At 43.4% G+C, this 72,089-nt stretch overlaps 1 long non-coding RNA gene across 2 annotated transcripts; it reads left to right on the top strand.

Moving 5' to 3' along the window:
• The first annotated feature begins 15,668 nt into the window (after positions 1-15,668).
• LOC311520082 lies at positions 15,669-55,411 on the top strand. 2 transcript variants are annotated; one of them, XR_014711482.1, is made up of 4 exons: positions 15,669-15,760; positions 51,341-51,432; positions 51,519-51,566; positions 53,550-55,411. It is a non-coding gene; the product is annotated as an uncharacterized lncRNA (long non-coding RNA). The 2 variants fall into 2 exon arrangements; XR_014711483.1 differs by lacking the exon at positions 15,669-15,760 and adding an exon at positions 18,092-18,135.
• Positions 55,412-72,089: the final 16,678 nt, after the last annotated feature.

The following is a 72,089-nucleotide window of genomic DNA, read 5'->3' as shown; positions in this document are numbered from 1 at the left end:
ATAAACATTTTTAAAATGATATTTTATTTTTTGTCTAGTTTATTAGCATAGGGTCATTTTGATTTTTCACTTTAGCCTTTTCTGTTGCCCTGGTCTGTTCTCCACAGTAAGTCATTCCAACTGAAACTGCACATTCACGCTCTGCCTCTCTGAACATTTTATTATTCAATGTTCCTGTTGATTTCCCAAAGCCCTTCACTTCCGGTTCTGCAGATATTACATTTTCAAAGTTATAGGCTAAAAGATCATAGAATGTAAATAAGTGGATTTTCTTTTCTATCAGTAGCTGACAGATTAATAACTGAAGAACAGCCAAACTCCATAGTGTATGAGTGTGACCTGCTGCACAGGGCTAGGAGCTTTTTGTGGTGAGTTTAGCAAGTGACCAGTTGTCATGCTAAAAGGAAGTAAAGTAAAAAATAAAACTATCAAAAAGACATGGGTTTAGTTCTGCATTTAAAATAGCTTTTATGTATTCATTTAGTGTGGTAACAGGGTTTAATTTAGGGTTCAAGAGAGAGTTAAATAGAGCACAAACCATGTGGTGACTCTCTCCAAAGGGATGAGCTACACCTGTAGTGAACACATTTGAATAGACTCTAGCTTCTATTCTGAACTATGCTTTTATAAACCTAAAAAGTGTATGTTCATAGGGAACATGGAAGTCCCACGTGCCCCCCATTGGGAATTGCCTAGCACTAAGACTCCATTAGTCCACTCCTGTACATTACTGCAGGTTTGTCAATGAGTTCCTGGGGCTAAACGCAACTCTGGGTACCACAGGCGTAAATTCAGAGTGACTGCTTAAGTGAATAAAGCTATCCTGGCATTGATTGGTGTAAATGAAGTCTGAACCTGGCCCTAACGCTTTTTAGTCAGAAGAATGCTGGGATTCTCTACTGCCTTCAGATGGAACAAAAGCCCTGGTATCTAGCTGGAGATACAGTAGCTGCCACTAAAATAGCTGCCACTAAAATCAGGCTAGAATTGTAGCAGTGAGACCCAAGCTAGTTAAAGTTCAAAGATGTGATGGGACATAATCTCTCCCTATTTGCCACAGCTGATATCTGCTCTAGATCATTGAAATAATGGAGATCCTGGATTAATGTGATCATATAATGTTTGTTTCTATACAACTGGCTCCCCCGCAAAAAAAATCAGGTATTCTAGCATCTCTCTTATCCTCATAATGCTTTAAGGATTGACCCAGCAGTTAACATAGCTACTCCTCAAATCAGGATAATTTTCAGTCCCTGCATTGGTCTAGGCAGCTGGACTCAGAAGGACCATATTCCTAGTTCTAGAGTGTTTGTTTTGGTACTTCAGGTCTTGAATAGAAGTTGTGAGGGGAGATTAGATGCACCAGCCTACAGGATCTCTCTGATCACCCACCTGGGATAAATAATTGTCTACACCTAGTTCAGCCTGTAACCCTTTTCTCAGGGATCTGTTTTACTCTTTAACACACAAACTAGAATAATAACAGAACAATCCTGTTCCTAGTCTAAGATTTCAAGGCTCTCTACTATCTTAATGTGCTGAACCATCCCATCAATAGAGAGGAGCCCATAGGGCTTACCTAGCCTCCCACAACAGTAGGTAGGAGCATTCACTCTTAATCCCCCCACATCCTAGCCTCTATCATGGAGCTGAGGCCCGCTTTTATATCCCTGGCTGGGACTCATCAGTCCCAATCAATAAATGCTGTGCAGATGGGTCAGATGATTCCCAGCACCTGCCTGCTGGGCTCCTCTCCAGAACAGGGCTGGCTGCTCCCTGTCCCTTAAAGAGGCAGACTGCCCTGTTACAGCTGGTAATCCAAATGATATTGTTTCGTACTTATGTCTTGGATGTGTGCAGCTGGCTCTTTTACTTCCTTCTGTCATGGCTCTATGGGATGGCAGAAGTGGTCTTTGCAAGATCATGGCCTAAATCTATGATTACGGGCCAATCTTGCAGTCTTAACTCCCACTGACTTCAACATCAGGGAAGAAGACAAGAGCGGAGAGGAAACATGCAATGGCACAAGCTTTGAATGGTTTCATCAGTGGCCAACAGCTGTCAGGCCACTCTCTGCCCCACAGACTGGTTCATTCCACTTACTGACATGCTGAATCAAAATTGGATTTCCAATCAACTAAAGCATTTCCAAGTGTTTTCCCCCCACCAATCATGCTGCTATTCCTGGCATAGAACACCCTATTTATTTGTAGGAAAGCTAACAAACCGCCTTCCTGCCAAATTACCACCACGGTCTAAGCATGGGAGCAAATGAAAACTGATGGGCGCAGTTCCACAAACAGAACAGAAAGCCTCCGCCTCCTGCAGTGTAATAGATATTAAAAGACAAAAGCTCCTCATTAGCAGCAAACTCAGAGTAGACCCACCTTGCAGGGCAATCCCCCGACAATGATTTTTAATTGCCATCTCCACACAAAGAACTACTTTAAACCAGACTGTCATTAATCCTGGCTTACATCTGTGTGACTCCAGAGTCAACGTTGACTCCAAATCTTTTAGAAAAAGCAATTCCTTCTAGGAGTGCTAGGAAGGATAGAGCTGAAAAATATCTGTTGAGTCTGAGAGGGCTTTCCCTATTGTGTCTCATCGAATATTATTAAAGACATTCTTAATCTCACACTATGCCTCATTTATATTTCAGATTTGTACAGCAGAATCATGGGGGGGGGTACTTTATTCATTACCCAAGGGAGGAAGAATTTGGCATATTTGTATTACCTGTTGCCTACTGAAAACACACTTGCATAAGTACATCATGATGACCAAAAATCAAACCCCAATTAAACATGTGGATACAAGGCCAAATTTTCTAGACTCATTCGCTCCCTGTGATCCAGTTCTCTTAATGCTCACTCTAAAAACCAACCAAATCCTAATCCTAGACGCTCCCAATTTCCCGGTGTTCACTCAGGCCCTGAGCAAAGCACTTACAGACATGTTTGAGTGTCATCTACTTTATTGAAAGTTGAACATGTGCTTAAAGTTAAGTGTGCTCAAGTGTTTAGCTGAATCAGGGCTTCATCCTCTCTGCCCGTTGGATTTTCATATCCTTCCTAAAATATCCTTGGGTGCTACAAGAAGTTAACTGACATAATTGACTTGTAGAGAGACAAGGTGGGTGAGGTAACATATTTTATCTTCATTTAGAAGTTGGTCTGGTAAAAGATATTACCTCACCCACCTTGTCTCTCTAATATGCAGGGACCAACATGGCTGTTCTGTGATGGGGTGTCCACCCCACACGGGACTGGAAAGGGTTAAGGTGACCAGGCCAGCCTGTCAACTGCCAGGCTGCACCTGGAGAAGCCAGGGAGGGCTGGAACCTAATTGCTGACAGCACCCAGCTGAGGAGGAACAAGAGGGGCCTATATAAGCCAGGAACTAGCAACAGAGTGACACTCTCCAGGAAGATAGAAAAGGGGTGAAAGCTGGCCTATACAGAGCAAGGTGGGTAGGAAGCAGTCTGAAGCAGGAGCTGGGAGAGTAAGGTCCTCAGAGCTTTTATGTTGAGGGTTCCTGGACTGGAGCCTAGAGTAGTTGTTATACCAATAAAATAAAAACCAGTAGGATCTTATTAAAGGGGAAAAGGCAAAATGCCATATCTATTGTGAATACAGAAAGAATCATAGTAATCAGTTAGTTATAGCTATAACATTCCATTCAATTTCATATTCATTCTTACACACACATACACGCTCTGCAAGGTTGTTATCATAGTTACCAGCCTTAGAGTTGCTCATGCCAAGCTACTGGCCAGGTGGCCTGAACATGGGGAGGGAGCAGGGCCTTGTCTGATACTGCTGGAAGTTGGTTTGCAGAATCAAACCCCAAAATTCTCACTTTCTAGAGTCCATTTTTATAGGAATTTCTTCCTATGCAAGTCTATGGGAATTGCTTTGTCATGCTGTTGCTGAATCAATCAGCAGATAGCACATTCCTGATGGCTCTGTGCTGCCAGATGTTATCTTGTTCTTTGGCTCTCCTGTCCTTGAGGCTTTTGGGTGGATTCTAGTCTACCCTCCGGGGGTCCTCTGGTTATTTCCACTTGACGCCTTCTTCAGCTGATGGACACTGGATTCTTAGGCTGGCACCTCCCTGATCATTCAGTTATTATCCACACCAAGCATCCATACACATACATCCTCTATCTCTATTTTAATCACAATTGTTAACAAAGCGAGATGAATATAACCAAAGGGTGGGGAGTCTCTGGGTTACAGAGTATTGCTTTGAGTCTCTCCCTGTGTGAGTAGTTGTTATTACAAAGAATTGCTTTGAGAACAGACTGTCTTAGAATGTACTAACACAATTAGCAGCTTGCAAGTTTCACACATAGAGGGAGAGAAACAGTACCAAAAACCAAGAGACCTCTTAATTAGTAATACCCTGGAATTTAAACTCTGGGGAATCAAACTCATTTGTGATTTTAATACAGAACTTCTTTAATATGATCCAACATAGTGGGTGGGCAGGCTTAGGCTTCCCTACTGGCTATGGGAGAAGTGGCACCATCAGGCAGTACTGGAGAATGCTGCCTGAGATTATTTGTGCAGAAGGACTTTGGGTAACCCCTAGAAGGGAAAACCACTTAGCTACCTAGCCAGAGGACTGAGTCATGAAGAGGAGGCTGCAGTTGCTAGAATGAGAGGGACCATAGGGTGTAATGACAAGAGGAAGGCACAGCACTTAGCCAGAGCTAATCTCCAGGCTAGGTAGGAGGAGGTGCCACCTGAAGCGAGCATATCCTCTGACACTCTCTGTAAATATAAAATAAAAAAGAGGGCCCTCTGTAAAATAAAAACCCTTCCAGAGAGTGGGAAACAGTTTCCTACAGATTATTCTGGTAGGGTTTGTCCCTATTTTGACACACCTTTCCTTTGCTCAGTGGACATGGGGGAAGGCCCATCAAACATGAGACCTGCAGGAAAATACTATACAGCCTGGGCATTTCTCCATCTACTCAGTGTCATTGAACTATTCCTCTGCTCTCCTCTTCTGCCCGAAGGTTAAAGTCAGGGGGAATTTGCCAGGGTTGAGACTGAGAGATCTGCCCCATAATTCATATGGTTAGGCCATGATCTTACACACTTACAGAGTCCCGTTGACATCACCATGCGGGTGTAGGATGTTTCTGTAGGCAGCCAGTTGCAGGGTCATAGTTAGTGAAGCTTTAGAAAATGCAGGGATCCATGTGGTTGAAAGAGGCTATGTCATTTCAGCAGGGTTATCTGTAAGTCTGCTCAGTCTGGGATATTTTTTTTCCAGTCAAATAAAAAAAGTCAAAACATAATATAAACTTTTGTTCTATAAGCCTCCCTTCCAGCTTCTCTAGACAAATGGCTGAAATAACAATACTTAGTCTTTACATAACATGTTTCATTCGTAGCTTTCAAAGTGCTCTACAAAGGCAGGTAAATAAAACCATTGTCCCCATTATACAGCTGGGGAAACTGAAGTACAAAGGAGCTGTGATTCACCCAATCTCGCACAACAGGACAGTGGCAGAGCTGGGACTAGACCCCTTATCTTCTGACTTCCACTTTAATGCCCTAGCTACTGCATGGTGCTGCTGCTGTATGCTTGGGTGGGAGGAAGGGGGTATATAAACCCACACTGTAGCAGCCACAAAGGGGTTAACAGGCAGATAGTTATTTTCCCACCTGTGACTAGATGGCTGACTAACAACAGCTGAGAGAAGCCTTCAGAAGAGGAGATGCCAGAGGAGAAGCTCCCAGGAAAAGCAGTTTAGGTAAAGACCCCCTAGATAGCTGCAGGAGGCCCTACCTACAAGGGGCTGTATGCTGCTAGGGAAGTAAGGGTCCTGTGTGTCAGTCTGAAGGGAGGAAGTGGTGCAGGGAAACTGCAGCAAGGTAAGGAAAGTAGACCCCTAGTTGCTTAATACAGGGTCCTTGGGCTGGAACCTAGAGGAGAAAGAGGGCAGCTCTGAGTTCCCCTAATGACCCCCCAGGAAGGGAATGGGGGGACTCCTGACTCCAAAGGGGACAAGGACTATCAAGCCCAGGATGGGTCTGAAGAACTGGAACAGGATCATTAGACGTCTGTTTTATGGGATTCTTTATTACCCTGGAAGAGATGGGACTTGAAGTGACCTTGTCAAAGTGCTGAGTCATGTGAAGGGTAGACCAGCCTAGGTTTGGAGTGACCCAGTCTGAAGATGCTGTGAAAACCATGCTCACGCACAAAAGGGCGTGTCAACCGGTGAGGAACCATCTCCTCTCCCCAAGCTGGGGAGCTCTAGGAACCCTTGCTCGTTTCAGAAGCTATTCTACAAGTACCTGTCCTCTCCAAAGTTTTGTTTTTAACTCTGTGTTTTACACTTTTAGCAATTTATTTTTGTTAGCTACAGACTGTGGGGCATGATGAGGTATATGAAATGTTCTTGTACAAATGTTGGAGTGATGACAGCCCCAAAATGGTCATTTAAAATTTGTTTTTAAATCTCTCAGATCCTAAAAAGATCACAAATCCCCATGAAAACATGATTTCTGTTCGGTAATACATGACTTTTTTCTACCTTCATTAATTAAAACTTAGTGAGTATTAAGGAATAAAGAGGAAGGAGGTCTAATAGTTAGGGACCTAGGAGACGTGTTTAATTCCCTGCATAGCCATAGACTTCCTGTGTGACCTTGAGCAAGTCATTTAATCTCCCTAATCTTTACCTCAGTTTTACAGATAGGAAACTGAGGCAAAGAGCCGTGAAGTGATTTGCCCCGGTCACCCAGCAGGTCAGTGACAGAGCCAGCAATAAAACCCAGATCTCCTGAGTTCCAGGCAGTGCTCTGCCAACTAGGCCTCTTTGCCTTTACTGCAGTAAGAATTGGGGTTCTCAGACACTAATGGGAGCAATATAAGTACCTAGATCGATTATTAATATGTTTTTGGAAAGGGGAGAGGCTACTGAAAGTTAAATCCATTGCTAAAATGTAATGGATTTCCCCCCAGGGGATGATAGATATCAAAGCACAATAAAAGGAACTTCACTGCAGAATGTTGCCCTTCTGTCTGCTTGACGAGTATTGGTAAATCAACACTTGGTTGTATGAACAGATGGATTTTGCTGCACAAGTTAGCTTGCAAATTGCCATTCATTAACTGTGGTGCTCAAAGCTGTTCAGAGATGTGCTGTGCAGTAGATTAGACCCTGGTTTTAATTTTTTGGGGGGGAATTTAAAAGTGGGGTGATGTGGAAGACTTTACAGAATTTATAGAAATATTTTTAAAATGTGTAAATGAACAAGAGGCTGGGGGAGATGGGGTTGGATTGTCAACATCCACCTCCAGTTTTAGAAACCCAAACATGACAGCAAATATAGAAGACCCAAAAAGCAAAACTTGTTACAAATAAAAATGACCCTGAGTTATGAATTCCTAGTGCTCAGTAGCGTGCTAGGACCCTTACAGGACATAGAGCTAGATACAACTTGCCCTAAGTAGCTTCCAGACACGACACTAGTGAGAGATTCACATAATAGGTGGAGAGATAACACTGGAAAAGAGAGGATGAGGACTGTAATAATAAAGTCAGGCAATTATACACATGGCAAATGTAAATGTCTTGGTGGTTGTTACTTATACTGCAGACTCTTTGGAGGGTAGTGACTGGGTTCATGGCCCAGGACTAGGGTTCCTAGGCACTATGGTATTACAGATAATTATACAGACATGTACGTATCTATTCTCTATATAGATAGTTAACACTCACTGTAAACACACATGCTGTAATGAATTATTTTGTTTTGTTTTTTTTAAAGTTTTGTCAGGTTAACTACTCCAATGGGGTCTCAGAAACACAGGGCATGATACTCTGTATGCAAAGGACAAGCTTAGGCCAGCCCAGACTCAGTGGAGTAAGCCTGCAAGGACGACTAGCATGAGTGAAGATTGCTTATGTGAGTAAGCGAGGGTCTGCAGGACCAGACCTTCCTTGAGGCATATCAAGGGAAACCTATTTAGCCTAATAACAGATAATGAGAGCCACTAAGTCTGGACAATGTTAGTAAAAATTATGCTTAATGGGGATGCATTCAGTCAATGCTAAGAGGTTAAGTGGTGTTAAATAAGTGTGAAATTCTAAGCTTCAGTCTCTCTTAATATGGAAATTGACAGACAAAGATCAAAATCAGAAATAATTCCATCCACTAGGCTATACTACCCTGCTTCTCAACATACAGTGTCCTCTTCTCTGAGCCTACTGTACTCAGGGCTGGATTAGCCAATAGACAGACTAAGCACGTGCTTAGGGCACCAGCAAAGCAGGGGGCACCAAAAAAAGATTTTTTTTTTAAAAAAAATAAATTTGATATTTGATATTTCAAAAAAAGCATTGAAGTAGTCATCATTGGGAAAAATCAGAACTTTCTTCAACTTCCTTACACTCCACACTCTTCCCCTGTTTTTCTGTTCTCTTTTTATTACTTATCCCCACCTAAGACAGGGGGGTGTCCTACTAACATAGATTGAAATAATGAGAGGAAACCAGATCCTGTCATGTATTGCAATAAATTAGTTTTATTATTGATATATTCTTCTGAGTTATATGTACTTGATTCATTTTCTTTCATATATATACACACAAATAGTGTACATTGTGTAATTTTGCGTATCTACTTACTATGCTATAATTAATACACTTGAAGCTCATATGAAGAGAGGTGAAGTGTACAAAGAAGTATCAAGTAGATTTTCTTTTCTAAACGATATGGACTTATCTGACGAACAGTATTCACAAGGTTCCCAAAAACTAGTTGACTCCTACTCTGTTGACTTGAACATGAATCTCTGTGGAAAAGTACGGCAGTTCCACTGTTATATGCGCGCAAAGTTTAATGAAACAGGAAAAATGAAATTCAGTCACATTGATCTTCATGACGCAATATTGAAAGACTGAATACAATGCGTATTTCCAAATGTAGAGATCACCCTACGTATTTTTCTAACATTGATGATTACTAACTGCTCTGCAGAATGCTCTTTCTCAGCTGAAAAGAATAAAAAACCCTCATAGAACAACAATGTGTCAGGACAGACTTGATTCACTTTCCCTATTGTGCATGGAAGCGGACATGCTTTGTCGAGTCAGCTTCAATGAACTTATCCAGAATTTTGCAATCAGAAAATCTAGAAAGAAGCTATTTTAATTTCAGCGTACATGTAAGTTTTGTGTCATTTTGAAAAATAAAATTTTATTTTACGGTATAGTATTGTTTTTATTTTGAATTACATGCGGGGGGCACCATGATCTTTTCAGTGCTTAGGGCCTCTAAAGGTCTTAATCCGGCCCTGGCTGTACTAGGTGCTGTTTGCATCTCTGCACTGTGTGTGAAGCCTCCTAAAGAGGGAGAGAGAGCTGCTTTTGCACTGTGCACTTTTGAACTTGTGCAAAGAGACAGACCAGCTTTTATAAATGAAACTGAGGGAAAGCAATCACCTGGCACATAACTTCAGCTATTAGCACCACGATTTCAAGTGGCAAACAGTCAGCAACATCAACATTTCACCGTGTCAGTCAGCAAGGTAGTGTCCTGGAACCACTTCTTGGTCCCCTGGAACTTGAGAAAACATCTGTGTGTCCTGCATGGGGAGGTAAATGAGAGAGGAGAGGGTTTCTATTATTACATTCCTAATTTGCTAACCTCTTTCCCCATTACCACAACAATCTTTTCTTTAGAGAAAACATAGGCACCAGAAAACAGTTATTGTCATAGTGGATCAGACCAATTCTCAATATGGTCTAGCATCCTATCTCTGGTGGTGGCCAGGATCAGATACTTCAGAGGAAGATGCAAGAAACCCCAGAGAGATCAAAGATGGGATAACCAGCCTATGGAAGAAGCCTAAATGGTAGTAAGGTTTATTCCCCTTTAAAAGTGTGCACATATATATTTATGCTTATCCCATGTAACTATGTGTATGCTTATTACTTTAGGGAAGTCCTATGGCTGTGATATACAGGAGGTCAGACTAGCTGATCACAGGGGTCTCTTCCAACCTTAGAATCTGTGAATCCATTCATGGTCAGATTGTCAAAAGAGCTCAGCACCCAAAGTGCCCAGTTACTTTGGTACCTACGTGAGAGCCAAGCTCTTAAAAATCTGGCCCTTCATGTCTAATTTTTTTTTTAAATCATGCTAAGCTTTTGGCATCAGTAGTATCATGCAGCAGTGAGTTCCAGAAGTCAGTTATGTGTTGTGTAATAAAAGATATTTTCCTTTAATCACCTGTAAGTTTCAAAAAGAAAAGGAGTACTCTTAGCACCTTAGAGACTAACCAATTTATTTGAGCATAAGCTTTCGTGAGCTACAGCTCACTTCATTGGATGCATACTGTGGAAAGTGTAGAAGATCTTTTTTCCACAGTATGCATCTGATGAAGTGAGCTGTAGCTCACGAAAGCTTATGCTCAAATAAATTGGTTAGTCTCTAAGGTGCCACAAGTACTCCTTTTCTTTTTGCGAATACAGACTAACACGGCTGTTACTCTGAAACCTGTAAGTTTCAGTTTCATTGGATGATGCCTTATTCTTAGGGACTGCTTGGAAGAGCACCCAATTTGCCTTTTCTTCATCACTCATTTTATATACATCTAATGAATCCCCACTAGTTCTTCTCTCTAAACTAAGTAGTCTGTCTTTTCAATTGCTCCTTATCTGGATGTTGTTCCATGCCCCTAAGCATTTTCATCACTTATCTCAGGACCATTCTATTTTTGCTGTGTCTTATTGGAGGTGAGGGAAAACAAGGTTTAGGGCATGCCATCAGTTCACAGAATTGTGTTCTAATACTTTCAGCATTATTCCCCATCCCATTCTTTGTACCGCTCAGCATGCTGTTTTCGTGTTTGACAGCTGCTGCAGACTGAGCGGTCCTCCACACCGATGGTCAAATCTTTTTCCGGACGTGTTATCGTTACTTTGGAACCCAGCAATGTTTGAGTCATTTGGATTGATTACTCCTACCAGTGGGCATCCCCTTGTATTTGTCAACAATGAATTTCAGTTGCCTTTAGGTGACCCAACTGGCTAGCTGTGTTAAATCCCTTTGGAATTCCTCAAGTCTTGGTCCACCTAATCAATCTAAACATGACTCGATCTGAACAAAGGGATCCAAATCTGTTCTTGTGCAAGGGTCTCGGAGATGAGAATTTAGAAGCAGAGCTCCTGCCCTGAAGAGGTATTAAAAATCCCACCAAAAAGATCTAGTTGTCTGAGGTACTTCTACACTCCCCAGGAGCATAGTGTCTGAGCACCTCCTAATATTTAATGTATCTATGCTCATCACACCCCTGAGATAGGGCAGTACTATTATCCACATCTTACAGACTGGGAACTGAGACACAGGGATCTACAAGGTCACATAGAAAACCCATGGTAGAATAAGGAATTGAACCTAGGTCTCCTGGGTCCCAGGCTAGCACCCTAACTGTTGAATCACCCATCCACTGAGATAAAATAAGAGTCCCATTCAATATCCTTGACCAAATTATTCCTTCCACCAGTGCTACGCAGTCTTCTTTGTACCAGCTGGCTGCTTCCCTCCACCTCAGAAGGTGGCTACATTTCATATATAGTTTCTGATATAGTTGTCATATGAACAGCTCTCTCTAAAGATAACACACATAAAAAGGGGCCTTTGAGAATAGTTAGGCTACACACAATGGTCCCCTGCCTGTACTGAGCTATCTGGTGCTATTGCTCAAGCAAGCTAGGAAATGGGTTGTACCTAATATCAGAATTACATGATATTCTGCTAAATGGTTTCCTCTCCCCCACCCCTTTTTTTTAATTCTCCCTCATTTCTTTGTAATTGTTCCTATCTGGTGGTATTTGACACCTGCTGGGGAATTTTGGCCAGCAGCCAGCAGGAATGGAGAGCAGCTGAAAGTGGCTTGGCTGATAATTCTATGGTTTCTCTATAGAGCTCCAGGCAAGTTTCACACAAACAATGAACAAAGTACTGCTTCTTGCTTTTAGAAAGAGAAGAAGAAGAGGAGAGGGATGGGGGGGAGGGAGAATCAGGTTTCTATGGGACAGATTTCCTGACAAACCCAACTTTATATAAGGGTAAAGTAGCTCAATCACAAATTCTATCAAGACAGGACCTACAGTCAAAATTCAGCCACCAACTGCAGGTGCTAAGAGCCACACAGATTGACAATGGGTCTTGTAGTACAAACAAGTAAACTGTTTGATTTCTAGCTCTGGATATTTTGCTCAGATGCCATTTGTTTACTAAGTTCTGAATGGCTTTCAGCATTTAGATGTAAAGCCCCTGACTGGGAAGGTCATTAAAAATTGGCTGAAAGGTTGGGTTAAATCTGAGAAAATCCACAGGGGAACCAAACTAATTAATTATGTTTTTGTAATGCACCTATGAGAACAATGGCCAAATCTCTGAGCTGTTTGAAGGAGCTGTTTAAAAGCAAATTAAGGCAAACTATCTTCTGTAAATGCACAGTTAAATTGCATGCTAAAGAGGGAACCCAGGCAAACTTGTTTACTCTGATTCTGAGTCCATTTGAATATTTGACTCAAAATGCTACTGGGTTAGAAGAGACACTGAGAAAAGGGACAGGGAGGCAGAAAAAACAGCAAAATAACAGAGCAAAGAATGAAAAACAAATAGAGAATGAAAATGAGTGAATAAAACCTCTATGTAGAACTGAATCCGACTTGACAAACTGCACAATGTATCCCATGTTACTGCAGGATCGTAGCAGTCTCCCTTCAATTATTCATTAAATTCACTTATGTCCTGTCTTAAAAGTAGATTGCAAGCTCTTCAAGGCAGGAACCTTATTTCACTGTGTGTTTATACAGCACCGAGCACAGATAGGCCATAAACTTGATGGAGCATCTCTGTCCTGCCATAGGGAAAATTAATAATACTGTTCTGGTAATATAGTAAAGTGGTTATGATAGGGTTAATGGGGGTTCCCCCAAAGTATTATGGGATGGAATCATACTCCACCCCTCGCTTACTTACTGGGTTGTAAGTGGGAACTTCCTCCTCCCCACATACACACTCTGTTATGATGAAGTTGAATAAAGCCACAAGTTCCCAGTCTTGGGAATAAAGTGTTGACCTGAGTGGTCCCTTTACAAATGGTAGTGCCTAGAGGCTGCAGCTGAGATCAGGGCCCTATTGTGCTGAGCACTGTCCAAGGATATAGGAAGAGACAGTCCCTGGTCCAAAGAGCTGACTGTCTAAATAGCGAAAGGGTCAGAGGGGGAACAGAAGGGTGAAGTGACTTACCCAAAGTCTCACAGCAGGTCAGCAGCCAACCTAGAAAGGGCTCCTGTGTCCCCCATCCACTGGACTATACCGTCACTGAGAGCAGAGAAAGAAGTTCAAAGGACAGCTACGTCCTAGGACATCTGTTTGTGCCAGTCCAACTTTACCTCCTGAAGCCGGGTGCAGACTCACCGGCGGCACCTCCTGCTGGTTGTCTCAGGGAACTAGGATTCCAGCCTCCGGAGCACCCTCTGTCAACCAGTGTCTCGCTGCCACTGCTGGCCCCCTCGTGTCCCTCCCAGGACTCTCTCTGGGCTTCTGGCTCACAGCCTTTATAGAGCCAGCCCCTGCTTTCCCAATCAGCCCCGCTGCCTTTCTCCTGCAACAGCCCTCTCTCAGGGCTGTTTTAAACCGCTCTGGGCCCGAGTGGGTGTCCATCCCACTACACCTCCCCATTACATTACTCATTAACTTGATAAACATCTTTTGATTTGCTACTTGTAATTAAAATCACAGGAAGAAAGATCAGTGAATTCAAACAAGTTTTGTTAATCCCCCCCAAAACAGTGTGAAAAATACAGAACCCTTAGTGAGGTGCAGGGGTGTCTCAGGAATATCCTCTGATTGATGTACTGAGAGCAAACATGCAGCACCATGCACCACTGCATGCCCGGTCTCAAGATCCGGGCATTCTGTGCATGGGACCCTGCACAGGTACATAATCTGAGTCAAAATCTATCGCTTCGAGTGGGTCACAAAATCCTTGGCTTCATGAGCTCGGCTCATCCTTAATGCTGAAATTATACTTGGATAAATGATTCAATCAAATATTTCAGCAGAAACTGCTACCTTGCACTCAAAAGCCTAGCCAGAAATAATTGGCTGTGGGTGGGGGGAGGAACACCTTATGTGGATAACCTTATACTAATGTGGCACGGCATGCTAAATAAGCACCAAGGAGATTATGATACACACATGACCCAAAACACAAGAGCTTGGCTCATTGGAAACCGCAATCTTTGTCTAAATTTGTACTTCCTGTGTTTGATACCTGCCCTTGTCAAAGCCTGTAGTCCTGTTTTGGTGCACTCCTACCATCAAGTCTCAAATTAGATATCCCTATAACAGTGGTTCTCAAACTTCATTGCACTTGTGACCCCCTTCTGACAACAAAAATTACTACATGACTCAAGGAGGCGGGACCAAAGCCTGAGCCTACCCAAGCCCACCCCCACACCCGCAGGTGTGGGGGCCCAAGCCAAAGCCTGAGCCCCACTGCCCTGGGGGGGCCCAAAGGCGAAGCCCAAGGGCTTCAGCCCCAGGCAGGGGGCCTGTAACCTCAGCTCTGCCGCCCAAGGCCTTCAGCTCCAGGCAGGGGGCCTGTAAACTCAGCTCTGCCACCCAGGGCTGAAGCCCTCAGGCTTTGGCTTTGGCCCCAGGCCCCAGCTAGTCTAAGCCAGTCCTGGCAATGCCATTAAAACAGGGCTGCGACCCACTTTGCGGTCCCGACCCACAGTTTGAGAACCTCTGCCCTATAAGACATGCTGCAAGGCAAGGGTATTCCCTCCTACTTTTAATTTATGAGTGGTAGGTTAGAGTAAGTGAGAGGGAGAAAATTATGTGATATGGAAAAACATATTTTACAATCATTTAAACAAAAAAGAGGCATCTAAGCCAACTGCTTCAATCTGAAAAAGGAGCAACATAAGATTAGGTAAAACTGTCTGCCAAATCCTGAGGAGCATTACAACATGTTGCAGAGTTGTACTAATTCCGCGCATTATTATGACTCAGTTTAGTGGGAGGACTGGGCAGGGCAAACGCTGCTGTCAGCGTCCACTAATAAATACCACTATATTTGCAGCTCCAGAGATAACAAAAAAAATCAGCTGTTTGATTAATACCAAATGTTGTCATACACAGAGTAGAAAAAGGAATCAGACTGAAAGCTAAACGTTTAATTAAGAACAAATTACCAAAGGGCCTGACCTGATTCTCAACCTAGACCGAGACATAACATATAGATATTAAAAACCAAATGCATTTTATGGGAAAAACGAACAACCACCGATTACAATATATTTCATAGCTGGCTCAAGAAGCAAATGCATCAAACTGATAGCTTTGCAAATTATCAGCAATCTTCAATCCAGTGTTTCCCAACGTGAGGCAAGTAGGCTAATCCAAGAGTAGTAACAGAGCAAAAGAGAGGAGCCTTAAGAGTGGGGAGCTGCATGACCCCAAATACACCCTGTCATAAATATAAAGGGAAGGGTAAACCCCTTTGAAATCCCTCCTGGCCAGGGGAAAGCTCCTCTCACCTGTAAAGGGTTAAGAAGCTAAAGGTAACCTCGCTGGCACCTGACCAAAATGACCAATGAGGAGACAAGATACTTTCAAAAGCTGGGAGGAGGGAGAGAAACAAAGGGTCTGTCTGTAGTCGTCTTGGCCGGGGACAGAACAGGAATGGAGTCTTAGAACTTTTAGTAAGTAATCTAGCTAGGTATGTGTTAGATTATGATTTCTTTAAATGGCTGAGAAAAGAATTGTGCTGAATAGAATAACTATTTCTGTCTGTGTATCTTTTTTGTAACTTAAGGTTTTGCCTAGAGGGGTTCTCTATGTTTTTGAATCTAATTACCCTGTAAGATATATACCATCCTGATTTTACAGGGGGGATTTCTTTATTTCTATTTACTTCTATTTTTTATTAAAAGTCTTCTTGTAAAACACTGAATGCTTTTTCATTGTTCTCAGATCCAAGGGTTTGGGTTTGTGGTCACCTATGCAAATTGGTGAGGCTTTTTACCAAACCTTGTCCAGGAAGTGGGGTGCAAGGTTTTGGGAAGTATTTTGGGGGGAAGGACGCGTCCAAACAGCTCTTCCCCAGTAACCAGTATTAGTTTGGTGGTGGTAGCGGCCTGTCCAAGGTGACACACCCTGCTGCCCCACATGGCTTCATGAAAGTCATTCATATTTGTTTTCTGTCCCTGCATAGGCCAGCTGTGGGAGCAGTTCACATGCATCTGTCTGTGGGCTTAATTTAGATAGCTACCTTCTAGCCAGCCTAAGTGTCTCTTTTGTGCTTGCATCTGTACCCCAAAGACTAGTCTGGCCCTAGCCCTACAGCTGGGAAACAGTGCTACAACGATTGTTTTCTCCCCTCCCCCATCCCAAAAAAAGAGGGGCACTCTGCTTATGCAGAGGAAGGATGGTCTTGTGATTAAGGCATTCATCTGGGAGCCCTGGGTTTAATTCCTGGCTCTGCTATAGACACCCTGTGTGACAATGGGCAAATTGTTCATTCTCTCTGTGCTCCATCTATAAAAATGGGATAGCAACATTTCACTACCTCACATGGGTTCTGGAGCTCAGACTAGGTGATTGTGATGGGCCCCATCTGGGCTCTTGATCAAGGACTCTACTTTCCAGTGGTAATTTGACGTATCTTTAACATTGTGAGGTACTTGGATGCTCTAGTGATGAGACCCATAGAAAGGCTCCAATAGTGGGGAGCTGCCAGAGCCTTTCACTGCCACAGTGAAAGACTCCAGCATTGGGGAAAGGCTCTGGCAGGAGGAGGAGGCAGCAGGGAAAGGCTCTGGCAGAGCCTTTCGCCGTTGCCATTCCCCACCAGAGCCTTTCACTGACACGTGTAGCTACACACGTAGGATGACCAGATGTCCTGATTTTATAGGTATCAGAGTAGCAGCCGTGTTAGTCTGTATCCGCAAAAAGAAAAGGAGGACTTGTGGCACCTTAGAGACTAACCAATTTATTTGAGCATAAGCTTTCGTGAGCTACAGCTCACTTCATCGGATGCATTATAGGGACAGTCCTGATTTTGGGGTCTTTTTCTTAGGATCCTATTACCCCCCCATCCCTGTCCTGATTTGCTGTCTGGTCACCCTATACACACCTCAGCCTGCTTTTCACTATGGTGCGTAGCTACACATACCCTACACAGTGCCATAGGTGGTGTTCAGTCTAGACATAGCTTTAGTTGGAAACCTGTCTGTGTGTATAGGTTTCTGTTCCCCTCCCATCACTGTGATACCTGAGCACAAAGACCAAGATTAAAAAACAAAAACAAAAAAACCCAGGATTTGAAGTTAGGCTCCTGAACCCCCATTTATGCTCATAAATAAGTACGGTGCTTTTCGAAAGTGCAGTACACCCCGGAACTCCTACTAAAGTCAACATGAGCTGCTGTATGCGTGACATCTCCAGCAATGGAAGCATTATTTCCTAACAGACTACCGACTGTGACTTCTTCACTGTAGCACAGTGCACAGGAGAAAGTGGTGGAGGAGAAGCATGTTTGTTTAGTGCTGAAAAAGCTAATTTATGTACTTACACTGTGACTGAGGAAAGTTCTGCTGTAAGTGAGTTTATTAAGTGGAGTCAGTATGTCTGACGGCGAACAGAGCCTCTGCAAAGAAGACAAGGCTGTTGGTAGAAAAAAAATAATTAAGAAGCCAGTTAAAAAATAGCTCCTCCAACTACAACACTGCTTGAAATGTTGTATTCTGGAAACATCTGTATTTTAATCATGCTTTAGAGGAGTGTAAGCCACTGATTTTTCTTGGAGCTTTTTGAAGTCTATAAAGAGAAATACCCTCCCACCCCCTGTATGCTGGACGGCAGCCATGTATTAGTAACGACCACGTTTTGTAAGTGCATGTACATTTTAATCTTCATTTTGACAATGTTTTTCTTATTTCTCATGACTGAAGGAATTTTTATGTATTTATTTATTTATTTAATATCAACAATAGAAAACTGCTGAAGAAAGAAGGGCATGGTCCTGCAGCAGCATCACATGGGGCATGTTCTGCCACAGAAACTCCCATCGATTTGAGTACGTGGGTTTGAATGGATTACTCAGATTGTAAACTCTTTGGGGCGGGGACCTTCTTTATGTTTTGAGTTTGTACAGCATACAGCATGAAGGGATCCCGGTCCATGACTTGGGCTCCTAGGTTCTAACACAATAGCGAGAGCTCCTATTCCATTAATTAATTTATTAATAATAATAATAATTAATAATAACTGTGACAATCTGCTTAACCATTCCTATGACTCCAAAATTCTTCTGAAGAGCAGATTTTTCCCCTTGTGGAATGATCCAGAATGCAACAAAGGGCAGGTAATTTAATAAGTATTCCCCATTCCCAACACCCAACCCCACTAGGACACTGAGCATACCACTGCCCAAAGAGGAAAAGCTTCTGTTGGAACCCCTCATTAAAACAGTGGAAGTGTACTTTGATGTGCACATGCTGGGCCAGACATGTGCGCCAGGTTTGTCTAATTTTGGTGGTGCCCAGAACGGGTCCAATCAGAGCCGTCCCCTCCATAGGACAGACTGGGGCAACCGCCCCAGGCCCCGCACTTTGTGGGACTCCGGGCTTCAGCGGGATGTGGGGTCCAGGGCAGCCTGGGGGGTTGGCGGGGTGGCCTGGTGCCAGCAGCAGCGAGCGACCCGGCCACAGCCCATCCCACTCTGCCCTGCCCTGCCCCGCCCCTGCTCCACCCCATTCCAACCCCTCCCCAAAAGTCCCCACCCTACCCCTTTCCATCTTCCACCCCTTCCCCCGAGCGATGCTGGGAGCCAGCAGAGCAGGGCGGGGCAGGCTGTGGCCAGGTCTGGGACAGCTCTGATTAAATATAAGCCCAAACATTGGTCCATGTTCCTGAATATTGGTGGAGCACGGGCACCACGGGCTCATATAACTCGCCACCTATGGGGCCCAATCCTCACTTTATGTACACTGAAGTCAATGGAACCAGTTTAATTCTATTGACTTCAATGGACCCAGATGAATATACACAAGCTTAGGATCTGGCCAGCTGTATTTAAGTTCTACATTCCCTTTCTTCAGGCTGTAATATACTGTAAGTACGTAGCTGATCTGGCGAGCAGGGCATTGTGATATGTCCTTTGTGGGTCTTTCACGGACTGGGTGGCACCAGGCTTGAGTTCTGGGAGCTGGCTTGGAGACATGTGCAATCTGACTCCTGAGAGAAATGAGTGTGATGGCCTCAGGTCGGTCTCTGGTAGATGACTGCTTGCATCATAAAAACACCACAAATATTCTGTTAGAGTCTGGCAAAAACTGTGGTTGTTTCATAACCAGGCACTGGTGCCCAGTTGAACTGCAAACTGAATATCTCTGTGAGAGTCCGAGACTGGATTAAAAATCTTTACAGAAATGGGAGCTATACTGTGGTGTGTGTAGTCATGTAACCATTAAGGATTTGTTTGTTTTTAATATACCACCTGATGTACCTTTAAATTTCTAAGCAGCCTGCTTGTCTGCAGAAAGCAGCTGCCATTTGTGCACGGCACAGCTGATGCGACATGTTACTAATGAATCACACGTTTTGCTCTTTCAACGCGATTTTCCATTTCATTCAGACTGAAAGTATACGGGTGCTCTTTGGGTATGGGGAAAAAAACATTACCTGTGCATGCCTGTGTGAACCAATTCACCAGAGGGACCAATTCACCCTGGTGTAACTCAGCTGAAAACAATGGCAAGAGGGTTAAATGTGACTCTGAGTTTGTTTCCATTTCTGCCAATCCTGTAACTTTCACAAGAACTGCTGTTGATCTGAAGCTTTAAAAGCAAAACCACATGGGGTGGGGGAGAGGGAGGGAGGGAGGGAAAGGTGGAGACATTTTGCAAATGGAAGACTGTGTGCAGTATTCAGGCTTTAACATTGCCTGCATTCATGGAGTAATGCCCTTCAGCGCAAATGCAGCTCCGGTTTGATAGGATGAATGAAAGGCATCTTACAGAATCTGTGTGAGGCCACTAGCATTACGCCTGAGACGAGAGGCTGCTAAAGCCATACTCCCCTATTTATAACAACAGATAAATCACACCCTCCGAAGCAGGCAGACCTCCTTACATCACTGACACAGGCAGAATACTAGAACCTAGGCAGCTACGGCCTTGTCGACATTGAGCTTTTCTTGCCAAAGGTTCGTCTGTGGGAGCCACAGAGGGGAACACCTAGTGTAGGCAGCCCTGCTGCAAACTCCTGTGATTTAATTTCAAATCTCTCAGTATCTGGTGTCTTCCTTTAAACCCTAGACTACCATCATGTGAACACACCAGAATCTCAACTGTCACTTTAAAAGATCACAAACTAAATAAATAAATTTCTGTCCCTCTTGGCTATGGAGAAAAGCCTGAAAATGTTGACCTTAAAGGCTCAAAACCTAGAAGGCAAATAAAAAGAATCCCAAATGTATTTGTAAAGTCTCACCATTTTAAAGCCAGTCTCATGACTTTTAGGGGACTGACTTGTGATTTTTGAATGCTTGGGGTTGGCAATAATAACAAAATCTAGTTCTTGCATAGTGCTTTTCACCGGTAGATCTCAAATTGTTCACAAGAGGTCAGTATCTTTGTCTCCATTTTACAGAACGGGAAACTGAGGATCAGAGGGGAAGTAATTTGCCCCAGGTCACTGAGCAGGCCAGGAGTAGACCCCAGTTAGTGCTCTATCCCACACTGCCTCCACTGAAGTTGATATCGAGACAAGACGCTGGCAGTCAGCTGTTACTATAACCACCATGCTGTGTAGGCCTTTCCTTAGTGGGGTCAGACAACATTGTGCTTAATATTCTGATGGCCACTTGTAACCCTATCTACACTAAGGCTCCAACCTTGCGACTACTCATGCAGCTGAACCAGTGGCGCTAACTGCAGGAAAGCCAAGTGTAGCTAACCCAGATAACCACAGCAACAGCTTGTCGTCATTATCCCTCTGATTCACCAGCAGCAATTTCAGTCGAGTAGGCTACCATCACAAAGCCCTCTGACTGCAATGTTTAAATTCAGGGAGTGTTTTAGGCCTTGTGTATTATTGTCTTGTGGACTTGTTTGTTTATCATGGAGTCTCTTCCAGAAGCATTGCTGGTTGGTAGTCCTTCAGAAAACAAGGCACACCATGTCTCACCGAGAAAAGTCTCATAACTTTCAGATCAGTTGTGTGAGTGTATCTGGAAATCAGCCAAAGCGAATCCTAACTGAGTTGCCTACATTTGGTGCAGAACAAAAATGTGTGGGGGTAGGAAGGGTTTGTGGTATTTCAGGAGAGGGGAAGAGTGAGAGAGTAAGACAGGGTGTTCAGCTTAAAGATAAAGTAATAAATCAAACAAGATGCTAAACTGAATGCTCTGTAGGGGGGAAAAGTCAGATTTTTATACTAAAAAATCATTTTGAAAGCTGAGGCTTATTTTGTCCCATTATAACACAGAGGAGGTTTCGCCCTCCATTCCCCCCCATATTAACTCTTCAAGAGTTACTCCCATGGATGACTCTTTATTCACAGAAGCTGAATGTTTGGGGGAGAGAACGAGAGGAAGGCTTTAATATTGAGTAAGTCAGACCTCGTGGAGAATAATTCACAACATGTGGTTTAATGTTAAAAGCTGCAGGGGATGGAGGGGATATTTTTCCATCTGAAAGGAGATAGAGGGAGCTAAAAATTAACTCTGTAGGCATTTATTTTTTTTTAAACTCAGCCAATCAGATCAAAACTGGATAATGTTCTATAGGTTTAATATGATTGTGTCTTTTTTGTGGAACTAACGCCTGCAGTAGCAGAATGATGGACTCTGTGATGTAAGAGGTCTTTTCTATTCCTGGCTGCTCTGCCGTTTCTTGTTTGCCTCATTACACCAATAAAGCTAGTGGCGGGATGTGGGAAATAAAATAGTAAATTACACTTGACAGCTCATCCCTGCTTTTCTCTTACCGTTGTAGTGGTGGTGTTGCACAGAGGGTCACAGATTTTTCATGTACAAAGTAAGGAAAGTTCTTCCTCTTCTCATATACGGACATCCAAGCTCATAATCAGAGGATAGCATCTGTATAAAGGGAGGCTAGGCATTTTAAACTACGATCCAAATGTCAAGTTGGGCACTTTTCCACCACATGAGTTACTGTCTGCAAAGCTGCAAAGCTGCCAGTGTGGAGAGGAAACCAGTTCAAGCTGGTGCATAGTTGTGGCAACTCTGAGAGCACCAGAGAGTAGCCCTTTGAGCCTGGTCCAGGATCTGTGGTCAAGTGGACAAGGAAGCAGGTGCAGCGAAGGGCTCCTAAATATACTTAGTGCATTAGACTCTCTTTCCCACCAATGCTTCCACTCTGTAAGAATGTAGTTTTCACCTCCCAGGCCATGCTCATCACCTGTGCATGGTAAAAGTCCAGTCGCTCTGTTGTTCCAGAGAGCAAAGTGATGCTGAGAGATCCATGATGGTGTCACACCTCTTTCCACAGGAGTGGGATTCTTCGTCTGAATGCGAGCAGATCTTCAAGCTGGCGCTGCATGTTGTTTCTGACTGACGTGCCATTTTCAATCAGAGATATCATGAGTTGGATTAATCTGTCACAGCTCTCTGGGCACACTTAACAGTAATGGCATCTCGTTGAAGGTCTGCTGGAGCTACATGCGCTAGACTGGAGTGGGTGAATAATTCAGGCAGCCACTCACAATCTGAATGTCCGAAATCAGCTCCATGTTGACAAGCTGAGTGTGGCGGCTGCAGTCCCAGACCACAAAGTGCTATTCATCTGGAGCAAACACCAGAGCCAATACTGAGGTACAAAGGACTGATGTGTCTGCTCTCCAGGAGGTTCCTGATAGTTTGCCTATAAAGGCGGTGCTGGAAGTGTTCTTCATTTTCAGATGTTCCAAGTAAGGTTGGTGTGTCATGGTATGGTCAAAGTTTACTCCCAAGATGTGACAACTGGTTGTCCTCGTACACCGATGGAGATAGGCCCCATGGCAAGAAGTTTAGGTAAAAAGGAGTTACTGCTGTCTCAGTTTCTCTGAAGATTAGTCTCCATTCTTGGAACTACGCGGTCAAAATGTCCATATCCTCGCTGAGCTTCCCTTCAACCCCGTGGAAGTTGTTTCCTGTCTCAGCAATACAGATATCATCAATAGAGACCTACTTCTTGGCCCGTGTTTCAGGAAAGTTGTGTGCGTGTATATTGTACAAGACGGGAGCCAAAACTGACCCTTGTGGAAGGCCACTATGGAGATGTTTAAGTTGACTGATTTTTCTCCCCAACTTGCAGAATAAAGCTTCAGTCGCTAATAATTTCTTGGACGAACTGACCGTCGGCCCACAAGGAATAACCTGTAGCAGTTTGGCAGCCAGTTTGGCGTGCCACACCATGCCATAGGCTGCTTCAGATCAATGAGGACTGCAACAACTTTCTTTCCAGAGTCAAATGTGCTTTCAACATCTTGAGTCAAAGTACCTGATCTTGGCTGCATCACCCCTCCTGAATCCAGCGTGACTGGAAGGCAGCTGAGGACTGACCTTCAGGTCACAAAGCCCGGCAAACTATTAAGACACTGGATGGAGATTCTTGTCTACGAAAGTTCTTATTGCCTCCTAGCTGACTCTCCCTAATGTCCTTATTTGTAGATTCAGTTTACACATTAATAAAATCTGAGAAACCACAGTGGGAAGAAAGTGCAAGTTCCTGCTGGGCTCAGGGCCGCTAACAGATGTACAGTACATATTATATTTTAGCACCCTTGCTGTGAACACTAGTTCTCTCCAACATTTCCAGGCATCCACGCCTATGTTAAAGGATAATTATTAACACAATCATGGGGATTTTGAGCCTGAATGTACAGGGACTTCAGCATCTTTCCTTGATGCATGAAGATCAGTTTCTGCATTCCTTTATGTCAATCTAAGCACTGGTTGGGACCATGGAAATTTTATTTGGGGGGTGGGTGTGGGTGGGAAGTGCATACAATGTAATCCCAATGGCTGTGGTTTTCAGACTACTTAGTGATTATTTTTCAGGTAACTTGAAGGGGTCTGATTTTTCAGAAAGTGCTGAGCACCCACCCTCTGAATATCTGGCCCCTTTAAAGTGTCACAAATTGGACATGCCAAAACTGAGGCACCCAAAATCACTAGGCACTCTGAAAGTCTTGGCCAATGGTTTTAGGACTGATGACATTTTGGGAGCTGTTGTTTGGCCTGTGTTCTGAAGTAGCTCTTGGGGCTTATCTATGTTACCTGCTGGATCGATGGGCAGAGATCGATCCAGCGGGGGTTGATTTATCGCATCTAGTCTAGACACAATAAATTGAGCGCTCTCCCGTTGACTCCGGTACTCCATCATGGCAAGAGGCGCAGGCGGAGTCGATGGGAGAGCGTCAGCCATCGACTTACCGCGATGTCTTCACTGTGGTAAGTAGATCTAAGTACGTCAACTTCAGCTACGTTATTCATGTAGCTGAAGTTGCATAACTTAGATCAACCCCCATTCCCCCTAGTGTAGACCAGGCCTCAGAAGACCGAGGAATGATGCTAACAGTTTTGAAGTGCCAGCCCCACCTACTTAGGGACGGTTCTGTTTCTGGGGAGGGCGTGAAAGAGCACTTCCAAAAAGGGTCATTTGTGCATAACTAGAATCTTGGTGTAGTGATGATTTATGCAAATTCAACTGACTTTCAGGAAACATTGTCCTAAGTCACACAGGCACAGATTTTGAAAAGTATTTAGGCACCTAAAGATGCACAGAGCTGACTAATTTGATTTTCCAAAACACCTAAGCTGCTTATGTACTTCTGTAAATTCCAGTCAGTGCCCATCTGCATCTTTAGGCTTCTATATACCTCTCAAAAAATCTGACCCAAAACAATTCTGTGTTAAGGCCATGAACTAAACCTAGATCCTCTGGCTTCCAGTCTGCTGCCCCATCCAGTACACCACAGTGCATTCGGAGGAAGACTTAAATGTTAGAAAATACAGCTAATGAAATGTCAGCAGGCATCACAACTTAAAATATACAAGGATTTGTAACCACTAAAAAAACTTCTTCTACACGTACAGCTCTCAGAGAGCGGTGTGGAGTCTTTCAAACTGCAAAATGCAAGGACTATCAGAAAGTCAACTGAAGAGAATGATACTGATGTGGGGTTTCATGCAATTAATTTGTTATTGTTCCTGTCCTAAATAGAATGGTTATTTCCATGTTATGCTTTTTGGCAGTTAATAACAGTGGTGACAGATGTCTAGAAATAATGCTGAGTTCACATAGCTTCCAGGCAGAATTGCCAATGTATGTGTTTTTCACTACAGTCATATCTCTTGAAGATGCTAACAGTATCATTGTCATATTTCTCCTACACTGACCTATTCCAGTTTCTTTCTGAGCAATGCTGTAAACAATAATTTTTCATCTGGTGCCGCATAAAAACAATAACAATAACTGGAATTATATAGTTCCATTTATATGAATATAAGTGCTTATAATCAGGTGAAGTTCCCATCCTGTTTTGAGCAAAGTCTACCCCGCAGAGTACAGGCTAAACTGACCCCTCATTTAGGGTTTAGCTTTATTGCTGACTCAAATAATAATCAAACATAAGCTTAAACCTTCTCCTAAAACCTAGCTCTTTCTAGGGCTTCTCTGCAGGACTGCTCTAGTCCCACTCCCTTGTTATCTCTGCCCTCAGCAAGACATTTAGAACCCTCTTATTTCCTGGTCAGGGCTCACAAATTCTACCTGCCAGCATAAGTCAGCAGTAATTCCTCTCCATTTCTATGCAGGTTTCTAGCATCTAGGTGTAGAGTGGCAAACAATGGAGCCCTGTATTTCAATGCAGAGTGCTGGATCTACTTCCCTGTTGCCATGTTTTACCAAGCTGGCTAGGGAACAGTTATCAATAGGCATGATCAATATTTATAAACTTTTTACTTTAATCTCATCTCCCCCTCTTGCATTTTGCTCTCTTCACAATGAAATGCTTAGCTGTAGAAACATGTTACTATACATCAGTATCGTTTTGGTCTGGGCTCCCTCCCACAAAAAACAGGTATTCATTCACTATAGGGCTGGGTGAACCTTAAACCGCTTGTGGAAACTCACAAAGTAAGGCACCACTCTCCTGAGGCACGGAATGGCTTTGTTTCCCATTGACTTCTTTGGACCAGGACTTGGGAGATCTGGTTTCAATTCCTGTTTCTGCTATAGACTCCTTGTGTGATGTTAGGGCAAATTGCTTAACTTCTCTGTGTCTCCTTTGTCTTGTCTATTTAGATTGTAAACTCTTTGGGGGCAGGGACTGTCCCTTACTATGTGTAATTTAGTTTACAACAATGGGGCCCTAATCTTGGTTAGGGTTTTTAGGCTATTATAATTAAGGCCCTACTTGAACTGCAGGATGATTGTCAAATCATTGACGCTGAGTTGCAGACAAGACATGGAAAATCATGAGAAAGTAATAATGGACCTTTATTAACTGCCGTAACTTGGAAAAGCCAGAGAAGACCTATTTGTTTAAGAAAAATTTTATGGAATAATATAAACACTCAAGTATTATGTTATGCCTGCTTTTTTTTTTTTTTTTTTTATAACCAGACATTTTGCTGCAACTATATTAGTCATTAATGCTTGGGACGGACAGCCCGAACCCCAGCTGCTGTGAGCTCGGATAAACAGGGTTCTACTGTTAGAATGGGGGTGAGGGGGAAGTGTGTGTTGCAAACCTCAAAATGTATGTAAAATTGTGGACTGTGCAAAGTAAGATAATTAAAATCAAAATTGCAGTGGAAGCCTAATATTGCGGGATCCGCAATTCCCACAATATCACAAATTAAGAGGGCCTTAATTTACGGCTGTCAAGCGATTAAAAAGTATCACAATTAATCGTATTGTTAAACAAAAATAGAATACCATTTATTTAAATATTTTTGGACCTTTTCTACATTTTCAAATATATTGATTTCAGTTACAACACTGAATACAAAGTGTACAGTGCTCACTTTATATTTTTATTACAAGTATTTGCACTGTAAAAAACCAAAAGAAATAGTCTTTTTTCAATTCCCCTAATACAAGTACTGTAGTGCAATCTCTTTATCATGAAAGTTGAACTTACAAATGTAAAATTATATATATATATAAAAAGCATTCAAAAATGAAGCAATGTAAAATTTTAGAGCCTACAAGCCCACTCAGTTCTACTTCATGTTCAGCCAATTGCTCAGACAAACAATTTTATTTACGTTTGCAGGAGATAATTCTGCCCACTTCTTGTTTACAATGTCACCTGAAAGTGAGAACAGGCATTCTCAAGGCACCATTGTAGCCAGCATCACAAGATATTTACGTGCCAGATGAGCTAAAGATTCACATGTGCCTTCATTCTTCAATCATCATTCTAGGGAACATGCGTTCATACTGATGACTGGTTCTGCTCAATAACCATCCAGAGCAGTGATGACCAACGCATGTTCATTTTCATTATCTGAGTCTGAAGCCACCAGCAGAAGGTTGATTTTCTTTTTTGGTGGTTCGGGTTCTGTAGTTTCCGCATCAGAGTGTTGCTCTTTTAAGACTTCTGAAAGCATGTGCCACACCTCATCCCTCTCAGATTTTGGAAGGCACTTCAGATTCTTAAATTTTGGGTCGATTGCTATAGCTATCTTTAGAAATCTCACATTGGTACCTTCTTTGTGTTTTTGTCAAATCTGCAGTGAAAGTGTTCTTAAAATGAACAACATGCTGGGTCATCATCCGAGACTGCTATAACATGAAATATATGGCGCAATGCCAGTAAAACAGAGCAGGGGACATACAATTCTCCACCAAGAAGTACAGTCAGAAATTGAATTAACTCATTGTTTTAACGAGCATCATCAGCATGGAAGCATGTCCTCTGGAATGGTGGCCAAAGCATGAAGGGGCATACAGATGTTTAGAATATCTGGCATGTAAATTACCTTGCAATGTCAGCTACAAAAGTGCCATGCAAATGCCTGTTCTCACTTTCTGGTGACATTGTAAATAAGAAGAGGGTAACATAATCTCCTGTAAATGTAAACAAACTTGCTTGTCTTAGCAATTGGCTGAACAAGAAGTAGGACTGAGTGGACTTGTAGGCTCTGAAGTTTTAAATTGTTTTGGTTTTGAGTGCCGTTATGTCACAAAAAAATCAACATTTTTAAGTTGCACTTTCACGACAGAGCTTGTACTATAGTACTTGTATGAGGTGAATTGAAAAATACTATTTCTTTTGTTTATCATTTTTACAGTGCAAATATTTATAATAAAAAATAATATACACTTTGATTTCAGTTACAACACAGAATACAATATATGTGAAAAAGTAAAAAAACATCCAAACTATTTAATACATTCCAATTGGTATGCTATTGTTCAACACTGTGATTAAAACTGCGATTAACTGTGATTAATTTTTAAATTGTGATACATTTTTATAATTAGTTAACAGTAATTAATCAACAGTCCTACCTTAATTATAATAGTGCTGCTCCAATTAATAGGAGTGGTGGGTGTTCAGCACCTCGTGAGTACCTGCCAAAGTTTCTGGTAAGTATCCAATGGCTATTTTCCATCTCCCCTACCTCGGCTCCTTTTCCCACACACTCTCCTAAATGAAATGCAAACCTAGCAACATCTGAGTAAAACTTCCAAGTCAGGGCAATCAATATTAGGTCAAACAAAATTGCCCACCCATCTGTACAATGTCTCTTCAATCACCCCAACTCCTGACAAGTGACCCCTTATTAAATAAGTCATTCCCTTGCTTCATACCACATTTTCCTCTTATTAATATATATAATTTTGGAGGGGGAGAGAAAATCTGAGCATGAAGAGACCAACAAAGCCCAGAAAGTCAGTTTTCCCCCTTTGGATTCTTCTTCTGTTGACTTTGATGTTGGCTCAGTTTCTGAGAGTTGAAAGGACTAGTTTGTCTTCAGTCCCTGGGATCGCTGTGCCCAGATTAGAAGTGATTTATTTGGATTTTTTAATGAGGCTTGCTTGTTGTGGTCTGAATTGAGTCCCCAGAGATTCATTTTCTTTAGAAACTTGTGTTGGATTCAGAGTCCCTTCTGCTAAGATGAGAGCAATCAGGGGTGCATATTCTCCTAAGAGCTTCCCCAAGTTATTGTTATCCTCCTCCCCTGACATCCATTTCTTTTTTAAATGACTTTTGCTTTTAGCCTTCTCACCAAGACCTTTCCTGTTGCTTCTGTTTATATAATTGGCAATCCAAACCTGCAGTTCTCACTTGGGTTAGTCTCTCATTTCAGTCAATGGGAATTTTGCCTGAGTAAGGATCTTAGAATTTGGCCCATCATTAATAATTCAAGATGAAGAGGGGAAAAAACAGCAATAGGCCAAAACAACTTTGTGCACCTATGTAAAAAAGGGTGGATTTTTTTTCTGTGTTTTTTTAATTATTATTAAAAATACTAACTTTGGAGCTCCTGCCAGTAGGAGCACATGGAGTTTCAATTTGTGGTTTTTCTTCATGCAGCACATTTGGAAATCGGAATTTAAAACAAAATATACATCTCCACGTCTGAGTGTGTATGTAGCAATTTATCATTTCTTGGTGGGAATTTGAAACTATTTTTAGTCTTCAGAAATGTTTCTCTTCTCCCCTCTACTCTCCCTCCTCCCTCCGCACACTCCTTATCAAGCTTTTTAGCCAATCCAAATTCCTGAAGTAAGGAAAATAGTGACAGGAAATGAATAAATTAATAAGGAATGGGTTTATATTTTCATTTCCTGGCCCCTTTAGAGTTAAAGGTAGAATTAGAACGATTTGTCAAGAGCTGAACAAAGCAATTACCTGCGTATTCATTTTATAAATTCCATCAAGTACAAATATTGTTCTAAAAAATAATATTATTAAAATGAGTCTGGAAGCCCTCATAAAACCAGAGCACTCATGCCTTATGCTGTGGGCTGGTGGGAGGATAAAGTTCCAACCTCATGTGGCCTAGTGGATAAATCACTGGACGGGAACTCAGGAGCCCTGGGGTCAATTCCCAACTCTGCTACTGATCTGCTGGGTGACCTTGGTCAAGTCACTTGACCACCCTGTCCCTGTGCTTGCCCATCTGTAGAATGGGGGTAATGACAGTAAGCTTCTTTGTAAAGCACTTTGAGATTTACTGATGAAAAGTGCTATATCAGAGCTAGATACTAATTATTCTTATTTAGGGTCTGGTAACTGGGCTGGTGTGCACCTTCAGCAGTCACTTCTTTATACAATAGTGACCATTGCTCATTTGTGGCCACAAATGAGCCCTTGGACCATCTGAGTTGAGAGACACATACACTCACCCCTTTACCTGTTTCATAGTCACCATTGAGATCAGTGGAGGTGCCCAAGCTAGATCCTTCTCCTCGGTATAAAAGAAATTGGACCTCTGGCAGGGTCCCTTTCCACGTGTTTGAACTGTATCCATGTGTTTGAACTGTTGGATGCAGTGTTTGGGGTGTTTATCCCTCTAATCATTTTTGTTGCTTTTCTCTAAACTACCGGCAGTTTGTCGACTGTTCAGCTACCACAGTGAGGTGTAACCTTGTGAATAAACCTGGAGAGACTGTCTGAGCCCCGAGGTACTAAGAACTGAACACAGTGTCCAAATACACTTCACAAGAGTCAGAAAGAGAGAGAGGAAACAATAGTGAGGAGTCTGGTCCCGTGGTTAACGCTCTGGGCTGGAAGTTGGAAGACCTGGATTCTGTTCCCTAGTGCTGACCTACTATGTCACCTTAGGCAAGTTATTTCATTACGCTACGCCACTCTTTCCCCTCCCTCCCATTGTCTGTCCTGTCATATTTATATTGCAGATTCCCTGCTAAGGCCAGGGACTCTCCCTTACTATGTGTTTCAACAGGGCCTTCCACAATGTATGTGCTACAAAGCATAATACAAATAAATCATAGGCATCGACTTCCCCTCTGCCCAGTGGGTGCTCAACCCCCCGCACCACCCTAGCCCTGCCCCACCCCCGCACCGCCCTCGCCCCACCCCCATTCCACCCCTTCCCCCAAGTCCCTGCACCTGCCCCACCTCTTCTCTGCCTCCTCCCCCGCCCTTCTGGAAAGTCCTAAGTGCCGCCAAAGAGCTGTAAGGCATCAGGGGGGAGCGAGAAGCACTGGAAGGGAGGAGGAGGAGCAGGGCCGGGGTGTGCTCGGGGGGGGGGGGGGGGGATAGAAGGAGGCAAGGACGGGGGAGCTTGGCTGCCGGTGGGTGCGGAGCGCCCACTAATTTTTCCCTGTGGGTGCTCCAGCCCCGGACCACCCACGGAGTCGGCGCCTATTCCCATGGTGTGATCATAAATTAACTTCAACAGGAGAGCATACCTTGCATGGGTTGTATTCTAGGTGAAAGGTGGGTGGAGCAGGTTAGCTCCCCTGCAGGTAATAAGGTGTGTTCTTCACAATACCGAATTAATCAAACACTTTGATAAGATTGCGGAGTGACTATCTTTTTGTGTGAGGCTTCATGTTCAATATGAAATATGTCCACCTTAATTAGAAAGGAGGTGCAGATGATAACAGGACCAGTAATTCCATAATGTGACTTCACTGATTTCAGTGGAGTTTCAGCAGGAATAAATTAAAGTTCAACCTATGTAGCTTTCCCCCTAAGACAAGAATAGCTTTCAGTCAGTATCATGAGAAAAAACACAGGGAATGGTAGAACTCACCATGCCTGTGTCCTCTAGAACAGAAATTGCCTCCAACCTGATTCATAAGTAGACGTTTTAATGAGGGAAGCAAAGATGTTTGACGTGAAGGCTAAAAGTGTGTCCTATGGTACCTGGATATTTTGCCACATAGAAGTTCTATATTGAGTCAGTGAGTGCTGTGGGCAGATAATTATGACCCCTATTAACCCTTGTATGGAAGTCACCTAAGAGAAGGGAAGTCAAATCTCAAGTCTTTAAACCATGATTTGGGGACTTCAATAGCTCAGATATAGGTTAGGGGTTTATTATAGGAGTGGGTGGGTGATTTGGTGGCCTGCGTTGTGCAGGAGTTCTGACTAGACCAGTAGCATATTGCTTTTCCCAGAAGACTGTGGCGGGTGCCAAACACCCCGCCACCGAAATGCCGCCACAGAGAAATGACAGCAGGAAGAAGCACCACCGCTGAGAAATGGCAACGCTTCTTGGTGGCATTTCAGCAGTGGGGTGTCCTGCGGGTGCACAAAAATGCCCTGGCGGGTGCCATGGCACCCACAGGCACCGTGTTGGGGACCCCTGGACTAGACGATCATAATGGTCCCTTCTGACCTTAAAGTCTATGACCCTATGTGCACTTTTTGTGTGCATTTATTTCACACCAGATTCTGCCCCTCTAACGCTGCATAGTCTCTTACTCCATAAGTAGTTCCACTGATTCCAATTAGTTTACTTCTGGAGTAAGATGTTACTCAGCATGAGGAAGGGTACCAGAATTTGGCCCTGCATAATTAAGGGCACTTTTAGTGACCTAGTTGGAAAAGTGAACAGACTTCCCAAGACTTTTGGGTGTGTGGTCTGAAGAGTTTTTCAGTCCATCTGACTCCTTACTGCCAATGAACCTCACAACCGTATAACAGGAGAAGTCACAGCCTACTACTGGCAACTCAAAGGATAGTAAATCCCTTCTCTGTGATGCAATTCACCCTGAAATATTCACACACATAGGTCAACAGCAGGCTAAATGGATTCATAGTGTTTGGCAAATGGTATGGAAATTCTGAAGATTACTGAAGGACTAACAGCATCATAATATCAAGAAATGACTCGAGTAGCCATGGAAAGAGTACAGCTAGCTCCTGGAAAATAAACTTTAACTCAAAGCAGCCATCTGTCCAAAGTGAATTTATATTTCAACTGAGCTTTGTAAAGTATTTCAGGAGCATAAACAGTGGTGGTAAAGGTTTAGGGTTTCTTCAGTACAAAATGCCAGAGGCCCTCAGTTAGATTCTACTGTGGTGGGCACAGCATAGGCACCTAGATAGCTAGTCTTGCGGCAGAGGGGTAACAATATTAAGTTTCAGAAATGGCTGGAGACACATGAATGTGAATATCATCTGTATTTTAATAAGTAAGGGTTACAAAGTACAGGGGTTTTCATGCTTCAGGACACAAGCTGACACCCCATGTATTTGGGAAGCAAGCTCTCATGTAGATTTGTAATGTCTTGCACAATTACTAGAAGCACTATGTGTTTGTTCTACAGTCATCCTAAATCTGTGGCAACGGGTGCTCTTGGAAACAGGACATTATTTATGTGGTGATCAAAGTGTGCCTGGTGTTCTGTTGACAAGAGCCAAGATTTTCACGTGGCTTGTGAATTTGGGTGCTTCCGTTTTTGTATGTCCATACGGATACTTTAAAGGAGCTTGATTTTCAAAAAGTGCTCAGCACCTGCCTTCTGAAAATCAGCCCTTTTTAAAGTATCTCATCTTGGTCAAGATCTTTGCCCTGAGGAGTTTGCATTATCTGACTTAGGGTATATCTACGCAGTATTTTGGAGCAAACCTTCCCGCCCAACGTGACAGACTTGGGTAGTGGGGCTTGGGCTAGGACTCTAAAAACCAACTGGAGCTTGGGCTCTGTACCCTCACCCCTTCCTAGGCATCAGAGCCTGAGTTCCAACCAAGCCGCAACTCCAAAGTGCCGTCTACACAACTATTTTTAGAGTGCTAGCATGAACCCTGCTACAACCAAGTCTGTTGATCCAAGCTGGGAGGCACGCTTCAAAGTGCTGTGTGGACATACCCTTGAATGGATTGATGCTCTGTTAAGGTATTGCAATTCCTATGTTCTTAATGCAGTTCTGTAGTGACTATGTGAACGTATTTCATACTGACAGGTTTCAAAGTAGCAGCCGTGTTAGTCTGTATTCGCAAAAAGAAAAGGAGTACTTGTGACACCTTAGAGACTAACAAATTTATTGGAGCATAAGCTTTCGTGAGCTACAGCTCACTTCATCAGATGCATTCAATGAAGTGAGCTGTAGCTCACGAAAGCTTATGCTCCAATAAATTTGTTAGTCTCTAAGGTGTCACAAGTACTCCTTTTTGTATTTCATACTGTTACCTGTTTTACCATTCCTGGAAAGTGTTTTCATTATTGAGAGCTTCCCCACCGGAGATCTGTTTCTGAGAGTCTGTCAGCCACCTATACTCAATTACTTCTTCCTGGAGGTAATGCAGTCTTACTGCACTTCTACCAGAGAGAGGGCCAAATTCCAGAACATGTTTGCAGGAAAAATTGCACATACATTTGCTACTAAAATGCACTACTAAAATGCACATACATTTGCATGCATAGTCAGAAAAGCTGACACAAAGAGAGGTATGTTATATCCGTTTGATGGCAGAGGTGGAGTGCTTCTAGGTGGTGGTCATGGGCCAGGTTGGAGAGTCCCCTGTGTTAGTGCTTTAGTTCTTCCTCTTTAGAGCTGAGATAAAATTTGAACACAGACATCCAAAGATCAAATAGTAACTGCTTGTCTTAGCCTAGCTCCCACATCCCTCTCCTGATGTGGAAAGGTTGGCAGTCTCTGCTCAGGGGAAGATGGGGATGGAATAACAGAGGTGTTGCTGAGCTTTCTGCACCTGCCCACACTCTTCCAGATTCAATTTCATGACCTCTAAATTCATGCTTCGTTTAAATTCCCAAATCCATAGATGTGCTCCAAGATCTACCTGTCTTTTATTCAGCTATATATCTATCTTCTATCCTATGTTTGGCATATTTGACCATACTTTGACATGAAATATGCCCAAAATTCAAGTTCCAAAAAAATTTGCCTAGTGTCAGCAACTGCTGAATCTGCTGGTATCACAACACCAATAGCCACATGTGGCAATGATAAGGATTAATAGATCGATTGAGTTATTGTACATCTTTCAATAAGGTATGTCACCCAGGTACAGCCTCACCCTTGGGTCAGTGATGATTTCACAACGTAGCTTCCATCAGAAGGCAAGCATGTCTTGAAATCATTGCTCGACGGATCATTGCAGTCTACTTCACATTTTAATTGGATTTAACTTTGCAAGGTTTGAGAAATCACAGTGACAATGCAAAAACATAAAAGTAAATCTAAACAGAGTGTTAGGTTGACATCAGTGTTGTTTTAACTGGCATGCTTGCATTTGATTCAGCTCTGCTGCTGGAATAATTCCTTCCAGGAGAGAAATCTTTACCATTGAAAGTGAAAACAATTCAGTGAAGACTATTGGGTGTTTTGCAGGTTATTCAGGGGAAATTTTCCTTTCAGCTTGTCCTGTGAGCAACAAGGACTTAAATGTATTGTCAAGAAGTTGCAGGTCAGTCACTTATGATGGTTTCAGAGTAGCAGCCATGTTAGTCTGTATTCGCAAAAAGAAAAGGAGGACTTGTGGCACCTTAGAGACTAACAAATTTATTTGAGCATAAGCTTTCATGAGCTACGAAAGCTTATGCTCAAATAAATTTGTTAAACTCTAAGGTGCCACAAGTACTCCTTTTCTTTTTACTGATGGTAGAATTTTCAGCATGGCCAAAATTTAGCTTCTAAATAAAAGTTGACCTGAGTTTCAAAGATGCTGGTACCCACAGCTACTATTGATTTTAAGGGGAGTGTGGGTTCACAGCACCTCTAAAAATCAGGACAATTTTTATTTAGGAGCCTAAATATGGACTTAAGTGTCCATATTTCTGTTTGCAAATGTTGGTCTCTGCCTATAAGGCTGTTCCTTTTCATTTGAGGGAGCAAGGAACTGATTTTTAATACTAGAGGGCAGAATCACAGTTGAATTGAAGTGAATATGTCGGAGTTTCGCATGACCTTATTAGCCCCCTAAGGGGATTATGGGGGGGTGGACGTGGACCTAAAGCAAGGAATTAGTGGAATCAGATGTGGGAGTTTCTGGCTGACAGCCAAGGTCAAAAACCAGAAGTCTGTGCAAAATACACCCACGGGATTTAGTTCTAAATTGAAATGTGAACAATCCCTGTTTCCAGTGCACATGCCTCCGTAACTAAACCCTGAGTCAGGTGATTGTCTCCTTCTAGGGGCTTTTAGATCCAGAGGTCCTTGGTTCCTAGCGTAACACTGTGTTAATGTTGGTTAGACCTCCATTTCACACACACATGGCACAGCAGCATTGCTTGAAGTATCATGTCCCAAAAGAGTCAGGAAACCTACATGAAAGCATCCTGGCCAAGTGCACGACTACTACTGTGATGTGCTACCTGTTTCACTGCTGTGGAATGTGGGGCTGGCTGGGAAACAAAAATTGTCTTTAAAAATAAAAATTAAGGTTTTGAAATTTGTTTTCATTCAGCATCGGAGTGGAACCAAGACTTTTCAAAAATTTTCATGAAAAATTGAGACTGACCAACCAACCCCAGAATAGCCAATAGCTTGGTAGTTAGGGAGATATGGGAGGTCAGATTCAAATGAGTGCTGTACCCATGAATGCTCTAACCACTGGGTTATTGGCTATTCTAGGGTGGGAGGTCTCTCTGCCCCCACCCTCCAGAAATTCTATCCAGAGAAAACTTCCTGACAAAAGTTACATCACAACTGATACATTTCTGTGAAAAGTTTTGGCTTGGATGAAGTGGCATTTTCCATCAAAAAAACATTCCTGAACAGCTGTAGTGGAATTATCTGTCAGCCAAGTCACTGCACCAGTAACCCACGCACCTGAGACTGGCTGCAGTCTGTCTACACTGCAATTAGACACCTGTGGCTGGCCCATGGCAGCTGGCTTGGCTCGGGCTTCGGGTCTGTGTAATTGCAGTGTAGATGTTCCGGCTTGGGCTGCAGCCCAAACTCTAAGACCCTCCCACCTTTCAGGCTCTAACCCAAGACTGGATGTCTACACCACAATTAAACAGCTCCTCAGCCTGAGTTAGCTGGCACGGGCAAGCCACAGGTGTCTAATTGCAGTGTAGACATACCCTCTCTCTCTCAGCCTGATATGTGACCCAGACCATATTTAAGTTTTTGCACTCATCAAGGTGAGACAATACCCTTTAGTCTGTAAGGGATTCGTTCTCATAGCCTAAAATGTGCCCACTAAGAAAAGCGTATACTCCTGTTTCAGATGTAAATGAGTCTTTGCTCATGCAGACCACACAACTTCACTGATAAGTATCTTTTCCTGATCTGAGCAAGCAAATGTAGATTTTGAGGGAGCAGTTTAAGAACCCACATTTGAAAATTCAGTCTTAAAGTGGAGTTCTACTCTGAAAAGTGACAGTACAAATGAGATCTGAAGGTTCCATGTTCATTATCTCTATCATTTCAAGAGCCAATATGTTCAGTTTTCAAATAATTAATTTTTCTTTCCTAAGTGGTGGTTGTGTTGTTTATTCTCCCTATTGCAGTGGTGCCCAGAGGCTGTAGTCCTGGAGAGTGGGCCCCATTATGCTAGGTACCCTGCGCTTCAATCTTAGCTTGAGATCTGAAAGTCAAGCTGGGTTCTTTTTGGCTCAAAGATTCTGCAAATGGAACAGTTTACAATGCTGATGATGGGGCATGAACCAGAGAGAATCCAGGTCCTTCTCCCAGAACTGTATTATCATTGCAGAGCTGAAAGGATAACCATTTATTAACACTTATTTTCACCAGTATCAAGTCTGTGGTAGCTGAGCAACATAAGAATGGCCATACTGGGTCAGATCAAATGTCCATCTGGCCCAGTATCCTGTCTTTCGACAGTGGCCAATGCCAGGTGCCACAGAGGGAATGAACAGAACAGGTAATCATCGAGTAATCCATCCCCTGTCGCCCACTGCCAGCTTCTGGCTAACAGAGGCTAGGAACACCATCCCTGTCCATTCTTGCTAATAGCCATTGATGGACCTACCTTCCGTGAACTTATTTAGTTCTTTTTTTAACCTTGTGATAGTCTTGGCCTTCACAACATCCTCTGGCAAGGAGTTCCACAGGTTGACTGTGCAGTTGTATGAAGAAATACTACCTTTTGTTTGTTTTAAATCTGTTCCTATTCGGTGACCCCTTAGTTCTTGTGTAATGAGAAGGAGTAAATAACACTTCCTTATTTACTTTCTCCATACCAGTCATGATTTTATAAATCTCTATCATATCTCCCCTTAGTCATCTCTTTTCCAAGATGAAAAGTCCCAGTCTTATTAATCTCTCCTCATATGTCAGCCGTTCCATACCCCTAATCATTTTTGTTGCCCTTTTCTGAACCTTTTCCAATTCCAATATATCTTTTTTGAGATGGGGTGACCACATCTGCATGCAGTATTCAAGATGCGGGCATACCATGAATTTATATAGAGGCAATATGATATTTTCTGTCATCTTATCTATTCCTTTCTTAATGATTCCCAACATTCCGTTTGCTTTTTGACTGTCACTGCACATTGAGTGGATGTTTTCAGAGAACTATCCACAATGACTCCAAGACCTTTCTTGAGTGGAAACATCTAAGAGACCCCATCATTTTATATGTATAGCTGGGATTATGTTTTCCAATATGCATTATTTTGCATTTATCAACATTGAATTTCATCTGCCATTTTGTTGCCCAGTCACCCAGTTTTGAGAGATCCTTTTGTAGCTCTTCACAGTCTGTCTGGAACTTAACTATCTTGAGTAGTTTTGTATCATCTGCAAATTTTGCAACCTCACTGTTTACCCCTTTTTCCACATCATTTATGAATATGTTGACTCGGACTGAGTCCAGTACAGACCCCTGGGGGACACCACTATTTACCTCTCTCCATTCTGAAAACTGACCATTTATTCCTACCCTTTGTTTCCTATCTTTTAACCAGTTACCAATTCGTAAGAGGACCTTCCCTGTTATCCTATGATAGGTTACTTTGCTTAAGAGCCTTTGGTGAGGGACCCAAATCAGGCCTGATTCTGTCCCTTGGTCACCTTGGGGAGCACCTTACAAAGTGATTGTTCTGAGCTCTCTCTGTTTGAAGTCAATGAAACAACTCACAGGGTTGGAGTTAATCAGCATGAGCAAAGGAAGTAGAATTGGGCCCTAAAGTTGCATCTGTATTGTCCAAAGGGATATCCATTCTCTGCTTCTTCATGAATGAACTTTCCCCTCTTTCCTCCTCCTCTTCTTCTGGCTATGACAAAGGAGCAGAGTGGCCTTGGAATACACACAGCAACAGATCTGTCAAGAAAGAAGGATGATTATTAGAGGGTTAGATTATGACTTGCAAGGCAGAGTGGATGAGTAAGAACCTCCGTCAAATACCTGTGCCGGCTACCCTGACTTTAGATATGAGTGCACAGGAGTGAGCGAGTGTTGCTGGGTAAGGAGTGTAGAATAAACAGACCCTCAGCTCTACTCCTCACCCCAAAGCAACATCCAGCTCAAATGAGCCAGCCTGGCATGGGGAGATGACGTAATTTGCTGCTGAAATAGACCCTCAAGGGAAAAGCAGGGAGGAGGGCTGTCTCAGGCTACTGATGAGTTGGTAAGGCTTAGGCAACATCCCAGACCTCAGGGTGTGCCAAATGGCAAAATGGTGGTTATAGATAGGAGAGGGAACTATGGGCTAAAGTTTCTATAGCTTCTGTAAGGAAATAATATTCATCTGATGAAATAGTATCTAACAGTCTCCTTCACTGCAATCTAATTGCTTAAGTAGGTGGGAAAGGAAATATGTGAAATCAAATGACCTGCTGCATCAGGCCTAAAGCAAACTCCATCCCTCTTAAGCTGCAAATGCTTCCCAAAGAAAACATGTCGGCTTTACTGCACTGAGGCACTTAAGTTCAATTCTTCAGTGGGAGCGCTGTTTAAAGTCAGCATTGCTAGTCCCGCCACAGCAAGCGTCTGTTCTGCAGCTCCCAGTCAGTTCGTTTACTCTTCAGGATGGTTTTCCCTTACAGCTTAAAAAATATGACCTTGGAAAGATTCACTAAATAAGTAAATACTTGAATCCAGTGGAATTTTCTGTCTAGATCCAAACCCTGGCACCAGTTGAAAGTGCTGCAGCTATGTCCTATCTATAAGGACATTCTTGCGGATATTAATTAGCAAATGGTTTAGAGAAATAGCCCATTTTAGTTAAGGAAGGAGAAAACATTCCAAAATAGCTGCTGGTCAAACACCCTTCAGGCTTTGGTCATGTCTGCAACTTGGATGGAGGCAGGAGAAAGGCTTAAAATTGAACTTCTTCATTCTTTCTTTAAGGGGGGAAAAAAACCTGAGTGTTGCCCCACATCCGTTCATTTCCAGGGTGCAATTTTGTGTTTGCAAATAATTACATTTTCAATTGATATAGTGATAGCCCTTTCAAAATCAGCAGGTTTTACCTATCTAAAATTTTGTCAATTTTAGATAGCTAAATAAAGTTACCTTAGTACCTGCAGTATGCCCTTGCACTTCCCTTTACTACTGTAGGAAATGCGTTGAATACTGAGATTATAGTATTGCTGTTATTTTAAAGAAACGTTTTAATGGGCTTGTTCATTATTCAAAATTATTTGATGTGTTAACAACATGTATGTGTTTGCGACTCAGGCTGTTTTGGCTAGTTGTTACTGGTCAGATAAGTCTCGTGATGTTGTTCCTCTTCCTTGATTGTGTGAGCTCAGAGGAAGGAGGATCTTGTGTTTAATGTGTGGGGTTCAATTCCCAGCTCTGCCATAGGCGTCCTGTGATGACAGACAAGTCTGCTCCGTCTACACTGCATGCTAGGGGTGTGAGCCCCCTGCCTTCGTACACGTACTCCCTATAGCTGTGTAGTGGTGGTGGCGGCAGTGGAGGCCCAGGTTAGCCATGCTGAATATGTTCCCACCGGTTTCGGGCAGGCACATACTCGGCTATGCCTCCACTTAGCTACTGTAGCTACACTGCTATTTATATTTGCACTGGCTCAATGAGAGCTACTGTGTGTAGGTATATGCAAGCAGTGGGATCACACCCCTAGTTCATAGTTTAGACATAGCTTTAGCCTCTAAATTACTGTAATCTCAGTGCCTCATAGAGCTGATCATTCCTTTCGCCTACCTTTCGTCTGTCTTGCCTATTTAGATAGTTCCTGCCCTATGTACAATCTCTTGCTAGGAATTTGTACAATGCTTAGCACAATGGGGCCCTGATTGGGTCCATAATCCTTTATTGAAGTATTATTTCACAAGGTGACTTCTATCCAGAGAGCCGTGTTTTATTGCTATTAATCTTTTACATAACCTGATATTTTTTTAAAAAAGAGCAAGGGCCAAATTGCAGCACAGCTAAGGAACAGGCATGCAAAGTTTCCTTTGCTCTCCAGTCATGGGGCTCTTGTGTGATAAGCCAGTCCCCCAGTGGCAGGAAAAGCAACCTGCTAATACCTGCATCAGCTGCCAATTGCCTCAAGATGCCATTAATACACTGCAGGACCATCATTATGTAGGGACATCCCAGCTATACCCTTATGGCCAGGAAGCCATACCCCTTATTGCCAGTGGCCAGGAAGTGTGTAGTGTCGATAGCCATTATAGCAGCTTTTTGCTATCTGAGAATCCCACTACAAAGGTGAGATCTTCCAAGGCCTGATTCAATGGGTTCAGGCCTGCTTTGTGAGCACAACATGTGTTGCAAGAACATTCCTGGCTCTCTACAATTCCCCCTGACCTGCAGGCTGAGTGCCATTGAATAACACTGAGTTCCTGTTTTTAAAAAATAAAATATACTCTTCCTGTAGGACAAGGAGATATTTTAAAGAGCTGGGACTGTATATTCTCTACTATTTTTATTAGGGCTGGTTGAAAACATTAACTTTTTGTCAATGGAAAATTGTGTCTTTGTCTAAATGAACATTTTTGGGGGAAATATCTCCTTTCCTTGAAAGTATATGGGGATTCTTTCTTCTTGTCAGAAAACCTGAACATTTCAGCTGCAAAAAAAAAAATTGTCCAAAACTTTTTTCATTTTCTGATGGAAAAACTGCATGGAGGAGTGGGGTGCTAGTAGCAGGAGGTAAGAACCCCTTTTCTGTACAGCTCTAGAGTATGTTTATGAGAAAATTTGATTTATGAGCAATAAAAGTCTGAGCCGTCGTGTGTTGACTGGAAGGACTGATGTAGATTATTTGTGGGAGTGAGGGGGCAGTGGAACTGAGCTGAGGAGATGGTGTTCACCTGACCACTTGAAGACTTTAATACAGCAGCCAACTGAGATGGAACAACAAGGAGTTCAGAGTTTTGCCAAAGGAATTTAAAGCAATTTTCCAAAGGAGGAATAAAGCAGAAGTGCCTACTCCTAGCTCAAGACTAGAGATGGTTGGGAATTTTTTGACTGAATTTTTTTTGCAGTTATTTGGGATGTCAAAGAACCAGCTTCAGGTCCTGCCCTGCCTGATTTAGACCAGCAACTTGAAGCTGGATCTCCCACAATCTAAGCGAGTGCCCTAGCCGCCTGGCTATTCTAAGGTGGCCTTTCTTTCTCTTTTTTTGTGGAAAAACTTCAAAAAGTCTGTTTCATCCCAATGCAGAACAGGAAAAAAATTGAAATCTCACATTTTAATGCCCAACTTTACTCATGACTTACCTGCTTTGAGCATAACAATGCTATTTGCATTGCAGTTGGGCTACAGAAAGAGCAACAAGCAAGCTGGGAGTGTTCTAGAACATGGTTGGCTCAGGGCAATATGGGACACATGAATGCACCAATATCAAACCTGCCTTCCCTCTGCAGGATGGGCAATAACCCTTTGAGCTTATCCTGATGTTATCATGTAATTGCTGGTAATGGGCAGTTTCAGCTGGTGCTGTTCCCTGGGTGGCTGCAACAATCCACCCCCACTGCTATTCAAGACTATAAGTGGAGTGAGATGGTTAACTACAGTGATTCCTCTTGCTCAGTGCAGAGCTTCACCCAACTGTAGGGGTAGAAAGAAATTTCCCTGCCCTCCCCTAATGCCTTTAGGGCATTCTGTAGGAAAGTTTCAGGTTTACCTCTGTGACAGCACTGTGTCCAAGTCTGGGTGTCACACTTTAGGAAAGATGTGGACAAATTGGAGAGAGTCCAGAGGAGAGCAACACAAATGATAAAAGGTTTAGAAACCCTGACCTATGAGGAAAGGTTGAAAAACTGAGCATGTTTAATCTTGAGAAAAGAAGACTGAGGGGGGGACCTGACAACAGTCTTCAAGTAGGTTAAGTGCTGTAATAAAGAGGATGGTGATCAATTGTTCTCAATGTCCACTGAAGGTAGGATAAGAAGTAATGGGCTTAAGCTGTAGCAAGGGAGATTTCAGTTAGATATTAGGGAAAACTTTCTAACTATAAAGGTGGTTAAACTCTGGAATAGGCTTCCAAGGGAGGTTGTGGAATCCCCATCATGGGCATCGGGTGGAGCCCCCATTAGGGGAGGATAGCCCCCGGTTCTGCCTGTTCCTTCCCACTCTCCCGTGGCCAGAGCCACAAGTCCCCATCCTCCCGCCAGCCCGAAGGAGTCCCGAGGGCTCCCCCCCCCCCCGCCTCGGTCAGAGGAGCTCCAGGCTGCCTGAAGGCCTGAGCGCGCCCCCCACCCCACCCTTCGGCCAGAGGAGTCCAGGGGCAGCTGAAGCCCAGCTCCTCCTACCACACCTGCCCGGAGGAACCCCAGGCCAGCCGCAGCTGCGCCACACCTCCCCTCCCCTCCCCAGACCCCAAGCCACTGTGGGGAAAAGCCTCTCACTCTTCTCCGAAGATGCTTTTCATATGCCCCATGCAGGTTCCAGGGTGGCTGAGGAGGTGGTATTCTCTGCCATGTTTCCTGGATTCATCAGTAATCTCTCTGGAGTCCAGAGGAAGCTGAATAGCACATACCGCCTCCTCAGCTGTCCTGGAACCTGCATGGGGCATAATAAAGCAAAAACTTCCACCCCAAAATCCTGCAACCAGGGGTCCGGTGGCAGAGCCACCCCAGCCTATTATACCCGCCATCCATGATCCCCATCATTGGAGGCCTTTTAACAACAGGTTAGACAAACACCTATCAAGAATGGTCTAGGTTTATTGGTCCAGCCTCCGTGCAGGGGGCTGAACTAGGTAACCTCTCGAGGTGCCTTTTAGCCCTATATTTCTATGATTCTACAGTCCTCCTCAGATCATCTCACAGGATCAAGAGGGCCTGCTCCACACCATCAGTTCCCAACAATGGAAGGGAGACAGGGCACTAGTGGATCTAAATAAGACAGTTGTGTCATGTCAGCCATTTGTGAGAGTTTTGTGGGGGGGACAGGGGGAATGGTTTTTCTAATGATTCTATGTCTGTGTGTGTTCACTGACAAATGCCTGCCATGGGACCTGATCCTGCCACCCTTGAAGATTTTGAGTAGCACCTTACTCTGCAAGCCATCCCATTCCTTTCAACAGGCCTGCCTACAGAGGAAGGCTATTGAGATCTGGCACTTTGTGAGTGATTTGCCTCACTTTCTGCATAACAATACAGGGTTATAGATGACTCTGCGAGGCTCTTTCAACCAATCAGAACCAAGAGAGTGACAACAAGAAAAAGTGGTAGCAGTGAAAAGTTCTGTGGTCTCCATTTCAAGTAGAGAATTCACCTCTTGGAAGAGGTTTGTGTACAGTGTGCATAGCATTAACATTTCCTACTGGCTTTCTCCCTACTGAGTAGAAATGTGGCGTAGCTATAATCCATCAAGTCTGTCACTGCTGCTTCAGGATAGAACAACAGTGTGAAAAATTAGGTTTACCAATGACAGTTTAGTAACTGATGTTGGTTAGTGGCAGGAAGCTGTAATGGTGTTAGTGAGTTTTAATCTGGTCCTTTTGCTATCTAATATTTAATACAATTTTTCTGTGAAGTCCTGTTGGGGGGAGGGAAGGGGGAATGGTGCAGTTTTATCCCCTGACAAATGCTTGTAAAATAGCTTGTTTGTAATATGAACTGTACAAACCTTCTGCAAGGAATTTGTGCGTGGTGCCACCCAGGCGCTCATACATCAGTGTAAACTTTTATTGAATTACCTGCATTTTGGAGGAAGTGCATGCAAGTTCAGCAAAACATTCATGTCCATAGGAGCCTGTGGCAAAGGAGCCCTCCAAAAAGTCCAGATAGAAAGAAAACACTGAGCATGTTCTTTTCCATCTGGGGAAGGCATGGGGAGGGATCTGAATGGCACAACTACTCATTCATGTTTGCTTCCTCGTTTGCTTCAATGTAATAAGTCATCTGATGCTTTTAAAAAAAAAAGGGTTGGTTTTGACTGCTTAATAAATGCTCGAATTGTATTCACTGGACTGTGTAGGCCAGTAAAACCACCCTCTGTACATCAGGTGTGGCAATGATGGAGGCCAAGAAATAACTCCGTACAGGACATTAGGAGCAGTGATGGATGAATCTCAAAAGGAGCCCGATTTGGAGAGGTGCTGACCTCTCTCAGCTCTCAACAAGGGGAGTACTTGCCACCGCACAGGAAATGGGTTTGGTTCAGATAAATCCGAGATGCTCATGCAAACTGCCCATATCCCTTGTTTGAATGAGAATGGAGTTTCTTGCAAAATCTCCAGTCCTTTCAGCCAGACTAGACACATGCAAGAACAGCTCTTCTCAGAATCCTCCAGCACGGTTTTGGATCCAAGTTGGAGCCCCAGAATGAGGATTCATGAAAATGAAATTGAATAATTCAGAATCTTATCCAAGGTTTAGTTTGGGTTCAGTTCCAGAAATGGGCAAGGAATAGTAAAGGGTTCTTATTTATTCTGCCAGAAATCGTCATTATTAGAACTGCACAAATTTGCTTTTCCTGATTTCAAACCTTCATGAACATCTTGGGCTCAAACGTTCAACTCCAATGTACAATAGTGGAAATTGGAAAAGAGCCCAGAAGTATGTAAATGGGTTTCAGGAATTTTGTAGAATGTCACCAATGAAGAACTGAGAAATAGAACCAAAATGTTTCAATGATGTGTAGTAGGCTTGTCTATGGTTGCTTGTAATATCAAAGTTCTATGGGATGTAGCAGGAATCTCAGATTATCATTTCAGAAGAAAATAATAATAATTTGACTTGATCTTGAAAGTTATGGGATTTATATTTCACTTAAAACTTGATTAGGAATGAGGGCCAAGGTAAGAGCTGTTTTAACTTGCATTTTCTGACTCTCTAGCATGTGACTTATATACGCTTTAGACCCCTTCACAGAGCAGTGGAACAGGTTTTAGAGAATATAAAGGAGTCAAAATCTATGTAAGGGGGATCTACTTTACACTACTTTAGGCATCAGCTCTAAATTTGGCCCCAAACATCTTCTATAAACAGACAGGTAAACTACATACTAATTTGTCTAAATTCTAACTCACTTTCTTGTTTTCTGAGCCAACTTGGACATGGTATGCTTGAACGTTCAAATTGAATGTGGGCATTTTGGTGTTCATCTTCCACGTAGGAGGGAGTATAAAGAACTGAGCACCAACATGGAGGGAAAAAAAGGAGTGTGTGGGAAGGACTCCAAGGACCATGTCTTATTTGTACAGTGCCATGCACAACTGAGTCCATTTGGAACCCTGGGGAAGTTCCAGAAGGCTGGATGAAAATTAGTGTTGTACCAGCTTTTAAAAAGTATAAACGGGATGGCCCAGGTAACACTGGGCCTGTCAACCTGACATTGATCCCAGGCAAGATAATGGAGTGGCTGATACAGAACTCAATCAATAAAGAATTAAAGGACGGTAATGTAATTAATGCAAACCAACATGGGTTTATGTAAAATAGATCCTGTCAAACTAACTTGATATCTGTTTTGATGACATTACAAGTTTGTTGATAAAGGTAATAGTGTTGATGTAATACACATAGACTTATTTAAGGTATTTGATTTGGTACTGCAAGACTTTTTGATTTAAAAACTAGATATAAAATTAACATAGCACATGTTAAATGGATTCAAAACTGCCTTACAGATAGGTCTCAAAATGTAATTGTGAATGGGGAATCATTATCAAGCAAGTGTGTTTCCAGTGGGGTTCTACAGGGATCTAAGTTCGCCTTACGCTATTTTTTATCGATTTCCTGGAAAAGAACATAAAATCATCACTGATGAAGTTTGCAGATGGCACACAAATTGGGGGAATGATAAATAATGAAGGGGACAGGTCACTGATAGAGTGCTCTGGATCAACTTAGGAAACTGGACTTGAGAAAACAATGTGTTTTAATATGGCTAAATGTTAAATATATAACTTGGGGGACTCTATTCTGGGAAGCAATTACTCTGAAAAAGATTTGGGTTTGTGGTGGATAATCGGCTGAACATGAGCTCCCAGTGGCCAAAAGAGCTAATGAGATGAATAAACAAGGGACTCTCAAGTAGGAATAGAGAGGTTATTTTATGTCTGTATTTGGCACTGGTGTGACCACTGCTGGAATAGTGTGTCCAGTTCTGGTGCTTACAATTCAAGAAGGATGCTAATAAATTGGAGAGTGTTCTGAGAAGAGCCACATGAATGATTAAAGGATTAGAAGACATGCCTTATAGTGATAGACTGAAGGAGCTCCATCTATTTAGCTTAACAAAGAGAAGGTTAAGGGAGGACTTGATTACAGTCTGTAAACATCTACATAGAGAATAAATATTTAACTAATGGGTCCTTCAATCTAGCAGAGAAAGGTATAACATGATGCAATAAACCTATTCAGTCTGGAAATAAGGAGTAAATTTATAACAGCAAAAGTAATTGACCATTGGAACAATTTACCAAGAGTCATGGTGGATTCTCCATCACATCGATTTTTAAATCGAGATTGGATGGTTTTCTAAAAGATATGCTCTAGGAATTGTGTTGGGGGAGTTCTATGACCTGTGGTATACAGGAGGTCAGAGTAGGTGATCACAATGTGACCTTTTGGTCTTGAAATCTATGAATCCCTGATCTGATTCTCTCTGGTATTACTTTAATATAAATAAATAATGAAAATATTAATATAATCCAGGCTAATTCAAAAAAAATGTTTTAATTAACTAAATACATTACTCAGAGGCAAAGTACATGCTTATTATAGATAAGAAAGTTTCACACATTTGAATTAATTTTGTGAATGCAGGAAGTTGTTTGTGTCTCGAAATGCCAAACTCCACTAGCTTCCCCCATCTCATCCATAGTTAACCCTGCCCTAGAAAACTAAGATGCACAGGACTCAGAAATTGGACATTCCAGTTGCTGAAAGGAAAGATGGCTCCCTGGCTAGGGCAGTAGCCTTGAACCCAGGGACTCCCAAATTCAGTTCCCTGCTCCATCTTTGTCCTCCAGTGTGACCTTGGTCAAGTCACTTAACCTCTCTGTGCCTCAGTTCCTCATTGGTAAAATAGTGTTAATAGTATTTTCCTCCCTCACGTGGATGTTGCGTGGATAAACATACTAAAGATTGTGAGGTGCTCATGGTAAAATTTTTGAGAGAGACCAAGTTGCATTTTCAAAAGTGAATGACTTGGGTATTTTGGAGCCCAAAACCCACTAACTTTCTATTTGACTTTGGTTCTAAGTACCTACGTCACTTTTGAAAGTATGCTTCTTCTCTGAGTGCCATCTCTGATAGGTTGTTGACCAACACCTTCTATCTTTCGCACTTGTGACAGAGTTGTAAAACCTCCACTCTCCTGTGGATATCAGTCCATCTGGCGATGTTTCTCTCTTCCTGGTTTGCCTTCAATCTTGCCTGATAGTATAAGCGCTGGAATTGAGTCACTCTACGCAGTGTGTCTGTAGAAAGCTGTTATTGTTGACTATTGACAATATTTCCCTCAGGTATTATGGGACTGGGGCCCATCTAAGGACCTAAGATAGACAGATTCCATTTTTCTTCCTCCATTCCTGAGCTAAGTGCTTGAAACATGTCAGGAATGATATCAGCTAACGTGTTAGATGTTTAAACAAATGATTTTTTGTATGACCCCCTCAGGAGCGCGTGTCATCATAGAACAAATCCATCTCCCATGCTTCCCTTGCTCCCATCCTCGGGCACATAGGCAGGTTTGATAAATGGGCTGCTTGTTGGGATTTACCAGCAGCTAATCTCATGCTGTAACTCTGTATTTTATTGCACTTAGCTTGTCAAGACTGAGAATCATTTTAAAAACATTTTTGCTTTTTATTGCCTGGGTGGAGCTATTTTCTCCATCTTTACCAGCAAACGGGGCACAAATCATAATCATGGAAGCAGCATATTGTAATATTTACATAATGGTTCACTGGTATTAGCCATGAGATCAATGATCCCAAACAGAATCATACCATTAATCTGTCCAGCCACTAGTGCCATATCCCCTAGCAGTGGCTAACATCTAAGACTTCTGAGGAAGGCAGAATCCTCTAGCAGTGTAGACAAGGGAGGCCTTGCTTGGGCGTGTAGAGAGCCATGTAGAGTACATACTCTAATGGTTCAGGCAACTCTTTACTCACCTTAGCAGTTCCTCACCATCTACAATGGTATTTATACCCATGCTAGGGCAGGATGTAGTGTATGTGCTCTACAGACCACTGAGTGTGCCGTGTAGATGTAGTCTTAGACTCCTAAGTCATTTCTGAAAATGGGACTTTGGCACTTTTTAAAATTTTACCCTTAGCCAGTTGGGGAGCGTGGGCCATGGAAAAGTTTAACATGTACTTTCTTGATGTTAGTGGGCTGTGGATTGGGCCCTACCTGTGTACTTTATAGTTGCTTTCAGTCCAGGTTCTCTAAACTTGCTTATTATATTGAGCTGTTCATACCTGGTTTTAATACAGCTGTCTCTTGAGAGGCCTATGTTTTGTGAGACAACTTCAGCAAAAATCTTGGGAAACACACTGTTTCATAGCCCAGCAAACATGGAGCATCTAGAACTCCTGCCATTCTTATTAAAGGTGTTTTTATCAGGCCGTGGCTACACTAGAGAGCTTGCAGTGGTGCAGCTGTACCGAGCCAGCTGTGCCACTATAAACTCGCAAGTGGAGCCACTCTAAGCCAACAGCAGAGAGCTCTCCTGTTGACTTCATTAATCCACCCCCAATGAGCAGCGGCGGTAGCTATGTCCGCGGGAGAAGCTCTCCCGCGGACATCGCGCTGTCCACACCAGTGCTCGGGTTGATGTAACTGATGTCGCTCGGGGGGGGAGGTTTATTCAAACCCCTAAGCGATAAAAGTTACACCAACAGAAGTGGTAGTGTAGACTAGCTGTACATAATGTTAATTAGCTTATAGCATCATCAAAAGCAGAACATTTGAAATTAAGCCCACATGACATCCTTTGCAACTATTTATACTGTCATGGGCACAATGCTCAGTCCCATGGGATCTATCTCGTCGGTCCTCATTACTGTAGTGTGTGAGTCGCTGGTCATTTTTATCTTCACAATGCCCTTATGAGGTAGGGAGGTACCCTGCTCATTTTTACAGGTGGGGAACTCCGGCAGAGAAAGACTAAGGCTGTATCCACACTTTGAGCTGGAAGGTATAAATTCCAGCTTGAGGAGACTTACTTTGCTAGCTCTGATCAAGCTAGTGTGCTAAATATAGAGTGTAGCCACCCTGAGTACATACCTACTGTCTTGGATGTGTACATGCTCAGGGTAGCTCGACCCTCCTGCTGACGCAGCTACACGTTATTTTTAGCATGTTAGCTTTATCGGAGCTAGAGCAGGTATGTCTCCTTGAGCAAGACTTTACATCTCCAGTTTGGAGTGTAGACAGACCTTAAATGACTTGCCTAAGGTCACGTAAGAAGTCTGTGGTACCACAGGGAACTGAATCCAGATCATCCTAGTCCCAGACTACCAATCAAACCACTGGACCATCCTTCCTCTCTAAGTTTATTTTCTGTGAACTCACATTAGTAAGCAGTATGGCCACCAATAATCCTGTGAACACTTAGGCCTCAATTTTGTAGCATGGAGGAATATAGTAACACATGGTCTTAATTTAAAAATTATTTTTTCACTGACTTACACATGTATCTTTCATTGACTTGCTTTTCACTTCCATCCAGCCAAATACAGATTGAAAGACTATCTTTTATTGGTGTGTCTATATAATTTAATTTCCTGGTGTTACCTTTTGGAGGTAAGCTCCTAAATCTGAAGTTGACACTCCAAAAAAGGACTTTAAGAACAGTCATTTCAAAAATGACCACTGTTTCAAACGGACTCCAAGGAGGATTATCACTTCAGAAGGGATTTAGACCACACAGTGCCAGTGGTATATAGTAAGATTTTTCTTTAGCCTGAAACTGCATTCAACTGTTTTTAGAGCTTTTTTTCTTTTCTTTTAAATCTCAGATGAAATACCTATAAATTTGAAAGAAGATATAAACATCCCCCTGGAGAACAGTAGACTGGATGATTGCAGAAGTGGGGAAAATTAGATTCAGGTGAAAGTATAATAAAACAGTTACTTATGTTGCTATATTATTACAATTCTTGTGGGCATTGCTAACATCTTGATGCTTTCTTACAGATGACAAAACTAATTTGCAGCAATGGGATTAACTTAGAAATGTCACATGTGAGTACAATTTTTTCATTTTCAAAACTTTTATTGTCTCCCTCTGTTTCTGAAAGCACTTTCCACCTACCCCATGGTACCCCAGCAAATCTGGCAAGGAGCAGCACGGTCCTCTTTCTAGACTTTACAAGCTCCTACTTCTTAGCCCCTTCTTAAGGAAAGCAAACAAACCCATTAGTGTGCTGCAGTTATGACTCATCTTCAGTCTCTACATTTGCTTTATGACTGAAAATTAAGCGGTTAATTCTTATTGATCCAGACACCAAGCTGCATCCAGGAAGCCTTGCTACAATTCAGGAGGGGGATCTTGAAATGTGACTCAAAATCACCCCAGTTCTGATTCCATCTTCCTGGTGGTAGGCCACTCTCCAGCATAAGTAAGAGCAACTGTGTTGTCAAAGGCCCACAGGATCCTGATCCAGCAGCTAAGAATTGTCAGGTTGTAGCTCTGGCCTGGGCTATGGTAGCCGGCCTATGGTAGCCAGGAACAGGGGTGGTGTAGGAGCTGCTACAGTAGCTTTGTGCCACTCATAGATTTCCCTACACAAAAGTAACCCTCTACTGGCCAGGCAAGTCTTCTGCAGCTAAGTCTTCTGTTAAAAACTAAGGCCAAATTAGTAGATAAACATTAAATAGGGGTCCAAGCCACAAAACTTGATGGATTTCAACGCCCCTTCCCTCAAATTTGGGTGTGTTCAGATCTGGGGGGTTGGTTTAGCTCATTACACACATATGAACTGATCTTCCTCCAACTTACACCCCTGTAAATCAAAGGAACTGTCACAGTGTAAAGAATGCAAAAGGAAAATCAAGCCCATAAAAAGGCTATTTGCCGAATTAGGATCACAGTCTGAAGAAGCAGTGGGTGCAGAATACTGCAATTCAGTAGCTAGAGATATACATAAGGGGACAAAACCAAGGTGCGATTTACCTATCCCTCTAAAAGGGGCCCAAAAGTTTGAAGCAGTTTGTTCTTTCTTGGAACTAGTCCACACGTTCTTAGTGCCGTATCTTTGTCTGCCTGTCATCCTCACTCCTTTATTGAAAGGAGATGCTGAGAACTGAATAGTACTTTGCTCTTCCATAGCACCTGTCATCTGAGGTGCTCAAAGTGCTTTACAAACATGCATGGATTTTGCCTTATGACATCTTTGTGATAGCAGATATAAGCCCTCTTACCTATGGAAAACTATAGCACAGAGGTTAACTTGCCAAAGGTCAGAAAGCACAGGTCCCAGTTATCCCCTTGTTTATACTATAAATGGAGGACTAGTGCTTTTAGGCATCTTGGAAGGAATTTCTTTTGAAGGCAGGGCTTGACAGATGAGCGGGCAGAGGCTGGGTGGAGCAGGTCAGGGAGGGGGACTCAGGTCTAGGATGCTGTGTGGAAAAAAGCTCAGAGATGGTTATCTCTGAGGTGGTTTGTGCTTGGCAGAGTGGAAAGAGATGACCATGAAGAAGAGAGGCAGGAACTAAGTTGTTCAGGGCCTTGAAGGAGCTTGATTCTGATGTGGAAGGAGAGTGGCAGCCCTTGAGGAGACGGGCATGTTTAGAATGGCAGGCAAGATAGATGAATTTCCCAGCAGCATTTGGGAAGATGGGCAGTGAACAGACCTGCCCAACCAACTGGGTGGGGACGGCACAGGTCTGGAGGCTGAAAGACTTCCCACCCCTTCCTAGCACCTGGTCGGCACCCTTGGTTTCTCCTGCTTCCTCCAGTGAGAGACTGAGAGAGGGTGGGGGTGGGTGGGAGGAAGGTGGTGAGGAGCTGGCAGAGGGTGGGAATATCAAGCATCACAGGAGTGTTTGAAGCTGCTGAGTGAGTGGGGGATGGGACTGATAGATTGGGGCAGGCAGGGGATCTGAGGGATTGGTAGGGGAGGGTGGAATAATGGGAAGGGAGAGTGGGCTTTGGGGGCTGTGCAATATGGGGCGCTCACTCTGCATACTGTATGCAAACTTCATATGTGCCCCTTTTCACAGGCTCTGCCTGTGCTAATGTTGGCAGCTCTGCAGAGCAGCGAGGCAAGAGGCAAGGAAATCAAGGAAGAGAGGAGAGTACCGTCGTCAAGCTGAGAGTCCCTCCAGAAGCTCTGCACAGAGTGGCTGCGAGGCTTGGGGACAGGAGGGCTTTGGTGTCTGCAACAGGCTGATTTCTCCTAAGAGGACTCCCGGTGCACTGCTGAGCTAACACCAGTGACCCACCCAAGCTGATGGAGGCCAAGTGGCTGGGAAATGAGTTTGTGGGATTGGGTCTGTAGTGTCCCTTGCAACAGAAAAGAGACAGAGCTCCGGCACAGTACACACAAGGGGGACGCTTGATTCAGGAAGCTGGACACACACCTGTACCTCTCCCTGGCTCTTTAGCTGTCAGACTGAGAGTCCAGCCATACTATAGACTAGTGCCTAACTCAAAAACTGAATTAAGCAATCTGGAATGCATTGCTGACTATGCCACCAGCTCTAAAGAGAGGAGCTCTGCAAACTAGTTTATTTATGGCACCCGTGTTACAAGGAGGCAGTGAAGAAAATGCATCGCATGGTCCTTAGGATGAATCACCTCCATGTTGTTTAGTAGGCAGGCCTGGTTGCTGGGAGTGCAAACCTTTTCATTCTCAGCAGTATATTCCATGGAGACAGTATATTGTGCCTCATAATTATAATTGCAGCCTCTAATACCCTGTTATTATTTTTATAATCGGCATTTTGGATATAGTTCAAAATGGGTGTTTTCTTTTGGGCTCAGTGAAGTTAAGAAATTAGTTTTTGGCAAGAGACTTTTAAAATGCATGTTAAAGGACATAATCATTTGCCGACTTGCTTTATACACTAAGGGACCAGTCTGGCAAGGTGTTGAGCCACTTCTTGCAAATGCTGAGAGCCCTCAGCTCTCACTGGGTTCAGTGCCAAAGAGCACTCCACTCCTTTCAAGAACAGGCTGTAAAAGCAAAAATCATATTAAAATGGCATTAAAGGGCCATTTTTTTTTCAACCATCGGAGCCTATTTCTTACCCAGAGGATATTCCCATACAGACAGAGGTCCATACATTTGTGAACAGACACTTGGATGTGATGAACTGCATGACACTGAGGCCCATTTGTGGTTCACTACTCTGTCAGCAACTTTTGTTGGGCCTGACATACTCACTGCACCTAACACACTGTTGTGATGATATATATCCAAAAAGTGGCATATCATGCATCATTGTAAAACTAATAATTCACTGATCATTAGTATTCTTGTGTGATGTATTTATGGGGAACAGGAGCGGCTAGCGGGAATTTGGCACGGGAGTTCTCCAGGTGAAGGAGGAGCGATTATGTGACCCTTGGGGTAAGTTTGTTGTCTGTAGTTTGTGTATCTGTGTTTGTGGTGTGCTTGCTGCTTGACTGAAATATACCATGTGCTCTGTTTGTTTGGGGGACCATGTGCTGACCGTGTGTGTGCTGAGCACAGTGGCCTGCTAGGTAAGGCTGAGAGCTTCTTAAGGAGGCTGTGCTCCCTAAGCCTTTTAGCACCCATCAACCCTTAACCAGGGGGTGGGGTTACTCAGAGAAACTAGGGTTTTAAAAAGCCTGCTCCTAAGTGACCAGGAGCGGCTAACAGGGGAGTTTGGTGAGGGAGGAGCAATTATGTGACCCTTGGGGTAAGTTTGTTGTTTGTAGTATGTGTGTATCTATGTTTGTGGTGTGCTTGCTGCTTGACTATATGTGAAATGTGTTTAACTATTTCTGCTAAACAATCTGCTCCACCTTGTATTTAGCTGGGACACTGAGTATGTCCCAAGCCTGAAGAAGAGCTCTGTGTAACTCAGATGGCTGTCTCTCTCTCTCACCAACAGAAATTAGCCCAATAAAAGATATTACTTCACCCACTTTGTCTTTGTAATATTCTGGGACCAACATGGCTACACCATCACTTAACTCATATTAGATATTCAGGTGCCATTCTGCACTCAGGTGCACACATTCAACTGAAGCCAATAGAAATTGGATCTGTTTGTCTGAGATTGGTTTCTGGCTTTGTGTCAGGGCAAAATTTACAAACATATAGTAGGTGTCTAGTTTGCATCTGCAAAAAACACATTTGCGTGAACAATAAAGCGAAAGAGTCTGTGACTTTTGGGGTTCAACCCAGACCAGCAAAGGGTTGTGTCACCACTTGCCCTGGAATCCTGGTTGCCTGGATCTGCTTCTGGGGCTCATAGCCTGGACACCAACAGCCAGCAGACAAGCATGCAGTTCCCTTAGTGTGTATGTTTGTGTGTGTGCACTCGTGTGCTGTGCAGCCCCGAGTCAAACTTTAACCCCAGCAGCCTGCCTACCACAGAACAGTCCCATTCTGGTCTCCAACAGTCTTGGTTACTGCTTGCAGGGTGACCCCAACATGCCTGCAGGGTGACCCCCACATACTTCCAGTCCTGTGTTTCCCCAAAACTGTCTGCCCTTAAGTGTCCAGCCCCTTCCTGGAACACTCAGAGAAGTAACAAGGATTGCTGCTCCTTTAAAGAGACAAAAGCACAGCATATTGCTTTAACTTGAGTTAACAAGCATTTCAATTCAACACAGCACTGGTGTGGCTTAGATTAAAAATAAAAAGTTTATTAACAAAAAGAGAGGTTCTAGGTGAGCTCAAGTACAAGGGAGAAAGACAAAAATGGCTGCAAATAAATAAAAGTAAAATACACTTTCTAGTGGTTAAGTCTTAACTCAACAAGCTACAGTTTTGGCTCAAGACAGATTTCCTACCAATCTTTTTTCTTTCCAGCCATGGCTGACGTTCTCTCTGTCAGGGCCTTCTACAGAAATACAAGGTGCTGGTTTCCCTTGTCTTCCTAGGTGAAAGATAAGTGTGCTCTGCCCCTCTCTTCATAGTCCAGTAAACCGTTGAAAAGTTTCTCTCTCAAAGATCGTTGACCCTGCTTCGAGAGGCAGGAATGATCTCATGCTGTTCTTCCACTCCTGTGGACTTCCCATCCTGCTGCTGATTTCTGTGTAAATGGGACTTCCATTTGGTGTTTTTGTCTTATCATTTTTCTGTGTGAGTTCATTTGAAAGTGTAGTGATTGTCGCGTTTCACCCACTTAGTTATTGGGGCATTTAATGCACTGAATGAGATACACCAAATGTTGTGATAAGCATGTGTAGGACCCATGGATCTTAAAAGGTGTGTTGTGGGGGCAGAGCCATTGATCATTGTAGCAATGGAGAGATGTCTTCAGGTTTTGTGTCTGGTGCTGATTTGAGTTGGTATATCCTGGTCTGTGGGGAACTTGCTTCTGATGATGAGCTTGGAGAGGCTGGGGGGTTGTTGGAAGGTCAGAAAAGGAAGTTCAAGAAAGATTTCTTTCAGGATGTGGTCTCCATAGAATATGGGTTGTAGTTGTTTGATGATATCCCATATGGTTTCCAATATAGTGTGATAAGTGAAAACTAAGGATGTGTGATCGGTGGGGGATTTATTTCCATACTGAAGTAGGTTTTCTTGAGGTATTTGGGTGGCCCGTTCCATGATGCAACACTCCACCATTGTGGAATGGGCCAGGTAGGATGTTTTCTCTGGGTAGCTTTGGATCTCCTCCTTTCACTGACTTCACTCGCCAAGCTTCCATTGTACAGTCAAGAATTTCCCAGTGTATTATTGATCTAGGTGTACTGAGACTTGCTTTTGCCTTCCTCTGAAAAGTCCAGTATTGGCCGCTGCCAGAGGTAGGATTCCCACTTCAGTGGAATAATGGTCTCTTCTGGTGCAGCAATTCCTTATACCCCTGTGTAAGGCTTCACTAAATTAGGTCTGTGCAGTGATTTAAATCAGTGGAGGTTTTGCCCACTAAAAATACTATATTAATATAATGCCAATGATCCATATTTCGCTGTTAGAGCATTTCACCCCTAGATCTCAAATAAAGCATAGAGGGCAGCAAAAGAAATTCATGCCCTGGTGACCATCACTTCTATAAATTTAAAAAAATCTGTGGCTGATTTAAAATAATGGTGTGTGGGAAGAAGGGGATAAACAGTAGAGGACACACAAAGACAGTTCTAATCTTTTTAAATGAAGAAAAAAAATAAGAAATATGAAACTATCATAAACCTGATTTTGATTCTTCTTCATACTGCCTTGCCTGGCAATTTCGGTGTGGTGTAAACAGCTGAATTATGGTCTGAACCTAGGGAGGAGAGGTAAGGAGCGGGGAACAGAATAGCAGTAACAGTGGCTACCTCTTTCATAATTACTCTATAAATACCCACAGTGAGAAACCTCATTAGCGATGCTATTTCACTAGCCCGTAGTCAGATGTGGTTTGTACACAAATGGTTTCACTGAGGCTACTTTGTTCTAAACATTGAAGAGCTGTTTGCGGCATTTTCCTATTTAGATATCATGTACATCACACCTCAGAGGCTTCTGACTGTTCTCATCCCTGGTGCATGATAGAATTCTTTAAGGACAGCGGATTATGAAACATGGCTGGCACCTACACTCCCACTTGTGAAATCATGATCAAGAGTGAACATTTATGGTGATTATGCAGGGACATGGCAAGTTTAGATTGAGTGACTTCTGTGAGGAGGTAGCAGAGTTCTCCGTACAAATGAGCCCAATACTTACTATTTCCTGTGTTCCAGAAGAGATTTTGAGGGATGGGGGGTTCCCTTCAGTGAGTTTGGCAGTCATGGAAAGTGCCAGGTGGACAACATGGACACTGAATTCCTCTGTGTGTCCTCAGAATAAGCAATGGGAGGGTAAGCTCTCCTGCTCCTCTGTATCAATGCTCCCAAACACACCCTGATCTAGAGGAGCCTCGGGAGGAAGGATAAATGACTCTCAGTGGCTAGATCACCCTCACAGACAGGAAAATCCCATGGGAGGTGGTGAGTGGAGGAGGAAAACGTTCAATTTCCCTTCCTATATTCCCCCTAGACCAGTCCATTGTGGAGGTAGGATTTTCCCCCTACACACAATGGGCCCAGAGGTTTGGCCTCCCAGCACCTACAGAATCCCCAAGACCCACTTGATGTAGTGGAGGCATAGGGCCACCTGCACAGAGGCCTTTTGCCCCCACATCCATTTAAGGGCACTTTTTACCCCTCCAGCAACCTGGCAGTGTGGCTCTAACTGGGCTGAGCTCTACTCCTTGCTCCAGTCCCCAACCTGCGGAAGGTTTGCACAGCATGGAGGGGATGCCCGGGGAAGTCTAATGCAGATCAAGAATGGAGCTGATGAGGGAAATGTGTGTCTGGCCTGGCTCTGCTTTCAGCCAGCCCTATTCCCTCTTGCTCCACCATCTTCTCTTTCTCATGCATGGGTCCCTTACCCCACAGAGGGTGGACAGTGCTGCAGAAGCAGCTAATCAGTAATCCTTTTCACACTTCAGAGAGAGAGAGCCATACACAGAGAATCCCGTCCATGTGAAGATCCAGGGGAGTCGTGATCTAGCCCTGTGTCCAGTATAATCCTTGACCTCTCTCTGTATGGAGACAGCCAACAAGTCTGCCAAGGTTAAGTGGATGCCTTTCCTAGGAGCTAGATTAATGCCACCAAACTCCTTTCACACAGGCTGCTCAACAGATGATGAGCAGCAGGTGATCACTTTACTTTGCAGCATACAGCACTAAAGCAAACAAACCAGTTCTGCAACCAGTCGTGTTTACACACTACTAAGCACTAGCAAGTTACACTTTATTCGCTATTAGAAATCGTGACCTGATGAGATGTGAGTACAGTGTAATGCAAGAATATTAGCATGATGTAAATACTCCCCCTGATACGATCACACTGTGAGCTATAGGTATTGACCAGTGGTCTCCAACCTTTAAGCACAAGATCGCTTTTTGAACTTAAGTGCAACCCAGGATCTACCGCAAAGAAAATGAAGAAATAACAGTAATCACACAAACCCAAACACACCCTTGCCCCCCACCACCCACCCCTGCCCTGCCCCTTCTCCGAGGCCCTGCCCCACTCACTCCATCCCCCCTCCCTCCATCACTCGCGCTCCCCACATCTTCACTCACTTTCTCCGGGCTGGGACAGGGAGTTGGGGTGCAGGAGGGGTTGCGGAGTGTGGGAGGGGTTCCAAGCTGAGCCTGGGGCCGGAGGCTGGGGTGCAGGTTGTGGGCTCTGAGAGGGAGTTTGGGTGTGTGGGGGGGCTCAAGGCTGGGGCAAGGGATTGGGGTGCAGGAGGGGGTTCAGGAATGCAGGCCCCGGCTGGGCACCACTTACCTCAGCTGGCTCCCAGGCAACAGTGGCAGCGCAGTGGGTTAAGGCAGGCTCCCTGCCTGCCCTGGTCCCACACCACTCCTGGAATTGGCAGACATGTCTGGAACCAGCTCCTGGCGGGGAGCAGCAGGTGGCTCCATGCGCTGTCCTGTCCGCAGGCACCACCCCTGCATCTCCCATTGGCCGCGGTTCCCTGTTCCCAACCAATGGGAGCTGCGGGGACGGAGCCTGCAGGCAAGGGAAGCGCGTGGAGACCCTCTGCCCCTCCCACCCCCAAGGAGCTGCTGCCGGACATGCCAATTGCTTCCAGGAGCAGCGCGGGGCCAGTGCAGGCAGGGAGCCTCCCTAAGGCCCACTGAGCCACTGGACTGTTAGTGGCCGATCCCCCCGGTTTGGGTGCAGGAAGGTTGTCAACCCTAGACTGAGATCGACTGTCAGAGGCTCCACAATCAACCAGTTGATCATGATCTACCAGTTGGTGACCACTGGTATAGATGTACTAATATGAGAGACAATGTGGTTTAGTGGATAGAGCAATGGACTGGACTCAAGAGACCTGGGTTATAGTCCTGCTTCTGCCTCTGGCTTCCTAAGTGACCTTGGGTAAGTCGTGTCACCCCTCTGTGCCTCAGTTTCCCCACCTGTAAAATGGGGTTATGATACTAACCTTCTTTGCAAAGTGCTTTATGATTTACAGATGAAAGATTTATGATTTAATTGGGGATTGGTCCTGCTTTGAGCAGGGGGTTGGACTAGATGACCTCCTGAGGTCTCTTCCAACCCTGAGATTCTATGATTCTATGAAAGGCACCAGATATGAGCTAGGTGTCATTATTTCTGATCAGCAGATGGGCCAGATCCTGCTCTGTTATGCCAGCATAAATCTGGAGTCGCTTTACTGAAGTCCAGTAGAACAGTGCTGGATCTAACATAGTGTAACTGAGCCAGGTTCTGCCAGCTGTATTCACCTTGCCTAATCCCTTACTCTTGGAGTAAAGCACTGCTCAACATGAGTAAGGCTGGCATGGTCTGGCCCAGTGCAAGTAAAACCTGTCCTTATGCCCTTTCTAGAGCAACTCTCTTTATAACACCACAACCGCACTTCAGGAGCTCAGTGCAGCTTGGCTGAGGAGAGGATGCATAGTGACTTTGGAAATGCATCTTGGCACAAGGAGAGAGATTTTCTTGGCTTTGAAAGGACAGTGCACACATTTTGAGCCAGAATGTGTAAAGATTTTTGTTCACAGACAGAAATCCCTTGTGCTGACAGACACTGAGCAAGGCTGATGGCCTTCTGAATGCAATATGAAAGTAGCCTTGTATTGGGATTAGAACTGGGTGAGCAGTTTGCAGCAAACAATTTACTCGGAGTTCAGCCTTTTCCTCTGTGTGTTAATTATCTGTGAATAGCCTGCAGGCTTTGTGAACTTGTTCTCTCTCCAGAACTGTTCAGTGAATGTCTCAGGTGGACAAATGTCAGCAAATGGACCGCTTGCAATCTGCTTGTTGCAAATATTTATTATCCAAGCTGTTTTGTATCTATCTGGATACTCAATGACTGTAGTTTATGATGTAGTATATGTACCATATGACCTTTAGAAACAAACTTTGTATTTGTGAATAATCCAAGCACTACCTAGATGTACAGATACTCTTTTCTCAACCTGTGTATTATATAATAAATATTATAAATCTGGATGCCTCACAAACAAGGAATTGATCCTCCCAACATCCCGATGAGGTAGGGAATTCATCTCTCCCATTTTATATATGGGGTAACTGCAGCACCGCACGGTCATGTGATTTGTCCAAGGTCACACAGGAAGACTGGGGCCAAATTAGGAATAGAACCCATTCCTTCTAAATCTGTGCCTTAATTGCAAGACCATCCTTTCTACAACCAAAAATCATCTCTTCCTGGTCAGGCAATCAACCCCTCAGTCTCCCATAGGGCAGGCAGACAGAGGTGCTCACTACCATGCCAAAGAGGTGAACTGGTGAGCTAAATTAGATGATGGTGTTGGTTTCCTGATTTGATGTCTTAAACTACCTTTGCTTCCCAGATAAAGCCAATTTCAATTCATTCTTAAAAGCGAATTTCAGCCCCAAGTCCAAATGAACTACAGGCCAGTCAGCCTCACCTCAGTCCCCGGAAAAATCATGGAGCAGGTCCTCAAAGAATCAATCCTGAAGCACTTACATGAGAGGAAAGTGATCAGGAACAGTCAGCATGGATTCACCAAGGGAAGGTCATGCCTGACTAATCTAATCGCCTTCTATGATGAGATTACTGGTTCTGTGGATGAAGGTAAAGCAGTGGATGTATTGTTTCTTGACTTCAGCAAAGCTTTTGAGACGGGCTCCCACAGTATTCTTGTCAGCAAGTTGAAGAAGTATGGGCTCGATGAATGCACTATAAGGTGGGTAGAAAGTTGGCTAGATTGTTGGGCTCAACGGGTAGTGATCAATGGCTCCATGTCTAGTTGGCAGCCGGTGTCAAGTGGAGTGCCCCAGGGGTAGGTCCTGGGGCCAGTTTTGTTCAATAGCTTCATAAATGATGGATGGTGGAGGATGGTGTGGATTGCACTCTCAGCAAATTTGCGGATGATACTAAACTGGGAGGAGTGGTAGATACGCTGGAGGGCAGGGATAGGACACAGAGGGCCCTAGACAAATTGGAGGATTGGGCCAAAAGAAATCTGATGAGGTTCAATAAAGATAAGTGCAGGGTCCTGCACTTAGGACGGAAGAACCCAATGCACAGCTACAGATTAGGGACCGAATGGCTAGGCAGCAGTTCTGCAGAAAAGGACCTAGGGGTGACAGTGGACGAGAAGCTGGATATGAGTCAGCAGTGTGCCCTTGTTGCCAAGAAGGCCAATGGCATTTTGGGATGTATAAGTAGGGGCATAGCGAGCAGATCGAGGGACGTGATCGTCCCCCTCTATTCGACATTGGTGAGGCCTCATCTGGAGTACTATGTCCAGTTTTGGGCCCCACACTACAAGAAGGATGTGGATAAATTGGAGAGAGTCCAGCAAAGGGCAACAAAAATGATTAGGGGTCTGGAACACATGACTTATGAGGAGAGGCTGAGGGAACTGGGATTGTTTAGTCTGCAGAAGAGAAGAATGAGGGGGGATTTGATAGCTGCTTTCAACTACCTGAGAGGTGGTTCCAGAGAGGATGGTTCTAGACTATTCTCAGTGGTAGAAGAGGACAGGACAAGGAGTAATGGTCTGAAGTTGCAGTGGGGGAGGTTTAGGTTGGATATTAGGAAAAACTTTTTCACTAGGAGGGTGGTGAAACACTGGAATGCGTTACCTAGGGAGGTGGTAGAATCTCCTTCCTTAGAAGTTTTTAAGGTCAGGCTTGACAAAGCCCTGGCTGGGATGATTTAATTGGGGATTGGTCCTGCTTTGAGCAGGGGGTTGGACTAGATGACCTCCTAAGGTCCCTTCCAACCCTGATATTCTATGATTCTATGATTCTATGTCACATTTTTGTGACCATTTATCTGAACGAACTGCACTCACATGAGTATTAGCAACAAGCAAATGAAAAGGGGAGTGAACACAGTCAAAGTTAAATAAAAAATATTCACAAATGTTTTTTCTTATACTCCACCAAGTGAAATGTAGCACAACTTAACGGTGAGTATGAGTGTAAATCTAGAGTGTTTCTGGTGGCTTCATTTGGAATTGCCCCAGATTCATACCCAGTGTAACTGAGCAGATCTGACTCCATTTTTAAAAAAAAAAACCTAACCTCTGTGGACTTACCCTGGCTTACACCACAGACCTTGCCCCTCTCCACTCAGCTAGCCCTGAGCATCCTCTGTGTCCTTTCATACAGCTTCCATGCTCTAGCGTAAGAGAATTCACCTCTGCAGTTTCTGATGTCTGGAATAATTCTTCTGTAACTCTCCAGCTCACTGATTCTCTGGCTTCAGTCTTCAACTTCAGGTACAGCCAAGTTCAGCCCCCAGTGCAACTTAGGGCAACCTTAGGGCTACTTTAATGTATGCTAGCTGTTAACAGTCGTCACTGGCCTTTATACCAACTGGGGATTGCCAGGTGCTGGGGTCTTCCAGACACCCCTGACATTCCCCTAGGGAACAGAAATAATACAATGTGACATCCATGACAAAGCACAGCTATGCTAGATCTAGGCCACTGCAAGATTTCTCCACACCAGGGAAATCCTCAGCTGTCTGGTAGCACAGTGTTACAGTCCCTTGTGCTACCAGAGCAGTGGAAAAGAGCTGGAAGCCATCTACTTTCAGATCTCACCTGAAAACATATGTTTTTCTCCCTTGTCTGTACCTGTTAATTTCTCTTTTCTTCTGCTATTTATGATTGAACTTTATTTAATTTGTTCACTGTCTAGGACAGGAGTTCTCAAACCGGGGGTCGGGACCCCTCAGGGTGTTGCGTGGTTATTACATGTGGGCAGGGGGTGCGAGCTGTCAATCTCCACCCCAAACCCCGCTTGCCTTCAGCATTTATAATGGTGTTAAATATATTTAAAAGTATATTTAATTTATTGGGGGGGGGTCGCACTCAGACGCTTGCTGTGTGAAGGGATCGCCAGTAAAAATGTTTGAGACCCACTGGTCTAGGGGCACAGTTTGTATGAGAGACCACTATGTAAAATAGTTTGATTATGAATGGGTAGGACACACAGGCCCGCGTGTTTTTCAGCAGCACTGAAAGGACTAATTGAAATGTTGAGCTATGACATTAATTATTTTACCAAACAGTGAAATGTTGTTCATCCACCCTTGTTACCTGCTGCTGATGCAATCAAAGCCAAACGGAGCCAGAGTATAAAATTACTGCTGTAGTTCACCTTTTAATTAGAAAGCCGATACTGTACGTTTTAGAAGCAATTACTTGTGAAAGAAGCCTGTGATTAGTTCGTAAGTAAGAAAGAGGGTTTTCATTAAGCAAATGGGTGTAATGCCTGCTGTTTAGCTCTGCCACTGCTTCCAAACAAAACATACAGGGCCCGATTTGCTTCTCTGTTTCCAGAATAACTTCATTGACTTGAACAGAGTTACTCCAGATTAACACCAGGTTATGTGAAATCAGAATCTGAGCTACAAAGTAAAACAGGCTTGAAAATGTTAGAGGCTTTTAAATCTCCTCCTTTTTGCAGCAACCAAATCTAAAATAAACAACCAAGTGGATCAAAGGAAATTTAGTTTTGGGGGAGGGAAGAAAAGACTCCAGTATTCACCTCCACTCTGACTATATAAGTAGAGGGCCTGATTCAGAACTCTGAGCAGTTTCACAGCCCGGCGTATCTGATTCCTCACTTACACCATTTAAGTTCCTCTCAGTTTACACCAACATAAGCATAACCAGAATCCATACGCCTCGCAGGATGGAGAGTGAATAGCAATCGCCTTCTTAAAAGCGATCACACTCAGAACCGTGAAGCAATGTGAGTCCCCAAGACCAGTCTCAGGCAGCTGCTGTACCAGAACTTCTGCTGGTCTCAATCTGCCTTGTTCTATTGGAATTGTGCACATTTCTCCCACTGAGGATCTGACCCAAGATTATAAACAGTTTCTATCTATATTTATTCACTTGTAGCTTTCCAAAAATCTTGACTACCTGGGTTGAATATTTCCATTCTTGGTCTCTACCCAAAGGAAGGTTTGTTTTTTGGGCTTTTTAAAAGCTTGAGGGAAATTCCTTCAGCCATTTGAGTTATAGGAAAGTGATAAAACAACGAAATGCTCTCCCTATTTTAAAGAACGTTGAGCCACATCTAATTAACCAGGGCATCACCAAACCACTTGTCATTTGAAGGTGGGCTTGGCCTAGCCCTCACACAGAACTGCCAGTTTTATTTGATCTGAAATAAAGATCTTAGCTTTGACTGAACACAATTCAATGGCAGCTTGAAAACTGTATGTTGCAGCACAACGCTTCCTTACAGACCTGACCCAATTCACACTGGAGTCAACCGGAGCCTTTCTGCTGACTTCAATGGGAATTGGGTTGGGTCCAAAAGTCAACAGTGCTGAAGTACAATACAGATCCATTGTGCATGCATGTGCAGCTAGGTAAGCTTCTATACGTTGGCCCAGAGGAGCTGATGAATAGAGCTGGGTAAATTATTTCTTTTCTTTTTATTTACTAGCAGTTCTCAAAAATATAATAATAAAAAAAATAGTTTGGGTTGAACTAAATCCAAAGATCATTTTTCAAAAAATGTTAAATTGAAAAAGTCCATGTCGGATCAAACCAAACATGTTGTTCACCCCAAAACATTTTGTTTCCAGGCATTATTAAAGGGCTAGATTGACAAAGTGGCCGGAGGAGGAGGATCTTTCCTTATAACCTTTAGCCCAAGAGCTTAGGACACTCACACGGGGATGTGGGAGAGACCCAGGTTCAAGTCCTTCCTTTGCCTGTTGTGGAGAAGGGATTTAAACAGGGGTCTCCCTCTTCTCAGGAGAGTTCTCTAAGAACTGGGCTAGGGCATATTCTGGGTAGGATCTCTCCTGTTGAAGCTAATCCACTTTGTATAGTCATTGGAGCATGGACTTTAATTTAGGTCTCCAACATCCTAGGGAAATACCCTAACCATCAGTCTGTAGTCATTTTCATTGTCTCTGGCCCAGTGACTCTTCGTTGTCACTCACTGTGGCAATTCGCAGTCAGTGAGCTAGAGAGACCTGTATTCAAATTCCTTTTCCACGTCAGGCAGAGGGGGGAATTGAACCAGGTTGTCCTGCATCTTGGATTAGTGCCCTAATGGTTACAAGTATGGCACCTTCCTCCTCCCCCTGGCCCTCTGCTATTTTGTGAATGGCATCTAAGTCCTGAAAAACAAAGTTTTGCTCAAAACTATTAATTGAATTTCTGTATAGTTTTGGGTCGACCAAAACTACATTTTTCGGCGAATAAACTTTGTCTGAAAAATTTTGCCCCTCTCTACCTATGACCTCCACAAGCCCATCTCCCTCCTCCATCCATCCATCTTCTCTCCTGTCCTTTGGAGCCTTTCTCTAGAATCTCTGCTAAGCCTGACTGCTTTGGGGAAGTTGACCCATCTGTTTATTACTGGGGGAGTTGGCCAGCAGGCATCTAATCCATCCCCCTGCCACTGCAAAACTAATTACTGCAGTCTTTGATGTTGTCCATTTTCAAAGGACCCAGTAATAGGGAAAAGAGGCCCTTTCCATTGCTTCCCTTTGGAGATCTTGCAAATTTTGCATGAGCAAAAAGGAAGAACTGGAGATTTTCTGGATTCTCCTGGCTCTAGTTTGGAAACCTCTACTTAACATGCATACCATGACAGCTTGCACTCTTCATTCCTTTGCTTTGGTAGATGTATGTCAGACTGACTTTGCTGTTATTGGACTGCAGCTCTTTAGCATTATTTTGCAATAGGTTTGGGGGATTATTTTTTCTTTTTTGTTGCCACCCCACCTTGCAAGCTCCTATCTAATTTGCCCCAGGTCTCTTGTTGCAATAGGTATATCATTCCCAATGTGGTTTTGATTTACAAGGTATGGACTAATATAATTTGGCCCTTACAAAGATTTATCTGGGTCAGGGTTTGGAAGACATTGTTGGGGAAGTTTGAGAGCTGCCCTTTTGGCCGACACACCAGGGACTGAATCAGGGACCTCCAGAATAAAAAGCATGAACTGCTGCAGCTTGAGCTAAAGCTTTGTAGGGAGGGGCTGTAAAACTTATATCTTCTCAGGACTGCACAGAGGGGAACCTGTAACACGTTCCCCAGTGGGGGTTATGTTTGCACTGCCTCTGTCCATGTAATCTCTGTTCTAGAGGTAAACAGCAGACCTTTCAGTGCTGTCAAACCAGCTTTTTACATGCTCTAAATTCACTTAACTTTTTTTAAAAAAAATGTAATTTGAACATGCTGTGGGGTGGCCCTTGATACCATGTCAATGGACCCATTAAGATTTAGCCAAGTTTAGTGTGCTGTTTGTTCACACACAGTCCTGTGCAGTGCACACCCTAACGGCTCCTTCAGAGCAATAACGATATGTCATAAGAGCTTCTTTGCCATAGCACAATCAGAGCGGTTTGTATATTATAAGTCTATAACACTAAAAGCAAAGTAACAAAATTATAAAAACTAATTACTGCACATGCTCAGCAGCTACGTTTGAAAGCTCAGCATCTTAGTCATCTTGTAAATATATATATCTTCCCAGACACAGACCTTGTATGTTGAGCCTGCTAGTGTTGCTGAAGTTAGTGCTGCTGTAGTTAAAGCCCGTCTCAGCACTTAGGTCATAAACATAGTATTTTAGGGCTTTTATAAGTCAGCCATAAATTTTTTTCTGTAAGATGAAACTTTGAAAACAACTCCTCAACAAGGGAATAACCTCTCACCTTTTTAAAAAAAAAATACAAAATTTAAAAATCAATTGATCACTTCTAAATATACACACGTGTTTCAGAGGGATGTTGATTACTAAAGTATAAGAATATAATATTACACACAAGTCCATCATGTAGATTAGGTTCCCTTAATTTTTGTTTGTTTGTTTTAGTAAAACCGTTTTAGTGTGTTCAGAAAGACATGTGCCTCACTATAAGGCATGAGGCGTTAGACTGACCTCATACTTGGTAAGGCAAATCACATCTTTTTTTATGGTATAGAATCATAGAATATCAGGGTTGGAAGGGACCTCAGGATGTCATCTAGTCCAACCCCCTGCTCAAAGCAGGACCAATCCCCAACTAAATCATCCCAGCCAGGGCTTTGTCAAGCCTGACCTTAAAAATATCTAAGGAAGGAGATTCCACCATCTCCCTAGGTAACGCATTCCAGTGTTTACCACCCTCCCAGTGAAAAAGTTTTTCCTAATAGCCAACCTAAACCTCCCCCACTGCAACTTCAGACCATTACTCCTTGTTCTGTCATCAGCTACCACTGAGAACAGTCTAGAGCCATCCTCTTTGGAACCCCCTTTCAGATAGTTGAAAGCAGCTATCAAATCCCCCCTCATTCTTCTCTTCCACAGACTAAACAATCCAAGTTTGCTGCCGAGCCATTCGGTCCCTAGTCTGTAGCAGTGCATGGGATTCTTCCGTCCTAAGTGCAGGACTCTGCACTTGTCCTTGTTGAACCTCATCAGATTTCTTTTGGCCCAATCCTCTAATTTGTCTAGGGCCCTCTGTATCATAACCCTACCCTCCAGCGTATCTACCATCTTCATCCTTGTACTTTTCCATTCAGAAGGAGGGGTGGGGGCCAAGCACAGACAAAGGATTCCCACCTTGTGCAAAAGCTATAAAGAGTGAGTGGAGCAGGACACAGGGGCTAGCAGTCATGAGAAAACCCCTGCTTACCACCTGAGATGTCTGCTGGAACTAACAAGGACAGTACCAGGGAAAGGATTGGGCCCAGACTAGGAAGGAGTCTAGTCTGTTAAAAAAGCTTATTGGAACATCTCTGAGGGTGAGACTCTACCTGTAATCAGTTTCTTAATGTATTAGGATTAGACCTGCATGTTTTTGGTTTATTTTGCTTGGTAACTTACTTTGTTCTGTCTGTTATAACTTGGATCCTACTTTTTACACTTAATAAAATCACTTTTGTTTATTAATGAACCAAGAGTAAGTGATTAGTTCATACCTGGGGGAGCAAACAGCTGTGCATATCTCTCTATCAGTGTTATAGAGGGCAGACAATTTATAAGTTTACCCTGTATAAGCTTTATACAGAGGAAAATGGATTTATTTGGGGTTTGGATCTCATTGGGAACTGGGTGTCTGGGTGCTGGAGAGGTAATCTGCTGAGCTGTTTTTGGTTAAAGTCTGCAGCTTTTGGGGTGTGGCCCAGACCGTGAGTCTGTGTTGCAGCAGGCTAGCATGTCTGGCTCAACAAGGCAGGGTTCTGGAGTCCCAAACTGGCAGAGAAAATGGACTCAGAGGTAATTTCAGTACATCAGGTGACAGTCCCAAAGGGATCTCTGTGACCGAACCCATCACACATTCCTTCATTGTCTCTTGCTGGCAAGCTTTCCACTGCTGCTTTCTCATTATCTGTGGGTTCCCATAATGCTTTACCCTTGCAGACTCCTCTCCTTCCAAAATACCCTTCTTTTCTTTGGGTGATCTCAACAGTTTCAACTACCATCTCAGCATCAATTATTCTCCATTTCCCTGCCCATTATTGGCTTGTTTCCATCTATCCAATTCTACATCTCAGCCCATCTCTCTGACTGTGCCTCTTTCTGGATGTCTTGCCATCAAGTTAAACTTAACACAGCGAAACCCAGACTCCTAATCTTCCTTCCAAAACTCTCTCCACTGTCCCCATTTAATGTCAACATCAACATTACCACTGTCCTCCCTGACCTTCAATCCTGTAATCTGGAGCTTGTCTCTGATTCCATGTGCTGCCTTTCACCATACATCCAAGCTGTGTCCAAATCCTGCTGCTACTTCCTCCACAACATTTCTAGGATCTGCCCTTTCCTTTTTATCCCAACAGGCCATCTTCATTTGTCATCCTGATTCCTGGAATCATCTGCTGCTTGCCCCCCGCCCCCCACCTCCAAGCAACATTCTGCTGTACTTAAGGGCTGCACCTTTCCACTGCCTTCCGTCCACTTGTTGTTTAAATTGTGAGCTTCTTGGGGGCAAGGATAGGATGTATCCAATTATGAATGTTACAGGAAATAAAGAATAATAATAACATGGGTTACAGTAATTAGGCCCTCAGCTAAAAATGCTTTTAAAACATTAGGCAGCATAGAATCCATCTGGCTCTCCCATAGCTGCATTGATTGTCTCTCTGGCTATGTCTACACTGAAAAACAAAAACCATGACAATAAGCTTCAGAGCCTGGCTCAATTGACTCAGGCTCCCAGGGCTTATGCTACAGGGCTAAGAATAGCAGCGTAGACATTCCTGCTTGGCTGAAGCCCGGACTCTGAGACCCAGCAAGCCGGGTGTGTGGGGGTCTGAGAGCCCAGCTCCGGTCTGAGAGCCCAGGCTCCAGCCTGAGTAGGAACGTCTACACAGCTGCTCTATAGCGCAAGCCCCAGTCAGTTGAGCTGGGCTCTGAGACTCGCTCCTGTGGTGTGTGGTTTGGTTCTGTGCTTTGTTTGTTGCAGTTTAGGCATACCCTTAATGGCTAACTGCTCATTGGTAGTAAGGTACTGCTCAAAGAGACAAAAGGTGCCATGTTTACATAGTGACTTTCCTGCTTGAAGCCATGCTTTGAGAGATGATTATTCTTATGAATTAGTTGTATTCCTTTAGCACGTGGTTCCCTAACTTTAACAACCTGTGAACCCCTTCAATAAAATGTCAAGTCTTGCGAACCGCTTCCTAAAAATGAATATTTCCAGGGATTTTCTCCTTTACCCAAGTATAAATCATAAACGCAGTGATCATAGAAATATAAAATTTGTTTTTATGACATGCTTATTACACACTATTTATTATTTATCATTACAGTATTTTTACATTATGAAAATGGCAACACTCTTCCAAGATCTCACTTTCGTAGCTTGTATCACTTTGAATGAGCCTGTTATAAGACGAGGCTCCTATGTTTCATCAGGGAGTATCAGATGTGAAACAGCATGCAGGTATTTAAGAAGTCAACTCAAAGAGTTCCTCCTACACAAGCATTCAGTCTTGAGCAGTCCAGGCAAACAAAACACGTTACAACAAAGCTTAAACGTGTTCTTCATAATCATTTTAAAAACAATACTAGCTGCCTATTTAATTTTAAAAACAGCAAAAAATATCCACCTCCCTTTCCATATCTTATAAGGAGTCTTGACGTTTAAACCTCCTCAGTGTGATAGATATGCTTGCTTTGATCTGCTTAGCTCTTGAAAGTCCAGGGGCTCTGGGCTGCTGGCCCCGTGCTGCCTGGGGTCCCTAGGGACACCTCTGTCTGCCATTAGGGCTTTTTTCCCAAGAACCCCCTGTAACATTTCACAAACCCCAGTTTGGGAACCACTGCTGTAGCAGATAGGAGTCCTACCCATGAACTAGGACCCCATTTGCCAGGTGCTGTACAAACCCAGAACAAAAAGACAGTCCCTGCCCCCAAACAGCTAACCATCTAAGTATAAAACAAAAGACAACAGATGGGGAAATACAAGGAAACACTGAAACAATGTTGGCCAGCCTGATAGGCATAGGTCTCAGCACACCAGCGGTCTACCTGTTGTCAACTTTTTTGTAGGCATCAAGGCAAAAGGGAGCTTTAAGGAGGGTTTTGAAGGAGAGCATGTCACACAATGTCTTAAATCTGCTTCATTGTTGTTCTGGGTCT

The sequence above is a fragment of the Lepidochelys olivacea genome, assembly GCF_965140295.1.
Source record: "Lepidochelys olivacea isolate rLepOli2 genome assembly, chromosome: 4".
Classification (NCBI taxonomy): Eukaryota; Metazoa; Chordata; order Testudines; family Cheloniidae; genus Lepidochelys; species Lepidochelys olivacea.
Note: the sequence above shows the minus strand (reverse complement) of the source record. Positions and strands in the feature narration are given on the sequence as shown.